Raw genomic sequence first — 70,677 nt, forward strand, 5'->3', positions numbered from 1 at the left:
CTGGCCAGCTGCAAACAGCTAAGCATGTGTGATCCGTAAAGCTCCAGCCGCTGGCAGCATATGGAAGCTCCCACACCAGAGAGAACCTTCCTATGCCGTTCTCGGTGCTTCCAAGACTGCGGGGGCAATGGCACCCCCGAACAGGCTCTCCTGCCAGGCTAAGAAATGTTTGTTTTTAATAAGAGAGCAAGAAGCAGACAGGATGGGCACGCCAGGGCCTCCAGCCACTGCAAACAAACTCCAGACGCGTGTGCCCCCTTGTGCATCTGGCTTATGTGGGGACCGGGGAGCCAAACCTGGGTCCTTAGGCTTCACAGGCAAAGCGCCTTAGCTGCTAAGCCATCTCTCCAGCCCTGTTTTAATACTTTATTCATGTGGTCACTGCAAACAAACTCCAGACACATGCACCACTTTGTGCCTCTGGCTTTACGTGGGTACTGGGTCAGGCTCTTCAGGGAAGCACTGAGCCATCTCCCCAGCAGGGAATGTTCATTTTCCTTCAGCTAAACAAGGCACTTGACAAAACACACCCAAGCAAGTTAAGATTTTATGTTGTGTCTTTATTCCACTGAAAACCCAAAGTTCTTCTTTGGGTGGCATCCCAGGACCATGCCTCACAGGGCTCCCGCAGTTGGGCGGGCAATGCCTGCTATATATATACATTCACAGTTCTGACACAGCGGACTGAGGTCACTAGCAAGAGAAAAGGAATCAGGAGGAACGAACATCCACTCCAAGTCTGCCTGTCAGGGATCTCCTCTGAGCATGACCAGGGGCACCCTCAGGAGCCCTTCATCTGCAGACCTGCGGGGACTGCTGCCTGCCCTTGGAATATCTTAGTCCGTGAACCTCCCTCATTGCCGTCGGTCAGTTTCCTCTTCCAAAAAAAACCGGACACGTGCACTCTAGTTACAAAACCCACCCGCTAGCTACGCCGCTCCAACGTCCAGCCAGCCAGGAGCCCTGGCCACTCTCCACTGCTGCTGCTCCCCGGGTGACCCCAGGTTGAGGGGGTTTCTTTTTGCACGTCTCTTGGGGAGAGCATGCCATGAAGTCTCCGAGGAAGTTAGTAAACACGCGTATCTGTACTTACTGGCTCTGTGGTCATTTTCTGTTGCAATGCACGGAATGTAAAATCTAATTTTGCTTAGGAGTACAAAAGAAAATGCCAGAGAGCCCTGGAGACGAATAAAATCTATGGTCGGCTCTTGTGCTTGAAAGATGGGCTAGTTCACCGTCCCCCCAAAAAAGAATGCTGTAATCAGGTGACGTCAAAGGTGGCAGCCCAGAACCCACTCCTTATTTCTTCCTGGCCCAGAGAGGGGCTGGGCACAGCAAGGTGTTCTGTGTGTCCCAGGGCCTCCCCCTCCCGTGCCATGCTGTCTCCCTCCACAGCAGAAGGCCTGGATTCATCTCTTCTCCCCTAAAGTCAACAATGGGGGGGGGGGTGCGGCTGTGCAGCCTAGGCTACCATGGAAACCGGAGCGCAGAGGCGGCGGCAGGTCAGCTCCGGGCTGCATCTTCGGGCCCCAGTTAGTCTATTCAGCATGAAGATAAGTGGGCACATTCCAGTTTGTTCTCTTTGCCTGACTTGTTTTACCCACATTCGATGCTCGAAAGGAGTTACAATGAAGTAGATCTTGTCATAGTAAAACTGAAATACCAAACTGGCAACATTAATTAAAAAAAAAGATGGGGCCTTAGAAAGGCTTAAGGGCAGCAGAAAAGGATCTTGGGGAATGGGTCCTTGTGGCCAAACTCCCCACAGGCCCAAATGGGAGGAGGCCGATGACTCCGCTCCCAGCCCAGGCAGTCTCAGAGAGTCTATTAAAAACAGACCTGTAAATAAATATCCTCTGATGCTAACATGGAAAATGAAGTAGAAAACTGATTTTCTCCTTTAAAAAAAAAAAAAAAAAAGTTGACTGTTTTCCAAAGTACCTAAGTGAAGTTTATAAAATATCCAGGAGCTCTTGCAAAAACAGGTGTCTAAAACCCGGACGACGTGAGCCCAGAGATGGCACGGAGGCGCCGGGACGGAGAGGAGGCCGCCGTTGTCACAGGTGCGTGCGGGATGCCCTGCGCTCGCCCGTGGACAGACGCAACACGTGACTGCTACACAGACTGACAGATACTCAAGACCAGCCTGCTGCCCACCCAGCCTGTGGAGTCCTGCCCCACAGGGAGGCCTGGACATCCCTGCCAGCCAGGGACGGGGCGGCACACAAGCCGCATCTCCCCTCCAAACGCTCAGTGCCGGGCTTGCTCACACGCTGCCAGGCTCTGGGGCAGACTCTTCACAAAGGGACAATCGAAACGCCCAGGTCTCTTGGAGCCCCCGGGCCTGAGAACGGCCCACAGCCTGAGAGGACAGGGGAGGCGGACAGCCTCGCGCCTCGCAAACAGGGGCTGAAGTCGAGGCAGGCGGCGATGAGGGAGGGGCCTCATCCCTCCAGAACTTTCCGTCCTAGTCCAGTTTCTTACATAAGTTCTTCCTCCCAAAGCCCAAGTTTTCAGGGCTGAAGTCAGTACAGAAGCCATTGGGGGTGGGCGCCGGTGGGGTCCGAGCACAGCTGTCGAAATGTGTCTGGTTTGGGTACAGGTAGTCTTCCGCGAAGTTGGGGTACATTGCTGCAAAGCCACGGAAGTCAGCTGCAAGGACAAAGGTGCCTGTGATTACCGGGCCTGGACTGCAAGTCTCTTCCCTGGGCCCCTGTGAGCAGCAGTTCTGCCTCTCTCGGGTCGGGCTGGGTATCTAGGCTAACGCTCTGGAAGGTGAGGAGAGAACGCGTGCTGCAGTCGCTCTTGGCTGCACATGAAACTGACCTGAAAACGAAGCGACTGTTCCGGTGTGCTCTCGGTCGTTCCACTCCCACCGTGAGAAAACTAAGGAAGCTGACTGAGACCCTGCCTCAGCGCCCGAGGCTTGCAGAGTCTGGCTGCTGCCAGGAGGGAGGTACCTGCCACTCTGCCTGGGGACCCAGCGAGGCCAGAGGCCCTCTGACCCTCTGCTGCGTGTCTCCCCCGGGGCCGGGCGCAGTGACGGGGATGCACCTCGGCTCCTGCTCATGGGTTTGGTGGGGCTGAAAGGCCGACTCAGAACTCAGCCCCTGGTGCTTTGTGGGGAACGCGACAGCTGTAACGGGGAAGCCTGCATTGGTGTGCCTGTGCATTATACTCAACTGCAGAGAGCTCAATGCTGGGAGTGGCAACAGCACGTCTAGCCACATTCCCACACAGGCATGTCCTCCCAGCCACACCTCACAGTTGTCCACACCTCTGCGCATGCTCACTACGTGGCACCTGATGCAATTTTAAAAAGCTGTCTGCGGGCTGGAGAGACGGCTCAGTGGTTAAGCACTTGCCTATGAAGCCTAAGGACCCCAGTTTGAGGCTCGATTCCCCAGGACCCACGTTAGCCAGACGAACAAGGGGGTGCACGCATCTGGAGTTCGTCTGCAGTGGCTGGAGGCCCTGACACGCCCATTCTCTCTCTGTCTGCCTCTTTCTCTGTTGCTCTCAAATAAATAATGAACAAAAATACAAAATAAAAAAAAAAAAAAGCTGTCCACAACAGGGGGCTGGAGAGATGGCTCAGTGGTTAAGATGCTTGCCTCCAGAGCCTAACCACCTGGGGTTCGATTTCCCCAGGACCCATGTTAGCCAGACATACAAAGTGGCACATTAGTCTGGAGTTTGTCTGCAGTGGTTGGAAGCCCTGGTATGCCTATTCTTTCTATCTGCCTCTAAGTAAATAAATAAAATGTTTAAAAATAAGTAAATAAACTGTCCACAATAAAAGTGAACAATGGCTATTTCAGAGATTCCCTTGGTCTCCCTAAGCAAAAGTAAAATAAAATAAAAGCAAAAATACACACTGCTTTAGAAATGGGCTTCCATCCCTGCAACTCTGGTTGTCATCCCTGGCTCTAGGTACCAAGGGCTCCCCTGAGACTTTGACCCTGCCTGCCCCTGTCAGGCCCTCTCAAGGCAACCGCTGCAGCCGACTGTTGTTCCCCTTTTAGGCCATAAGAGAAGAAGAGCAGGGGTCCATGAACAGCTGAAGTCCATGTGTGGCCTGAATGGACACAGCAGCACTGCGCACAGGTGGAGGCCGAGAGGCACCTTGGGCAGTGCCAGCTGATCTTGCACAGAAATCTAAAAATGCAGATCTGGGGCTGGAGAGATGGCTTAGCGGTTAAGCACTTGCCAGTGAAGCCTAAGGACCCCGGTTCGAGGCTCGATTCCCCAGGACCCACGTTAGCCAGATGCACAAGGGGGCGCACATGTGTCTGGAGTTCGTTTGCAGTGGCTGGAGGCCCTGGTGTGCCCATTCTCTCTCTCTATCTGCTTCTTTCTCTGTCGCTCTCAAATAAGTAAAAATAAACAAAATTTTTTTTAAATTAAAAATGCAGACTGGGCCACTTCTCGGTGTTCAGACCGTCCGGGAGCCGCTGTGTGGACTCTATGGACGTGCGGCCTCAGGACTCATCACCTTTCCGATGTGCCCACAGCAGTGAGTTCCCAAGAGGAGATCCTCACACGGCCTCCGTGAGCTTTGCTGCAGCACACACTGAGCAGGCTGGGTTGCGAGAACAGGGTAAGGAGGCTTCAGACAGAGACCGTGGGGTGCACATGCCCAAGCAAAAGCCGACAGGAACACAGGTCAGTGCCTGGGGCTGGGTGTCCTCCCCCCGGGGTACCCTGGCCAGGCTCTAGAGCCCAACTTGAGACCTCGGCTTGGCACTCAGTTCTACAGATCCGCCTGGATGAAATCGGATCCATGATCCCCTTGCTGGATTCTAGAAGGATCTTCCTCCCTCATCCTGGTGGGTGGAGGTGGAACAAGGGCTCCATGTGGGTTCCCAGGATTCCCAGGGCCACCCCTCCCTGTACATCTGGGGAGCAATCGCCGCTGGGGACCCCCGGCATGGCCCACTTACCAAATGTGATCCTGCCCCTCTCCTCCTGGTCGATGGCCTGGAACAGGTCAGTCACAGTAAGGTCTGCGACCCCTAGGGCGGTCTTCAGGATGCAGGACAGGTCTTTCTCATCTATGCTGCCGTCCTCAGGTGACCCGTACGTCTGCAAGGGACAGCAGACTATTACCCTGGTGTCTTTCCTGGTCCTGCCCAAGCCTTGGTTTGTTGATCCCACAGCCATACCAGCTTTCTGGTGGCCTTGACCCCACCCCGTCAGCATAGGCAGCCCCTTCAGGCCATCCGTTCCTCCACCGTTCTGGGCCCTTGGGGACATTCCACACACGTGCCTCAGCTCAGACCTGACAACTCTGAGCTGTCACAACTATGGGAGGAAAGCAACAAACAGAAAAGGATGGGAGTCTCAGCTCCGGCACAGGGCAGAAGAAGGACCACAGAGCAAAGCTGGGGTTTCACGGCTCCCACGCTGCACCCGTTCCTCTGGGAACACTTGCAGAACCTGGGGATCCAGCCTCGGGCAAGCAGAGCAGTGTGCGTCCCACCCCATCTAGAGGTCAACGGCGGAACTGCAGCGTCTTAGGATGCCCAAGCGAGACACCAAGGAATCTTCTAAAAGGGCCTCAGTGCTGCCCACTGCCGGGGACTAGTCCTCCAGGCTGTGGCCGGGGAAAGTCCATTGTGCGTCAAGGCATCGTTTAGCTGCTGTGTGTGCCAGCCTGTAGCCCGTCAGGCCGGCTGGGCAGTGTTTGCCAAGACCAGCAGAATCCCGAATAAAAGGGCACTAAGGGCGAGCTTCCCCAGTCTGGTTCTCTCGGTGGCTGGTGCTGCTCTGACAGCGGGCAGCACTGTGCTCAGGTGGGCGAGGACGCGGCATGGAGTCACTTCAGTCAGCTGCCTGGGACTTCTCAGTGGGGCAGCTGCCCGGGGGTTGCCAATGGTCTCAGCATTGCTGAGGAGTGCGGGCACTGGGTCAGGAGTGAGGGAAGGGGGTCCACGGAGCAGTCAGAGATAGAGGCTCCTGACTTCGAGTGATCAAGTGATCTGGTGATGTGAATTACACTCACTCTGAGGTCATGACAGGCAAAGAACCCTAACTCCATTCAGGTAAAAGTATCTGGCTGGCAAGCCCCAAGGGTCTTCACGGAGTCCTTAGGCAAGCTGAGACTATGGACTCTGGCCCAGTGATGAATAGCTCAGCCCTGGGCTAAACTGGAGCAGGCGGCTCCTTAACCCCTAAGGCCTGATCTCTGTGGACCAGCAGTCTGACGGGGAGCCTTGCAGGAGCATGGGTGACTGTTAGGCACACTGTATCAGGGGACGGCCCCACCCAGGCACCCACACCCAGAACCCTACCCTCTGCCTTAAAAAAAAAAAAATAGGGCTGCTGCTGGGCTTTAACTTTTATATATAATTATGATAATAAGCACATTGTAAGACTCTGAGCCTTTGCTTTTTAAAGTTTATTTTTACCCTTTATTACTGCTTATTGCACCTTTGGTTCCATAATGTAAATACCATACATTGAACGAATTAAATGTCAGATTTTTTATTACCATAGCTCATGTTAATAGTGGGGCTTTCAGGTGCTTAGAAATATTTTTGGTTAACATCTGATGAAAAAATACTAGATGGTGTTATAACTCCAAAATTAAATTTTAAGGGATTCCCTAATATGTATCCTATCTTTTTATCTGAAGTAATAAACAAACATGATCTTGAAAGTACCTGAATCAGAAAAAAAACAAAAAAGTTAGGGCTGGAGAGATGGCTTAGTACTTGCCTATGAAGCCTAAGGACCCCAGGACACACGTTAGCCAGATGCACAAGGGGGCGCACGTGTCTGGAGTTCATTTGCAGTGGCCAGAGGCCCTGGCGTGCCCATTTTTCTCACACCCCCTTTCTCTCTCTGTCACTCTCAAATAAAAAAAAAATTAAATTATTGTATTTATTGAGAGAAGTACAGAGTCAAGGAAAGGCACCCATGTGGCTAGAGATCCCACATGGAGGGCCTGAGAAAACCCGTGGAAAGAAAAGAGAGAAAGGAAAGTTCAAGGAGCTCCTGGCCAGCCTTTCTTAGGTGTGAATTATTAAGGCTGAGGAAATAGATCAGTCAACAGTCAACAACACAAGCAGATAACAAATCTGATCTGATAAGAGACCAGGAAAACTCCACACACACCTCAGGGACCATATCTTGCTCTTCCCACTGATCTTCCTTGTCAGCTAGACTGGTTGTGCAATCTCTTAGGAGACACACCTGAGCATGGTGGCGAGGTTACTGCCAGTGAGGTTTTTTTTGTTTTCATAAATACTTTTTTTAAAAATTTATTTATTTGAGAGCGACAGACACAGAGAGAAAGACAGAGAGAGGGAGAGAGAGAGAATGGGCGCGCCAGGGCTTCCAGCCTCTGCAAACGAACTCCAGACGCGCGCGCCCCCTTGTGCATCTGGCTAACGTGGGACCTGGGGAACCGAGCCTCGAACCGGGGTCCTTAGGCTTCACAGGCAAGCGCTTAACCGCTAAGCCATCTCTCCAGCCCGCCAGTGAGGTTTAAGTGAGGAGGGAAGGCCCACCCTCAATGTGGTGCCATCCGCAGGCTGCTGCTGTAGACTGACTAAGAGGCAAGGAGAAACCGGCTGACTACCAGCATTCCCTTCTCTCTGCTTGCTGACTGTGAATGCCATGTGACCTCCTACCCTCCTCACCATGGCCGCCCACTCACTATACCCCCTCAAACTGTGAGTCAAAGCAAGCCCTTCCCCCACGAGTTCCTTGCTGTCAGGTCTTTGGCCACAGCGTGAGGAAAGTGACACAGAACCAACTCTTCATGTAGAGTCGACTCACCCTGAATGCCAGCTGGATGGTCTCCAGGGTCTGGGACGGCCTGCACACCACAGACAAGGCGACCACATACTCTCGTAGGTCGATCTTGCCACCACCACTCTGCAAAAGACACACGCTCAAGTGACGGCTCAGTTGTCTGCTTGTCACGGAAGACACTGGCGTACGTTAAAGGGATCACCCCGATCTGACTTGAAGAACACCTGCACACGTGAAAAGGGAACCTTCTGGGCTGGAGACGTGTCTTAGCATTTAAGGTGTCTGCCTGCGAAGCCCAAGGACGCGGGTTCGATTCCCCAGTACCCACGTAAGCCAGTTGCACAAGACGGTGAATGCGTCTGGAGTTTGGAGGTCCTAATTGTGCCTGTTCTTTCTCTCCCTTCTTTCTTCCTCTCAAGTAAAAAATAAATAAGATGAATGTTGAGGGCTGGAGAGATGGCCTGGTGGTTGGGGCACTTACCTGCAAAGCTTAAGGACCCAGGTTTGATACCCCAATACCCAGTAAGCCAATGCCCAAGGTGGTACAAGGGTCTGGAGTTCATCTGCAGTAGCTGGAGGTACTGGTGTGACCATTTTCTCCCTCTCCCCCACCCCTGCCTCTTTATCTCTCTCAATAAATAAATAAATAAAACTTTTTAATATATTTTTTATTTATTTACTTGAGAGCACCAGACAGAGAGCGAGAGCGAGACAGAATGGGTGCGCCAGGGCCTCCAGCCACTGCGAAAGAACTCCAGACGTATGCGCCCCCTTGTGCATCTGGCTAATGTGGGTCCTGGGGAATTGAGCCTCGAACCGGGGTCCTTAGGCTTCACAGGCCAACGTTTAACCGCTAAGCCATCTCTCCAGCCCAAAACTTTTTTTAAAAGAGCGAATAGGGGACTTTCCCAGCCAACTGACTCTCCAAGGTGACCGAACCTTGGGCACAGCAGGAGGCTCACAGTTCCTTCTTGAAGCATGGGACCAACACATGAAGCTTCTCCAAAACGCCGAGTATAAGTGACAGCCCCTGTTCAGGCCCGCCTCTGGAGACAAGGCCGGCCGAGGCCAGTGCCACCTGGGGTCTGCGCACGCTGCGACAGGACCTCCAAGAGGACCCACCTCGTCAAACAGGGAGAACATGTCTTCCAGTGTGTCGGAGACCGGAACCTCCAAGTACGCGGCGAACTCTGAGAGCCCAATCTTCTCCCCTCTCTTCATCCTAGCGCTCTCGGAGTATCTGTCCAGGTCTTTCTCAAGCTTCTCTGGTTTCAGCCTAAACAAAAGGGGAGTCATCCTGAGAGCACATCATACAGCGAACACAGACTTTACTGGTATGTTGGGGATAGCAAAGTATTAAAAATTTTAGCTGGGTATGGTGGCGCACGCCTTTCATCCCAGCACTCGGCAGGCAGAGGCAGGAGGATCGCTGTGAGTTCGAGGCCACCCTGAGACTACATGGTGAATTCCAGGTCAGCCTGGGCTAGAGCGAGACCCTACATTCGAAAACAAAAACAAGAAAACTGTAAATTTTTACAGAATAAGCAGCAGGCTAGTTTCCCAGCCTGACACATTCTAACAGTTCGCAGGGAATGCCAGGCCTTTAGTTTGTCGTGGCAGGCGTGTGTCCCTCAACCTGTGGCCATCCTGGGCTAGCCCGCAGGGGTAGCTGTGCACTCATCAGGTGCCCAGCATGAGGAGTTTCTAAAGTCTTTTTATGTGGGCCGAAGTTGGCATTTGGAAAAAAAATAAAGTAAAATAAAACAAAAGCCAGAATAAGATCAGGAAGAACTGTCTCTCCAGAGGTCTCCTGCTACCCTCAGCAAGAACTACGAGAAAACTCACCCAAGGCCCCGCACGAGTCTGGCGAACTCCAGAAGGCAGGTGTCAGTGGGCAGGCGGAGCTGTCCTTCTGCCAGAGCCAGCTGGCAGTCCTCAAATGTGTAGTCAGTGACTGACACTCCCAGGGCCCTGAGGGGAGAAGAGGGAGAGAGAGAGAGAGAGAGAGGGGTGTCCCAGTCAGCTCCTCCTGGCTCCAGTCTGTATGTCACAGTAACAGTAGCAGGTGCTGGCGTCTGGCCACTGGAGGGCAGCTAGGGGTGGACAGTGTGATGGTCGACTGGGGAAAAGAGTTCACTGCTAATGACCAGCCCAGGCCTAGAAGAAAGCCTGAGGCTAGCAGGGACGCAGGGAGTCATGGCTCTCAATGCACCTCCTCTTAGTGGAAGGCACTGGCCGCCTGGCATCCCCCCCCCCCAATTCCATGCCGTGTGCTTCTGCGGGAGTGCCCCCATCAGCCCGTGGACCTTCAGGGAGGTTTCAAGTCTCTAGTCTACACAAAATGTTATTTTGAGGATGGTACCAACATGTGATGTTTACATACAAAATACGTCTAATAATAAAATGAATAAACAATACCATTCTGAAGTTAGATACAGAGGAAGGAAACTCCTGTAAACAGAGGGGGAGCCAAAATGAGCCTGACTGTCATTAAGCAGCTTCCCGGGACAGGCCTGTCTAGAGTGTCTGAGGATGGCACCCACAGCCTCGCAGGCACAGTGGGCGCCGGGCCCGTAGTGTTCAGGAAAATGCCAGACAGGGAAACAAAAACCCAAGTACAGGAAGAAGGCCGGGGGGCGGGGGCAGGGATGAGGGTTGTGTGGCCCTGCAAGACTGCATTAGCCAGAGGGCCAAGCTGCCAGTTTTGCTCCCCAGTTTCACCGTGTGCCAAGACCCCATCAGCTCCTCCTGGAGGCACACTGGGGCTGAGGGCCAACCAGAAGCTCAAAGCGTGTCTTCCTATGGAGACTGGGAGAAGCTAGCTGGGCCTGAATCCCATGCTCACTCACTGCCTTGGCTCTGAGGACAGGGGCAGCCCTGCCTCTGTGAACTGGGCTGGAGAGCCCTGAGCTGTATAATGGGAAGGACATGCAGGAAAAGAAAAAGCCACTTCTCTATCCAGGAAGCTGGTCCTTTCTGTGGTCTAGCAATAGAAAAGCCTGGAGGGAGAGCAGAGGGGTTCTAAGCAGGAACCGACACCCTTAATCTACAGTGGCGCCATGTTCCCTGGCGCCAGCCAGCTGGATGTGACCTGTGGTGGTGGTTAGATTGTAAATGTTCCCCATAATCTCAGGTACTTAAAAAAAAAAAATTACTGAGACAGAGAGAGAGAGAGAGAAAGAGAGTGAATGGGAAATGGCAGGGCCTCCAGCCACTGCAAATCAACTCCATACGCCTGTGTCACCTTGTGTATCTGGCTTATGTGGGTAGTGGGGAATTGAACTGGGGTCCTATGGCTTTGCAGGCAAGTGCCTCAGCTGCTAAGCCATCTCTCCAGCCTAGCCTCAGGGATTTTGATTAAGCTTCCCACTTAGTCTTCAGTAAGAAGAGCCCTGCTGGAGGAAGTGTGTCACTGAGAGCTGGGAGGGAACTCACAAGCACAGTCTGGAACCTGCTACGGGCCTTCCCCAGAGCCCCAGTGAAGACCCACTGTGTCATGAACCGGGAGTGAGGCTGATATCCCCAGGTGGCAAGAGGCCTTTGAGGGTCCCTGCAGCTCAGCTGTGAGACACTGACAGAGGGGACGGAGCTCCAACGGAGCAGGAGAAGCTACAGGGCCGCAGGCTGGGGCTGGCAACAGGGAGCCACCACCTTGCCTAGGCTGTGTGCGCATGTGTGGTGGTGGTGGTGGGGGTGGGAATTGGTGAAGACCTCACTTTGAATAAGTGAGGAGGGGCTGGAGAGATGGCTTAGCGGTTAAGACACTGGCCTAACAAACCGAGTTCAGTTCCCCAGGACCCACATCAAGTGGGATGCACAAAGCGGCACATGCATCTGCAGTTCGTTTGCAGCGGCTGAAGGCCCTGGGGCGCCCGTTCTGTCTGTCTTCTACCTGTCTCGGTTTGCAAATCAATGAGTAAGTGTGTGGAGACGTGGAAGAAGGTCAGAGAAGCAGGCACTGGCGACTTAACCACTGACGCCAGCCGCACTCTGTCCAGTGGGAGGGGGTAAGCGCCGCAACACGGCAGACCACGGGCGATTTGGGTGACGTTGCCTGGAAGTCGTGACCCAGGTGTGACGTCAGCCCAGGCCGGTGGCGCCTTCGTGGATGGCCCAGAACACAAAACTGCGGCGATGGACGGATGACTTTAGCAGGTTTGAAACTTGGGAAATGAAGATTCGGGAGCTTCTGAATGTTAAAAATGTTTGAAACACCACCCGATAAAAGCAAGGGACACAAGTCCAAGTGCAAGCACACTCCACTGCCGAGGCTCCTGGAAGCCGCCTGCTCACTCACTTGGCCATGACGTGCCGCACATTGCTGGCATAGAGGGCTGGGTTCTTCTTCTCCTCTTCAGAGGGGCTGTACACGGGCAGGAACTGAGGACAGAGAAGCCATGTGACTCTAAGAATACCAGACACCCGCCCGCCATAAACGACATGTCCATCTTCATGGTAAAAAAATCACTCTGCGCCCACAGCTGTGCTGAGAGATGTGACTTTTTTTTTTAGTGTTTTCATGAGGTAGGGTCTCACTGTAGCCCTGGCTGACCTGGAATCCACTACAAAGTCTCAGGGTGGCCTCGAACTCACGGTGATCCTCCTACCTTTGCCTCCCGAGTGCTGGGATTAAAGGCGTGCGCCACCACGCCGGGCGAGAGACGTGACATTAAGTGGCTGAGTCACGCATGCGGCTACTGCCCTTACCATCAATGAAAAAGGCCGAGGACCATCCCCGATCCCGGTTCTTAAGTGAGGCTGTTCGAGAATACAGGAATACCAGCGATTCTGTTTTCACTGTACAACTCTATACCGTCACTCGCGGCTACATTGTAGGAATTCCCGAGGTGGCCAACAGCTGGTCAAGTGAGGGCCTGCACAGGCCCTTTGCACGGCCATTCTCGGTATCTCTTCTCTTTAAAACCCAGGTCTGCCACGGAGCTAGTTCAAAAGCAAGGAGGGGCCAGACCCTGGCCTTCTGCCTCCTGGCGGCCAGCAGCGTGGGCCTGAGCAGCGGGGTCGACAGCCCCACAGTTCCATGGGGGAGTTACAATGGCCCGTCTTGCGCTGCGCCTATGTGTCCACGTGGCATGGCTGTGCAGAATGTACGGGAGCGGGCAGGCCACGTCAACGTTGGGTATGTAAGCTACATGACTCATCTTTGATTTCAGATACAGGCCAATCATAATATATTCCCGTCTCAGAAAAAAAATAATAAGACCGTCCTTTTGGCTCTACATATCTTAAGGTGTTTAATTTAGTCAAGAGGATGGGCACCCGGGACTCTGGGGACCTGCCAGGGGCTGGAAGGAGGGAGACAGGCCACAAACTCTGACCAGAGCTGAGCAGGATGAATTCAGCTGGACAAACTAAGCAGGAGTAACATCAGGAAAAAAAAAAAAGCAGTACAAAAAAAGAGAGGAAAATACACATGTGACAACTTTATGTCATTACCAAAAAGAAAAGATAGGTTTAGCTTCCTTGTTAATTTAAAAAATTCTATCCAAATGGGTTAAAAACCAAAGAAGGAATCCAAGTCTCACTGGGTGTGGTGGCGCACGCCTTTAATCCCAGCACTCGGGAGGCAGAGGTAAGAGGATTGCCATGAGTTCAAGGCCACCCTGAGACTCCATAGTGAATTCCAGGTCAGCCTGAGCTAGAGGGAGACACGACCTTGGGGGGAAAAAAAAAAGCCAAGTCTCTGAGGACAAGTGACCAGGAAGCGCCTCTAAGAGAGCGACAATGAAAAGATACTCCAGACAGACGACATGAAACACTGTACGTATCAGAACATAAAGCTGTAAGTGTCCACACTGCTCTTGGTTTAATACTGTTTTAACACAGTATACGCAGACCTCAGGGTAACAATGTAGTTGGATAAACCACAAGGGGTTCCTGTCCACTGCCAGCCCCCAATGTGAACACAGTGTAACCCTGCATCTATACACACGCCCGACGTGACACGGTGTAACCCTATCTACACCCTGAACACAACACTGTATCTACACACCCGACACAGTGTAACTCTAATTACACACACTGTGGGGGTTTGATTCAGGTGTCCCCAATAAACTCAGGTGTTCGGAATGCTAGCTTCCCAGCTGAGGGAGATTTGGGAATTAATGAGTGTATTATTGGGGGATGGGCTTATGGGTGTTACAGCCAGGGTCCCCTTGCCAGTGTTTGGCACCCTCTCCTGTGGCTGATGTTGGCCAGGAGGTGATGTCCACCCTCTGCTCATGCCATCGTTTTCCCTGCCATCATGGAGCTTCCCCTTGAGTCTGTAAGCCAAAATAAATCCGTTCTTCCCAAAAGCTGCTCTTGGCCGGGTGATTTCTGCCAGCACTGCAAACCTGACTGCAACACACACATTCAAAATGACAAAGTGTATCTACATACCCCAACACGACACAGTGTAACATTGTCTCTATACACGCCCCCAACATGATACAGTATAACACTGTCTATACACACCCTCCCCGCCAACACAACACAGTGTAACATTGTATCTATACACTTTCCCCGCCAACACGACACAGTGTAACATTGTATCTATACACCCTCCCCGCCGACACGACACAGTGTAACACTCACCTCGATTTCCAGGTGGTTCTGAAACTGGCACAGTGTGAGCCACAGAATTTTCAACCTTCAAAACAAGATTGAAGTCATTGGTTAAAAAGTAACGTTCCAGGGCTGGAGAGATGACTTAGCAGTTAAGCGCTTGCCTGTGAAGCCTGAGGACCCTGGTTCGAGGCTCGATTCCCCGGGACCCACGTTAGCCAGATGCACAAGGGGGCGCACGCGTCTGGAGTTCGTCTGCAGTGGCTGGAGGCCCTGGCGCGCCCATTCTCTCTATGTGCCTATTCCTCTCTTTCTCAAGTAAATCAACAACAAAAAGTAAGGTTCCTAACTCTTGCAGTCAAATACCTCATGATTCTAAAGCAGAGGCGCAGACTCACACCCCCTGCAGGGGCACTCCGCTGCCGCCCAGCGCCCTCTCAGGAGGGAGGCGGAGCCCGCTCAAGCGCAAATGTCAAGAAGACAGAGGAAGGATTAAAAGGGCAACCTTATTAACCCGAGGTCTTCGCTCTTCCGATTAAGTATTCGCTTGTGTCTTTGGTTCTCTGCAGCCACCCTTCCCCTTTGCCCTTGAGCTCAGGGAGGCCTGTCTACAGGACACCTGTCTCCCAACTGCACGCAGCGTAGACTTGCCAGCTCTGTCCTGCGCTGTCCCTCCAGGCCAACTACCAGACTGCTGACTTTAGGTCTGCACTACTCTCTGCCCTGACACGCCAGCCCCAAGCCCAGGACACAGCGTCCCCGGGGTCCCTTCCTGGTCTTCCTTCCAGCCCACCTTCCTGCCTCAGAAACACTGGCCTGACCCCACCATTGGGAAATGCCGCCAAGTGCCGCCGCCCCCAAACACAGCCGTGCTCCACTCCAAACACCATGACACGGTTCGGGAGCTGCCCCCCTGGCTCTCCTTCCCGACATGCAAACAGCTCCCACTTGAGCACAGTGGAGGCCCTGATGACCTGGTGTTCTTGAGTTTGGCCACAGTCGCTCGCTCTTCTCATTCTGTGGGGTCAGTAATCGCTACACAACTTATCTTCAGTGTCTGACCCAGGGGAACTGGGGCCAAGCCCAGGGAAGCGCCTTTTGCCCGGTGCCACCCGAGTGAGCCCATGCCTCTGTCAAAGTCCCCGTGCCCCCCCAAACCCGGTGCCGCCAGGTGGACACTGAGCTGACAGATATGAGGGGACAGGAAGGGCTGTTACTTCCCTCCAGGTGCTGATGACAAGAACCTTACATCCCAGAGTTCAGCAGTTGCCTGCCACATGGACACACTTAGCTTTCACAACGGGCCCACTCTACTGCCACCAACACGAGTTTTCACATTCGCAAAATTTAAGAGGCAGGGGAGTCACCAGCGGCCGGTGTTTCCACAGAATGAGAGGACAGACAAGATGACAGCGGTGTCCAACTTACGCTCCGGGTCCTTGCCACGTCCACGTGATGGTGTCCTGGGCGTGAGAAAGCAGACGGCTCGTGAGGAGTCAGCTGCGTTTGTAAGCTCCCCTGCCCTGCCCAGCCCTGCCACGCAAGTATAGGTCTCTTCCTCCCACATCAATGAAGGAGGGAAGAGTGTGCCAGGCTCCTGCAGATCTCGACCTCTCAATGCCCATCGCTTTTCCTCAGCCTTCTATGTTCTGCCAGTGTTCTAAAACCCAGCACCCGTTCCCTTTTCAACCTGTCGCGAGGTGCCCAGTGACATTCATCTATGATATCTAAACTTGCTGGGTCGGTCACCTGCTCCCCTAGGGTGCTCACACGGGTGCCTTGGGCAAGGCCTGTGCACACCCAGCCTTGGGATGCCATCGCAGCCTCTTTCTGTAGCTCAAACATGCACTCCATGACTACCCCAGATGAGCTCCTTCCAAGGTCAGCCCAGGCTGGGGAGGGGGCTAGACAAACTCCCTTCTACTGACCCCTGACACCTTGGGACCCAAACCCGCACGTGCCCAGGCAGCATTTCAGAAACCGTTCTCTAACTTCAGCAACCACACCACCCACGCGTGCAGGGCCATCCTCCACAGGCCGTGTCCATCTGGACCACCAGCACCTCCTATGGCTTCTGTCCTGTGTCTTCCCTGGTGCGACCTCTCCCACCCTGGCCTGGTTCCCTTGGGAATGTCTAGGCTCAGGAATTGGGTATTGGTATTGGGGCCCGTTCTGAAGCTAAGACCCTAGAGCACTGATGCAGATCCTTTTGCAAACAACCTTACAGGGCTCTATTGAAGGGGTGTGGGGGGGGGAGGGGGTGCCTCAACAGGGTGACAAAACCGCCTCAGAGGGCAGGCTGCTCCACTCCTGGGTGTGCCCAGGCTCAGCAGAGGGCAGGGCCTTCCTCGGGGAACTGACAGGAAATGGACTCTTCCGAGTTTGGCAACGCGTGGGAGTCCTTTAGCCTATCAGTGTTCATGGTGACCAGGAGTGACATTGCGCTGACTGTTTGGAAGGCCTCGACTTCATCTGTCCACACACCTCAGCCTCACAGCAGAGGATGCCAGACCTGGGCAGGAAGGCGGATGGAGACGCCTGGGCCCAGGCCACAGGCAGTCATCCCCCTCCGCCTGCCCCAAGTTATGACCTGAGCGGTTCCCTTCCATGACCTGTCCTCTGCCGCCATGGAAACCGATGGCTGTCGTCGTAGTAAGTGCCCTCAGTCTGCCATGTTCCCCAAAGCTGACTCCACAGAAATGCCACTGTGCACCCAGCACTGCCATCGGGGCCCCGGGGACGGTGTTCACTAACTGTCTGTCTCTGACTGCGAAAGCTATCGTGGTATAAGGACACTTGCCCGGGGGGGGGGGGTGTCACAGAAGCAGGGTCACCCGGGAGGAGGGTCTCGGCCAGATGCCATCCTTCCTGATCTGAGGTCCCTTCCATGCTGCTCAGGAGGCCTGGCCTAACTGTGCTCTCTCTTTCTCTCCCTGTCAAAACAAGTCAATAAGCTTCCGCCCCGAACAGAGGAGCCACGACCGGGGCACGCGGCATCCAAAACAATCCGATCCCTTGTCTGCTGCCGACCTTGCAGAACAAATATGGCCCTGGATTTTAAAACTGGAGCACGACCCAGACAAGAGGGGCTGCCAAGGACTGGGTGTGGGGAGGGGGGGGGAGGGGGCTACTAAAATGCCACACAAAAGGGCGGGCCACTGCTTCGTGTGCCGACGCCGTTCTTCTAGAAGCCCACCACAGGCCAGGCTAACAGTGAGGAACCCTGCGGTGAGCTTGTTCTGTCTACATGGCACGGACAAGGGACACAAAGCCATCGACCTCGGAGCATCAAAGTGCCACACAGCTCACTCGTGACGTGGGTCCCCGGGGAAGACAACTTACCATCTTGTTGGCATACCGCAGCACCACGGGCTGCACGGGAACCCCGGGGATGAACGCACCTGCCAAGACAAGCGCAGGTCTCATGGCCGGGCAACAGGAAGTCTGCAGGGTGGGGGGGGGGGGCGGGCAAGGGCCAACCTCGGGGAAACTGAGCTCTCCCGACCATGGCCACAAGGTCAGCAAAGCAGCTCACTGGTCACCTGCACCGGCGCGGCTAACCCCGCGTGGCCCGTGAGCAGTCTCAGCACAGACACACAAAAGGACTTCCAGACACAGTGTGTCTTTCAAAAGGCTATGCGAGTGGGAATCTCTGCTGGTGAGGCCGCTTATTTAGGGTGACTGGGCCCCAAAAGGAAAAGGCAGGAATGTCCTTGGGCTTGCCCTTGCAATCTCCACTTTGCTAGATGGGAGAAGAATTTTCTCCTTGTCTCTTGCCTAAAGGAGTTCCCTAGACCTGTTTTTCCATAAACAACCCGAGCCCCTCCCTGGGAAGCAGCATTGGGGAAGGCCAGTTAGCTCCGCCCCCCATTGAGAATCTGTAAACGACACCCATTGAGAATCTGTAAACGACCCCCATTTGGGTCACAGGGTGGGCCTTACCCTGTCACTTTCCTCATGATGGGGGCTCTCTGTACTTCCTCCTCATGATCAAACTAAAGTCTCTCGAAACCTTAATTAACCTCTGGTCTCTCTCATTTAATTATTTGAAAGAGAGGAGGAGGAGAGAGAAAGAGGCAGATAGAGAGTAAGTCAGGGCCTCTAGCCACTGCAAATGAACCCCAGATGCATGTGCCCCTTTGTGCATCAGGTTTACATGGGACCTGTGGAGTTGAATCTGGGTCCTTTGGCTTTGCAGGCAAACACCTTAACCGCTAAACCATCTCTCCAGCCCAGGTCTATGAATTTTAATTCTTTAAATTCTTAAAAACCCAGGATACCCTGAATTTGTTGGTGCGCTGGCGTGTTGGTGCATTGACAAGGAAGGAAGGAACCCCTGTTTCAGTGGGAAGTGGGGAGTTTCTGTCTACGCCACTCGGGGTCCTAGTACCTGTTGGGCTCTACCCACCTGCCCAAATGGTTCTGGAACAGGTCATCCTGAAGGACAACACACTGGGACCTTCCAGTTCTGCCCTGGGCCCTGGGTGACCAGCGTTGTCCTGAGCACCGAGAAGTGTGAGATAAGGGGCCTTTCGGCTATGCTCAGCCTGGGGACGCTGCCCCCTGGCCCCTCCACTGTGAACCATGGCTGTATGCTGCACCCTGGCACTGACAAGGTTTTAATGTAAACTTTGTTTGAAGTTCTCTTAAAGGAAAATCTGGGGTATCAGGAGCACGCAGGCGTTGAGGAGCGATGGGTCCCGCGACTGTTCTGGTGTGAGCAGTTTCTCTACCGTCAGTGCCCACCACTGGGATCCGTGACGGCTCTGAGTGGGGGAAAAGATTTTCGTTCATTTTGGGGGCTGTCTGTTGAGTCATTCCAGAGCCTGGGTCTCACGTTGGCTCGGGGTTTCTCTGCAACCCTGCCAGAATTTAATGTGTGCTACACACGGGCTGTCGTGAGTTTCTAAGGCTACTTCTCCTCCCACAGTGGCCAAGGCCAGAAGCCAGAGCCGGGGTTGCAGGTCAGAGGTGACGCCTCTGGTCACCTGGGTGGATGGCCCCGTGGACATGGGCAGGGTCAATGTGGGTGAACGGGTGCACTGCAACGTACGAGGCTGGTGAAAGCAGGCGAGATGTGGGAACAGCTGATGGGCTGGCATCGGGGTCCCTAAAAGCCACCCCAGGAAGAGGCATGTCCCATTCCTGATCCCTCTCCCCACCAGCAGCACTGGTGATGCCAGCAGGGGGTGGCGTCTCCCTACTGGTGTTTGGGAAATGTCACTGGGCATAGTCGGTGCCAGTATCTGGGGATGGAGTCTCCCTACTGGTGTTTGGGAAATGTCACTGGGCATAGTCGGTGCCAGTATCTGGGGATGGAGCCCAGCCCGTGTCCACCACACTGGCTCCATCTCCCATGCCGTGCGCTAACCGTGCTGCGGTTCCTCACCCCCCCCCCCAACTTCTGCTTGGCACAGGAGGAACAACCACCTCCACAGAGCCAGGCTGGGGGCCACTCCCCAGGTGGTCTTCTCAAGCAGGGCGAGCTCATCACTATAAAGAGGGACTGGCCGGTGCCCTCGGAGATGCCTGTCGCAGCTTAGACTCCAAACTCCACCACAGGTCACTCTTTGCCTCTAGCTTTGGGGACATGGTGAGATATTGGCCACCACATGACGATTCCACCAGAATGGTTGGGGGCCACCTAGCCTGGCGCATGGGCCAGACCTATGTGAGGTGGACAACAGACTTTTCCCTGTGGTTAAGGCCTGCAAAGCCAAAGGACCCAAGTTCGATTCCCCAGCACCCACATAAGCCAGATGTACAAGGTGGCACTTGTACCTGTAATTAGTTTGCAGTGGCTGGAGGTCCTGGCATGCCCATTCTCTCTATTGGCCTCTTCCTCTCTCTCTCTCTCTCTGTCTCTCAAATGAATCAATAAAATATTGAGTCAGGCATGGTACCCTGAAAGTGGGCAAGTTCTTCTGGCCACTGGTCAATGCTGTGGTCACTGGACCCATTTCAGAACCACTGGGACACGTGGAGACAGCAAGCTTCTCAAGTGTGCTTGCCTCTGCTCCTGAAAGCTGGCACTCCCCTCTGTGCCAAGGGGCAGGGTGATGGTTCAGCCAAGAGCGCATGGGCAGAAACCAGGGTGGTCTTGGACAGGTAGGGACCAGTTCTCTCAAGGGTTTAGAGGGACCCTGAAGCCAGAAGACCGTGCAGGCGGAGCGGCACAACGCAGCCCAGGGCAGATGCTGCCTGCTTCACACAGCCATGGGAACACGCCTGGCCTTGTGTATGCGTGGTTAACAGGGACCACCCACCACCTCAAAGCACCAGCGGCAGGATCAGAGGTGAGCTGCTAATGAGCCCCAGGGGTGTGGAATCAAGCTGGCCGGGCGGGATCAGGAAAGTGGACTGTGCCCACGCTAATACAACAATGCTGCCCCAGCCAGTGGCCCAATCTCAACAGCGGATGTGGGCAGCCCCATGGGAGGTTCGCGTCCACGGGCACTGCCTCCTCTCTGCCCCAAGGAAGAGTGTGGTGCATCTGCGGCTCTGAAGTCAGACTTGGGTTCACACCTGCGGAGCAAGCTGGGCTGGGAACACAGCTGGGGGGGGGGGGGGTGCCAGGACCCAGGGTGTATCAAGTCCTACATACCAGAATGCAAGGAAGCTTCAGCACTGCTGGGCCCCACTAATGTGCACCTCAGGGTGAAGGCAAGTTCACAAACACTAAGACTTTTGTTATGAACATTCAGCATCATTTTAAAATTGAAGTTGAGACTTAAAACTCACCCACCATGGCTCTCAGGGAATTTTGCGGAAGAGGGGGCAGAAAGATTGTGAGAGCCACAGGTTGAGACATCATGCCCAGAGGCATTGGCTTCCCCTCAAAATTATCTGACCACTTCTCCCACAGTGTATAAGCGACACCCTCATGGGGATTACCTGCAACCCCACTAGGAATGGGGGCAGGGACGAGGGAAAAGGGTACCAATACATGACGCATCCATATGAAATATGTTGTTAATAATGACTAAAAGTTTTTTTTAAAAAAATGACTGAAGGCTGGGCACGGTGACACATTGCTTTTAATCCCAGCACTCAGGAGGCAGAAGTTCAAGGCCACTGTGAAACCCTACTGTGAAAAACAAACAAGACAAAAACAAACAAAAACAAAAACCTAGGGCTGGAGAAAATGGCTTAGCGGTTAAGGCACTTGCCTGCAAAGCCAAATGACCCAGGCTTGATTCCCCAGGACCCACATAAGCCAGATGCACAAGGAGGCACATGCATCTGGAGTTCATTGGCAGTGGCTAGAGGCCCTGGTGCGCCCATTCTCTCTCTGTGCCTCACCCTTTCTCAAATAAAAAAAAAAAAATGTTAAAAAAAAACCCTAATATTTTTCCTTGAGGAAGCGAGTAAAATGTAAGGGAATGACATACCAGGTTTGAAAGTGATGAGGCAGGTTCTATTAGTGCAGGTTCCTTCCGGAAAAATCATTATCTTGAAAAGGGAAAAAAGCAAGTCAGCGTTAAACCAATATTAATTAAACCTCAGGTCCCCGGGAGGCTGGCTGCCAAGCTATCGTTTTCTCTACTACTGTCATCACTAGATTGTGGCTCTGGGGCTGGAGAGATGGCTTAGCGGTTAAGCGCTTGCCTGTGAAGCCTAAGGACCCCGGTTCGAGGCTCGGTTCCCCAGGTCCCACGTTAGCCAGATGCACAAGGGGGTGCACACGTCTGGAGTTCGTTTGCAGTGTGGCTGGAGGCCCTGGCATGTTCATTCTCTCTCTGCCTCTTTCTCTCACTCTCAAATTAAATAAATAAATAAATAAATAAATAAATAAATAAATAAATTTAATACGTGGGCTAGAGAGATGCTCAGCAGTTAAGGTCTTGTCTGCAGAACCTAACGACCCGGGTTTGATTCCCCAGTACCCACATGGTAAAGCCAGATGCATAAAGGGGCACACACATCTGTAATTTGTTTGAAGAGGCTGAAGGCCCTGGTGTGCCCACTTTCTGTGTCTCTTTGCTTACAAATAAATACATAATTAAAAAAAAACTAAGCCTGACGTAGTAGCACACGCCTTGAACCCCAGCACTCAGGACGCAGAGGTAGGAGGATCACTGAGAGTCTGAGGGCACCCTGAGAATTTCAGGTCAGCCTGGGCTATAGTGAGATGCTCCTTTGGGAGAAAAAAAAAAAAAATTAGTACACCCCACACAGAGGAAAGCACTGCTCGGAATACTTGTTCATCCTCTGATGGGGTTGTATGAGCTTACTGGGCACAGGTACACCCCACAAAGGGGGGGGTGGGAACGACCTGTGGCATCGTAAAAGCCAGCAACCCCCACAGAGGCAGACTGTGGGCACAGGTACCCAAGAGCCAAACTGCAATGTTTCCTGGGCAACCAGAGCCCATGTCTTATGAAAGAAAAAAAAACACCTAAAAGTGGGCCAGACACAAAAGCATAAGCACTCAAGGGGGCAGGAGTTGTGGATGTGGCCACAAGAGGCAGCCCACAGGGCGGGAGGCTCCGCCCAGGTTGTGGAAGGGCTGCTGTGCCCTGAGCTCACAGCCAGGAAAGTTACCAGCGGGGCCCCTGCCATGGCAGAACTCAAGTAGATGTATATGAGACCTGTTTCCTCATCAGTTTTTTTTTTAGCTTTAAAATAAAAAACACTTTTTTAAGATTTATTTTTTAAATATATTTTATTGATTTATTTGATACAGAGAAAGAGGCAGAGACAGAGAGAGAGAAAGAGAGAGAGGAGAGAGAGAATGGGCACGCCAGAGCCCCCAGCCACTGCAAATGAACTCCTGATGCGTGCGCCCCCTTGTGCATCTGGCTTAACGTGGGTCCCGGAGAATCAAACTGGGATACTTTGGCTTTGTAGGCAAATGCCTTAACTGCTAAGCCATCTCTCTAGCCCAAGATTTATTTTTATTTATTTAGTAGCGACCGAGAGAGAAAGGGAGAGAGAGATAGAGAGAGAACGGGCATGCCAGGGCCTTTAGCCACTGCAAACAAACTCCACAGATGCATGCGCTACCGTGTGCATCTGGCTAATATGGGACCTGGAGAATTGAACCTGGGTCCTTAGGCTTCACAGGCAAGTGCCTCAACTGCTAAGCCATCTCTCCAGCCCTACAACTGAGAGCTTTATTGTATGACTAAATCACACAATGGTCATATTCCAATGGGGGCATATGCTTATGGTTCCCTTTCCCTCATCCTAATTCCACCGAGGGGGGGTATCAGTATTCAGCCCTCTGGGGAGGATACTACCTTAAGAGCACACCTTCCCACCTTGTGGTTTTTACATTCTTTCCACCCCCTCTTCTGCAGCACTCCTATTTATTTGTTTGAGAAAGCGTACGGGAGCACAAGGTCCTCTTGCCACTGCAAAGGAACTCCAGAGGCATGCGCCAGATTTAGGCGGAGAATCAGGCCTGGTCAGGCATCGCAAGCAAGTGCTTTTAACCATGGAGCCATCTTTGCAGCCCCTCATCCCTTTTCTTTTTCTTTTTTATTTATTTATTCATTTATTTATTTATTTGAGAGCGACAGACACAGAGAGAAAGACAGACAGACGGAGAGAGAGAGAATGGGCGCGCCAGGGCTTCCAGCCTCTGCAAACGAACTCCAGACACGTGCGCCCCCTTGTGCATCTGGCTAACGTGGGACCTGGGGAACCGAGCCTCGAACCGGGGTCCTTAGGCTTCACAGGCAAGCGCTTAACCACTAAGCCATCTCTCCAGCCCCTCATCCCTTTTCACTGCAAATGTGGACACAAAAACCCCAAATCCCCCAAACCTTGAACACATTTCTGGGATTCTGCATGCTCCTCAACGACGGACATTTAAAAAATGAAGCAAAATCTAGCCCCCAGTCTCGTCTCCTCTTGCCGGCTCTCTGAGCTCGGCCAGCGGCCCGCGGGCAGCACGGTTACCTGAGGCCACTTCCCGTCCGACTGGGCCCGTCGCTTGATCTCCTCTACTGTCTTCCGGCGAGAGTCCTGGTCCGACCGGGACACGAACACGGGCCGGATATACCTTATCAGAGCTGCAAGAGGGAGCAGAGTGTCGGTTTGCGCGGCCTTCCAAGAGCACAGCTGGGCAGGGGATTCTAGGGGCTCAGGGCAATGCGCACCCCAGGGATATTCCTGGGCTGGGCTGATGCCTGGTCTCTCATCTGCTGACAGCAGGAAGCCCGGCGGCCCACAGCCCTGACGGCAGTGAGGAGCTGCCACGGGGCCATCAGCCGGGACCAAGGACAGAATGGAAGCCTGAAGTCTACTGTTATCCTATTAGCAAGGCAAGGGGACTCAAGAGACTTCTCAACACAGGGCTTGGGGACCTCAAATCCTGCCGTGCATGGAGCTGCACCTCTGAAAGACAGGCTGTAGCCTTAACACCTGGAAATGTGACCTTGGCCGGATATAAAATGTTTGCAGATAGTCAAGTGCAGATGCCGTCACCCTAACTGGGGTGGACCTAGTTGAAGGCCTGGTGTCCTTATAAAACAGACAAATGCAGGGAGGGAGAAGGCCAGGCGACAAGCAAGGTCATGGCTCCCAGGGCCCTCAGGGGACCCCGGGGAGGCCAACACTTTCCTCCCGGCCTTCTGGCTTCCAGAGTGGTGAAACCAAGCCCGTGGTTCCGGTGTTTTGTGATGAGTGCTCTGGGGCAAGGGCTGCCCCTTACGGTTTCCCGGGCAGGTCAGGTTGAAGGGAGCTCATCCATTCAGGATCGATAGCACCCAACTGATGAAAAGCAACAGTGATCACAAGAGCACGGAACTCCAGAGACATCACGAGACAGGGGAAGGTGCGCCCAGGCTCGGATTAACTTCAGGATCTTTTCTTGGCCATTTGGGGCTGTGTGAGGCTGGAGAGATGGCTCAGTGGTTTAAGGCAGTTGCTTGCGAACAGCGCTTTGTGACTTTCGAGGTTTCCATGGAGCGCAGAGAAAATACACCAAACAAGACAAGGAAAATTGCTTTGACCTTGCAAATTACCCGCTGGGGCTACAGGGTCGCAGCGAACGGTTCCTTGATCGCTGTGGTATTTCTCCATTCTAGGAATTATGTCAAATCATTCGTCGACTCCCTGATGCTGCTAAAGATTAACAGATGAGAATAAAAGGGAAGAGAATCACCTAAACCCACGACCCCCACAGCTCTTTATGTGCTAAGGGATCTTAGCACATTCCCAGAGGCGGTGCCGGGGGTGCTGGACAGCAGTGACCACCTGGTGGCCACTTCACCAGACGGAGCTCAGAAGTTTCGATCTCTGTCTACAATGGCAAAGATAAGAAAACATGCTTGGGGCTGGAGAGATGGCTTAGCGGCTAAGCGCTTGCCTGTGAAGCCTAAGGACCCCGGTTCGAGGCTCGGTTCCCCAGGTCCCACGTTAGCCAGATGCACAAGGGGGCGCAAGCGTCTGGAGTTCATTTGCAGTGGCTGGAAGCCCTGGCACGCCCATTCTCTCTCTCTCCCTCTGTCTTTCTATGTCTGTCGCTCTCAAATAAATAAATAAAAAATGAACAAAAAAAAAAGAGAGAAAACATGCTTGGACAGTGGGCAGCATGCCCAAGTCCTGAAGCAAGTCCCCTGATGGCTGAGGGGAGAAGGACCCCCAAAACAAGGGTAATACCATCTGAGCAAAACCCGGGCTGTCTTCGAATGCGTCAGTGGGTGAACCTGATTCCACTGGACGACTGACCCTAGATCCCGAAGGAGAAGATGCTCCTCCTGAGGGCTCCTTGTGGGCGGGCAACATGCGCCTGCCCGCCCCGGGTGGCCAGTGGGCCTGTGACAGTGGCTCCCGTCCCTGTGAAGGTTCCGCTCCAAAGTTCACTTGACTGGCTTCTTCAGTGGGCTGGGCAGGTCAACAAAGCTGATCAAAGCTGATGCGCAGATAATCAATACCGTGAAGGCAGAAAGTCGCCGATCACCAGTACTGTGAAGACGCACAAGAAGCCGCTGGGTCAGTGATGCAGTCGGCGACGGCTGGTCTACAAGACGAAAATCCTGTCCTTGGCGTCAGCATTCGCCTCCTCCGCCAAGTTGGGAGCCGCCAAGGCGTCACAAGGAGGAGCCGGAAGTGGGGGTGCTCTGAGCCACTGCAGGCCGGGGAAGATCCTTGGCTGCGCTTCCGGAAGGATGCCCATCCAGGGGGCACTGCCTTCAAACGCAGCCAGCGAGGGCACCAAACAGGATCTGCTCCATTTGAAACGGAATCGATTTCTGTCTTCTTCCCTCCTTCTTTCGGAGAGGCGTCTTCCCGTCGGCCCAGGCGGGGCCTCGGCCTCCCGAGCTGCAGCTCAGGTGTTCCTCGCTCACACGTCCCATGAGCCTGCCTGCTTGAAAGACTGTCCACAAAATGACTGAGAAATGTGCAGGTGACAGAGAAGACCTCTGGTCCAGAGGTCACATTCCGGTCCTGTCTTCTGCCTTGTCTCCTCACAGCCAAAAGGCATGGCCCTCAACACTCCCAGGCTCTCCATGAGGCGTAAGGATGGGCGCGTGGGTGGCATGCACAGGGACGCCTCCTCTTGGGCAATAACCCCGGGATCTGAGCGCCATACACCCGGCTTCTAGAAGGTTCTCAGCTTTGCTCCCACACAGCCAGGTCTAGCTGGGGCTGCTGTACGCACAGCCACAAGAACCTCACGGGGACCATTCACACACACACAGCACGCAGATGCCAGGACAGAGCCTCTCCCCCACACCTGCCCCTCTGCCTGGCAGCCAGAGGTGTTAATCCATCCTCGTGTGGGCGTGGAGTCACGGCTCTTCTCTTACGAGTGACAGGCTGGACCCAGACTCTTCCCATTGTCCCTTCAGGAGGGTGAGACACCACAGTAGCCAGCATCCGCACCCCAGCCACTGCTCCCAATGCCTGGAGACCTCGACAGCGGCTGCTCCGAGGCTGGCCAGGGTGTGAGGGGGCATGGCTTCGGAAGTCCCACCCCCCAACTCCACCTCCCGAGACTGCGCCCTTTCACAGTCCCTGCAGACAGAATTAAGGACCACCAGATGGGACCATCAGATTATGCCCTCCTTGGCTAAAGAGAGCCTTAGATAAGGGACAAAGGGGGGTAGGGAGCCCAGACACAGAGGTTGGAGGGAGGCGTCCACATGCCAAGGGACAATTGTAAACCCCAAAGACCAGAGGGGCAGGACAGGATCTACAGAGGCCCGTGGGGTCGGCCCTGCCCACGCTGTAGTCTTGGGCTGTGGCTCCTTATAATGGGATAAAAAGGTGTCTGCTGTTGCGTCTATAGTGACCGGAGGCCACAGGACAGGGACACTTCTGATGTGTGGGTGTCACTCGTGCTCCAGGGATGGGACAGTGACGCGGAACTGCTATGTAGTAAAAGGCAGCACAAGCCAGCACAGGACAGGACCAGAAAACCTGCGGGAGCACACAGGCCGCAACCGCAACGGGGGGCAGCGCAGTCCGGCCATGCTACGGGGGCCGCAGCTTTCAGGGACCTGCTCGGCAGGGGAGGGGTCTCATCCACCCCCCGGGGCTCACGCACTCCGTGCAGCTTGCCTATTCCCGCTCCCGGGGTCTCACCCGCTCCCGGGGGTCTCACTCACTTCCCCAGATCGGGATGTCTCTGCTCTCGGCCTTCATCACAATGGAGGACATGGTCATGGTGACGGGGATGGCATCGAAGTAGGAAGAGTGTGGTGCCAGGGTGAGGATGGCAGCCTCTGCGGGCAGGGCCTGGCGCCCCTTCACGGCCACTCGGTGGAAGCCGCCGGCAAACCACATGGTACGCATGATGGCCTTCAGCAGAAAGTCCACGACCCTGCAAAAGACAAGTGGCCGTCCAGGGCCTGTCAACACGGAGGCATGAGGTCATGGGGCAGCGACGCCCGGGCCCTGGCCGTAGGGACAGGACGCTGCGCAGGTCCTGAGCCCCGACAGTGAAGTCCCGGGAAGGATGCGGTCTCGTTCTCGGGCACATCATCATCGAACCCCCTTCCCCTCATCTGTGCCCACCCATCAGGTGGCAGTCTTCACCCAGTACAGCTTCTCGGCACCAACCCAACAGGCCATGTGCCAAGGTGAAGGGTGGCTCTCTGTACCTGAGATGCCAGCAGCAGTTTGTCTGCACGCTTCAATACACAAACTCACTGAGCAGGGGCGGGGTGGGGTGAGCCTCCCCATCACCTGCAGGGGCCCAGAGCTCAGCAGTCAACGCAGCTGCTTCCGGCAGCAGCTAGGCAGTCGTGAAACCAAAAGAGACCTGCCTAGCCCCGTGAGCTGGCTTCCCAAGACTTCCTCCTCAAACACGTGAGAATTAGGGCACTCAGACCTGGGGGCTTTCCCTCCTCTTCGCCCCTGACGAGCTATGCCCTCCCCAGCCACTGCCCCCCTGGAGCGACATGTGCCACGTACGGCTGTGGGCAAAGAGAACACTGATCTCCGGGAGACACACCTCTGAAGAAGCCGGGTTCCTCTGGCTGTGGAGCTGGTAAGGGGGCGACCAAAAGGGTTAGAAAAACAAGAGTGGGGCTGGGGAGATGGCTTAGTGGCTAAGGCATCTGCCTGCAAAGCGAAAGGACCTCGGTTCAATTCCCCAGGACCCACGTTAGCCAGATGCACAAGGGGGCGCACGTGTCTGGAGTTCGTTTGCAGTGGCTGGGGGCCCTGGCACACCCATCCTTTTGCTCTCTCTCTAATAAATAAAAAGAAAATTTTTAAAAAGAAAGAAAAAAAGAAAGAAAAACAAGAGCTCAAAGCCCTGTTGATTGGTTTTCCCAAGAGCCTAACTCCCTTTGGAGGATTCTGGGAGAGGAGCTTTACCCATCAGATCCAAGACATGGCCAATCGCTGGTGGACCCAGAGCCCCTTGAGAAGTCACCTTAGAAAAACCTTTGCCTCCTTGGAGAATACACAGTCGCCATGGTTACACTGACACGCGGGGACCAAGCTGTGAAGTTCTATTCCAGGACTGCTGTGACACATGGGTATTCACTTCCCCACATCAGCTGAACACTTTAAAATGGGCTCCCAGGGCTGGAGGGATGGCTTAGCTGTTAGGGCACTTGCCTGCAAAGCCAAAGGACCCGGGTTCGATTCCCCAGGACCCACGTAAGCCAGGTGCACAAGATGGCACATGATCTGGAGTTCGCCTCCCTCCTAAGAACCCCAAGATGTCTGAGCAGATCCAGCCCCACGGTGTAGCCAAGGAAATGGCCCCCACACGCCTCGCAGAGGGGTCAAGACCCTCCTCCCCTTGGGTATTAACACAGGGATGAGGATGACAGACAGCTCTGGGGTTCAAAGGTCAAGGCTGCCTCCTGGAAACAAAAGAGCTGTTCTGGGGCTGGAGAGATGGCTTAGTGGTTAAGGCGTGTATTTGCCTGCAAAGCCTAAGGATCCAGGTTCGATTCTCCAGGTCCCACGTAAGCCAGATGCACATCGTGGCGCATGCATCTGGAGTTCGTTTGCAACGGCTGGAGGCCCTGGCGTGCCCATTTTCTCTCTATCTTTCTCTCTCTTTTTCTTCTCACAAATGGATAAATAAATAAACAAGCAAGTCTACAGGAAGAACAGGGACAGGACACAAGGTGAAGGGAGTAAGAGCTGCTCAGAGCCAAAGGCGGACGCAGGTCTTCAGCAGCAGGGTGAGTAAGTAAGTGTCCAGACTGGAATCCACCTCTGAGAATCTCCCACCGGCCACCAGGGATAAATAGACAACGCTGAAGCCCCCGCCCGCCTCCCACAACCCCCAGAAAGGAAACAGCATCCCTTGCCTGTGCATGCGTGTATCAGTCCCACAACGATAGTGGACCTGGACCTTGCTGGTCAACCAGCCTGCCCAGAAGACCTTGACATTCTAGCATAACCCATGAGGGGGCCTGACCACCGGGCTAAAGAACTCTGAGGCCACCCTGGGGACCCCATTCTTTCCGCAACAAGCAGTACAAGGGCTAGTGAAATTCTGCGAGAGAAAAAAAAAACTCCACAAGGTAGCATGGCCCAAATACAGGCCCATTCGCATTCTCTCTTTAATAAACAGAATATTGAAAAAAAAAATTCAAAACAAGCCCTATGCATGGCTTTAAGAAAGGAGGAAGGGGGATGAAGAGATGGCTTAGTGGTTAAGGCGCTTGCCTGCAAAACCAAAGGACCTCGGCTCTGTTTTCCAGGACCCATGTAAGCCAGATGCACAAGGGGGCGCATGCATCTGGGGTTCGTTGGCAGCGGCTGGGGGCCTTGGCACGCCCATTCTCTATTTGCCTCTCTCTGCTTCTTTCTCTCTCTCTTGCCAATAAATAAACATAAAATATTAAAAAAGAAAGGGAGGAAGGAACTGGAGAGATGGCTCAGCAGTTAAGGCACTTGCCTGAAACCTAAGGACCCAGGTTTGATTCTCCAGTAGCCACGTAAGCCAAATGCACGTGGTGGTATACGTATCTGGAGTTTATCGGCAGTGCCTAGAGGTTCTGGCGTGCCCATTCTCTCTCCCTCCTTCCCTCAAATAAGTAAGAGATTTTTTTTTTTTTTAAGGGAGGAAGGCATACTATGCCTGGAATGCAGGGACTTTCTGAGGGGGGCTCCCCTCCTTCCACCTCAGCCAGGTCCCACCACTACAGACTGGGTGCCAATGGCCACCACACCACGTAGACTCTATGGAGCCAATGCTCCACAGTTGCCTGTCCCACTCCACCAGCCACGTGCTCACGGACGTGGTGAGGCAGCCACGTGCCCCTGCACACGTGAGTGAGGACAGACACACAAGCGCATGTACACTGAAGGAACGTCACCCACTCGCCATGGGCGCGGCCCCTGTTCTGCTCTGCCAGGCATGGCTCCGGGTTCTTAGGACAGACACACGTGCCCCAGAGCTCACTTTCCAGGGGCAGAAGAATTTAAACAAGTGAGATCGAGAGTAAGTCTGTAAGAGAGGATAGTCACAAAATATTAAAAATTAAAAAAAAAAAATTAGAGCTGGAGAGATGGCTCAGTGGTTAAGGCACTTGCCTGCAAAGCCTAATGACCTGGGTTCAATTTCCAAGTACCCACATAAATCCAGATGCGCAAAGTGGCACGTGCATCTGGACTTTATTTGCAGTGGCAAGAGGCCCCGGTGTGACCATTCTCTTTGCCTCTCTTCTCGATCTGCTTGCAAATAACAACATAAAAAAAAAAAAGTAAGGGAAAAAAAAAAAAAACAAAGACAACATGACAAGGAGGGTCAGAAAGAGCAGGAAAAAGTGATTGAGCCAAGACAAGAATAAGGCCCAGGACAGCCCACGACAGGAGCACGCTAAAGTGTTGGATAAGGGCTGGAGAGACGGCTTAGCAGTTAAGGCGCTTGCCTGCAAAGCCGAAGGACCCAGGTTCAATTCCCCAGGACCCACGTTAGCCAGATGCACAAGGGGGCGCACACGTCTGGAGTTCATTTGCAGTGGCTGGAGGCCCTGGCGCACCCATTCTATCTCTCTCTGTCTCTATCTGCCACTTCCTCTCTCTGCCGCTCTCAAATAAATAAAAATAAACAACAACAACAAAAAAAATTGTTAAGCGTTGGATAAATGATGAGGAAGCTGACGGCGGGGGCGGGGAGGGCGGAAAGAAGAGCTGAAGGCTGTTTCTGGAATTATGGTGGTGGGCGAACACTGAGGGAAGGGTGAGATCCAGGTGTGTTCTAAACAAGGAGCCAAAGTGTGAGGGAAGTAGTTATGGTGACCACAGTGTTGGCCAAGCCAGGCCACCAAGGACAATGGAGTCTCCACCAATGAGGACAGGAGAGAGGCCAGGGTTACAAAGGACGGAGGAGCCCAGCAGTGACTCTAGATCCACAGAATCTGGTGTTGTCCACAGACAGCAGGGTCCCGGGTTGGGGGCGGAGGGGCCAGATAGGACAGATGTCGAGGGTGATCATTGTGTCTGAATAAGATCAGGAAGACAGCTCACAGGTCATGGGACTGGGAAGGCATGCAGAAAGCCACTGAGAAGAAGACACAGTACAGTGTGAAGAGGAAAGGGGTGACCTGAAGAGGGAGAAGAATGACCGGACGTCAGGGGCATGGTATGTTCTGGAGCGGAGAGTGGTGTCCAATGCTACGACTCCACTCTGTGAGACTGCCAAGGTCCTTATTCCCTAACCACTGCCAGGAGGTGTATAGGGAGGCAGGAGTAAGACCCTAATTTGTCTGAGGCTTTTTTTTTTTTTTTTTTTTTTTGAGGTAGGGTCTCACTCTAGCCCAGGCTGACCTGGAATTTCCTATGGAGTCTCAGGGTGGCCTCGAACTCTCGGTGATCCTCCTACCTCTGCCTCTGCCTCCCGAGTGCTGGGATTAAAGATGTGCGCCACCACGCCCGGCTTGTCTGAGTTTTTAAGAGAATAGAGACCATGTAGCCAAGCCTTTCAAACAGCTCGGTGGTGGGCAAGGAGCCATCACTGGCCTCGGGGGAGGACAGCCCTGTCTACAGAGAGGAGAGCTCAAGCTGGAGAGGAGAGGAGAGGCCAGCGGCCATCCTGGGGAGCAGCTGCTCCCCGGGGCAGCAGGCAGAGCAGGGATGCAGATGATGTGGTGTGTGGGAATTACTTCTGCACAAGGGAGGGAGGTTCCAGTCCCCACAAGAGCAGAGGAAAAAAAAACTCTGAAGTTCAAGGTCAAGTTCAAACTCGTCCGCAGGCACCTGAAGCCATCACAGCGATGTGTTCCTCGCACCCAGAAACAGGGTCCTCGTGAGGAACAAACATGCCTCAGCCTTCCAGTGTGTGCTGGGGGCCCAGGAGCTGGATGGAGACCATCCAGGGTGTTGAGGACTACAGATACATGGTAGTAGTTGTTTTTTTCTCTTTTTAAAGAAAAAATTTTTATGACACTTTGTATTTCGAAAGTAACTTAAAATAAGTGCTTTTTATGAAACTGTCACTCACTGAGAGCCCCAGATTTTTATTTTAGGCATGTCTGAATGACACTAACTTCATTCAGCAGAAATCCTCTTTCATCAGTCTGTTCAAGTGGCTTGGATGTGTGAACCGGGAAATGAGTCCCCAGCGCAATCTGTGGCCATAACTAAGTGAAACGTTGACACTACAAATCCCGTTACTTTATACTCCGTGTTCCCTCCTCCCTGGCCGCCCCACCATTCGTGAGAGAGCCTGCCTCACAGAGCGAGAGCCCTGACCTCAGCCTCTGGCCTCTCCACACCTGTGTGGACTGTGTGGACGCATACACGCATGCATGCATGCAACACACACACAGGAATGTCATGTCACAACAAAGATACATTATTTGAAGAGGATTTATAAAATCTCAGAAAGGCAAATAAAGAACCAAAAGCCAGGCTGGAGAGACGGTTGAGCAGTTAAGGAGCCTGCCTGAGAGGCCTGAGGATGCAGGTTTGACTTTCCAGTCCCATGTAAACGAGATGCACATGGTGGCACATGCATCTGGAGTTTGTTTGCAGTGGCCAGAGGCCCTGGCATGCCTATTCTCACTCTTTCTCTCTCCCTTCCTTGGTCTCTAATAAATAAAGAAATAAAATAAAATCTTTAAAAAAAATGGCTAGAGAGATGGCTTAGCAGTTAAGGTGCTTGTCTGCAAAGCCAAAGGACCCAGGTTTGATTCCCCAGGACCCACGTAAGCCAGCTTCACAAGGGGACGCATGCATCTGGAGTTCATTTGCAGTGGCTGGAGGCCCTAGCGCATCCATTTTCTCTCTATCTCCCCCCCTCTCCCTATTTCTGTATCTTTCTCGCTCTAATAAATAAAAATAAAATATTTGGGGCTGGAGAGATGGCTTAGTGGTTAAGCGCTTGCTAGTGAAGCCTAAGGATCCTGGTTCAAGGCTCGATTACCCAGGACCTACATAAGCCAGATGCACAAGGGGGCGCATGCGTCTGGAGTTCATTTGCAATGGCTGGAGGCCCTAGCATGTGACATGGGGGAAGATTGAAAATGCTACTGAAATGTCTCCAGCCTTACAACACTTACGTTCACTGTGACATGGACTAACTCGTCACAGTTGCCACAGCTGAATGCCAATAACTGGGCAGGATCTAGAATAACCTACTAGACAAACCTTGGAGCATGCCCGTGAGGGAGCTTCTATGTTAGGTTGAAATAGGACCCCACCCTACCTCTGGGCAGCACTATTCTAGGATGTGGGGTCCTGGACTGAATAAAAAGGAGAAAACTGGGCTGGACGGATGGCTTAGCGGTTAAGGAGTTTGCCTGTAAAGCCAAAGGACTCAGGTTCGATTCTCCAGGACCTACATAAGCCAGATGCACAAGGTGGCGCATGTGCCTAGAGTTTGTTTCAAGTAGCTGGTGGCTCTGGCATGCCCATTCTCTCTGGCTGGCTGGCTGTGCCCCCCCCCAAATAAATAAATAAAACTTACAAAAAAAAAGGAGAAAGCGAGGTGATGATCAGCATTTATATCCCCGACTGCGAGTGTCACGTCTTTCCTGTCGTGACCAACCATATCCTCGACCTGAACGTCAAAATAAACCCTGTCTTCCTTCAGTGGCTTTTGTTGGGTATTTTTGTCACAGCAATGAGAACGTAACTAGAACAACAGTCCCTGACGGCTGTTTAGTTATGCTGCGTTCCCGACACATCCTCCTTCACAGCCAAGGTTCCTTCACATCCAGGGCCAAACAGAAAGGACCAGTTTGGGTCCATGAAGCAAGAGGAACCCAGCTTATAGAAACAGTATTCAACACACAGTGGGACGGGGCTGGCTCGAAGTCCCCCCCTAGGGCAGGGCTGTTCCTGGCTCCAGTGGACCACTAGCCAGACCTTCTGCCTTTCCAAAATTGGTCAGTAAGAGGAACTCCAATGCCAGCCAGATCGCTGGACTTGTACCCTGTGGTGCCCTGTCTCCGCTCTCAACGACCCTAGGTTGGTGGGGGTGCCGCAGCTTGGCAGCTGTGTCCTTGGGAACTGCTATTCTGGGTTGGTTTTTTTTTTTCTTTCTGGTTGTTTGAGGCAGGGTCTCCCTCTAGCTAGGGTTGACCTGGAATTCACTATGTAGTCTCATGGTGGCCTTGAACTCACAGCAATCCTCCTACCTCTGCCTCCTGGAGTGCTGGGATTACAAGGCAGAACTGCTATTCTTAATGCCTGGGAGATGGGAGCGACCCCACCTGGACCCTAACATTAGGGCCAGATGCCACTGGCCGGAGATGCCTCAGCAGAGACACAGGCCTAGCCCACCCAGAGCCAGGGAAGGGCGGCCTGGGAGCCCCGAGTTCAATCTGCAGGCCGCAGGCGACACAGAAAACTCAGGACACAGCAGCGCTGGAGGAGCTCTGAGCTTAGGGACAGGAGAACAGCCACATGGCCCTGAGGACGGGGCCAGGAGAGGGACATGTGGGGACCAGCTGTCCTCAAAGGAAGAGATAAGAGGCAGGCACTGGCCCATGCTAAGCAGCTCCCGGTGCGTTAGGCTCAGCCAGGGGATGGACAGGTCTACGTTGGACAGACAGCAATATAGTGTGACAACAGCGTGGTTTGCTGACACCCCTCCCTGCCCCCATTCAGAGCACCCGGCAGGGAGCCACTCACTTCCGCCACAGGGCCAGGGGCTGCTCAGGCTCCTTGTCGGCAGGTCCCAGAGAGGCCACGAGTGCGAAGGGCCAGGCCAGCAGCATCATGAAGGCAGCGAACAGGAGCCGGATGGGGAAGAGGGTCAGTGTCATGAAAGCCACCTGCAAGGACAGAGAAGCGTCATTCCTGAGGTCCCCCTCCCCAGCGTCCTGCAGAGCAGGGCCACAGCCGGCCAACACGTGGTCGGCAACCACCTCGTGACCAGAGACGCCCAAGGGGACAGCTCGGGAACGATGTGCTAGAACCTTCTCTGCACATCCGGCAGCTGCTCCGACCCCACAGAGCAGCAGGCGGCCCAACATCCGAGACCAGAGGCTGGGCGCTCCACCTCTGGGCACGCCGTTGTGTCCTGCCTGTCCCGAGCCACTGACAGCATGGAGCCCATCAGACCGGACCTCACATGACCTGACCTGGGCCAGAGGGTGGACGAGTCAGGGTGGCTCACCAGCCTGGGGCAAGCGGGTGAGGGAAAGATCAGAGCCAGGAGAGGCACAGGTCACCCACAAGTCTTCATGCCAGGGCAGCAGGAGGTCACAGGACCAGTACTGCCTATTGCCCTTGTCAGGAAGATGCTACGGAAGGTGGCTGGGTTCCTTGGGCCAAGGCTGAGTGTGGCATTCGTGGGACACTTGACATCTCTCACAGCCTTGGAAATCAGAGTGTCACTGACACGTGAAGTGGTCAATGCACACTTCCACGTTTTTTTTTTTTTTTAATGTTCGAGGTAGAGTCTTGCTCTAGCTCAGGCTGACCTGGAATTCACTGTGTGTGGTCTCTGGGTGGCCTCGAACTCACAGCGATCCTCCTAGCTCTGCCTCCCGAGTGCTGGGATTAAAGGCGTGCGCCACCACGCCCGGCTTTTGGCGCTGCCACATTTTAAGGGTTCAACAGTCACAGGTGGCCCGCGGCTATGAGCCCGCAGACCGGGGTCCAGGTACCAACCGCTCCAGCATGAGGTTCGTTCACAATGACACATTCCGCACCCTGCAGCCGCAGACGATGTCTCCTGTCCCCTGGATGCCTGCTGAGGGCTGCCAGCAGACGCCTTTAGGGCGAGAACATTACTTCCACTCCCTTGTTCTCTACAAGTTTCATCTTGATTCAAGTCATGAATAGCTGTTGGATTTTATCAGACATCTCTGCGGTGTCTTTTAGGTGAATGGCCCCGTGCTTGTTCTCATGACATCCGGTACTCTGCTGCAGTCCCGGGTCCCCTCATGTTTGATGGCCGCTTGCAGGAGTGGACCCCTCGGGACTGGTTTAGGGAGTCCACGCTGCCGGCCATGGTGCCATGGACAACTCCTCCCTGGCTCCCACAGACAGCACCTGTGACCCCACCTTCTGCGGTCTCGGCATCACACCCGTGAGAGGTCCTTGCTTGGAGCACATGTAGCTGGCTAGCTGGCTGCAAGTTCCAGGCTTCTGGGATTCCTGAGTGGGTAGCCCGTGTTGCCCTAGGCCAATCTCAGTTCTCTCCATGAGGAATTCTCTTCAAAGCCTTCAGCAGGTCTCCCCTCTGCCAGCTCAACTGCCCCTCACCTCTGTCCACTAGATACCTTGCTTTAATCTCAAGTACTGTCCAAAAGCATTAGTGGAAAATTCCAGAAATACATACCATTCCTGCGTTTTAAACTGCGAGGAAATTTTGTGTCACCCCTGTGACCCATGATGACACACTGACCTTCAGGTCAGAGAGGGGACACGTGTCAGGACAGAGCACCACAGCCCAGAGTGAACCTTGCTGACCTACTGGGAACCAGAATGCAGCCCACCACAGTGCTGGGCAGGGCTAGACCATCATATACGCTCAAGGGCACGTGTCCATAAGCACATGCTCATGCTGACACAGTGACCACACACACACACACACACACACACACACACACACACACACACACCAATACATGGATACACATTCCCACAAAGAGTGATGCCCAGACACACATTCCCTTCTTACTGTCATCCCTGAAAACATTCCAAATCAACTCCTGAGTAAGAAGCCCATGTCAACTAAAAACAGTGAGATCCAGGCTGCTCTTCCTCTGGGGACAGACTCCGAGACTCTTGTGGACAAAGAGACACAAGCTAGCTTATGGACCCAGGTGGGAACCAGTAAAACCACTCCGGGCTTCACTGTGGGACCAGAGCCCTAGCAACTCCCTGGACGTCCCGGGAGTGAGGACATCTTAAACAGGCACGCGCTGTGAGCTTGCAGACTCACGGCCAACCTTGCTCCTGACCCTGGCAACTACACTTCTGTGGTCTGAGCCAACGGGCACTGTGGTCAGTGGTACGGCTGCCAGCAAGTCAGACTGAAAGACTGGAGTCAAAGTGAACCGAGACAGGCTGCGTTGTAGTGACGGCCCCAAGGAGCTTGCAGCTAAGACTCTACCTTAGTATGGGGGCTAAACTGCTGCCCTCGAAATTCCACATGCTGACAGGCGAGTCCAGCACTCCAGAGTGAGTCTAGATTTGATTACGAGACAAGGCGGTCACTAGACTGGCCCTGACCCACACCAACCGGAGTCCATCCAACAGACACACAGAGGTGGGATTGTGTGGGAACACGGGGGACAGGCAGCTCGCGAGGTGGCTAACCCTGGCACTGTGTCCTAGTGGCTGGGCTGGCTAACACGTCCCCACAGACACCTGACACTCCCCTGGTAGGAAGGACATACAAGACGGTTCATTTTGTATTAAGTAGGGCCATCCGGACACGCTGGCTGAGGGCGCCTGTAGTCACTGCACCTGAACACCTCTCATCTCTGAGAGGCTACCTCTACCCACAAACCAGGCTGTCCCCAAGTGCCCTGCACGTCAGTGAGCCCATAAGCTAGCTTGAGTCCCTCTGTCCACAAGCGGGGTCACTGACGTATCTATCACTGGAGAGGACATGAGACCCTCATGTCCACCCGATCTGGCACAGATGCTGTTGTCAGTGCACCAGCTTGGCCACACGGAGTAGGCAGGCCAGCCAGGTGTGGGCAGCTGTTGGCCCTTCCCGGGCCCCACGCTGGGTACACGCCACAAGCAGAAGGACTCCAGACCGTCACCGTGAGCAGTGGGTGCACACCCTCCCGAGAGAGAGGACAGCCCACAAGAATGGCTCCTCTTAAGGTGTGCCCGCCAGGAGGAAAAGTCCGCACTGCTCCAAAGGACATTTGCAAACGCTGGAAATACTCCGATAACGACGTTGCCAGGCCCCACGCGGTTTATACGCTGGCCACAGAAACATGCTCGTCAAAGCCACATTCTAGGCTGCCGTCTCTTGTCTGAGGGCGTCTGGTACTGACACAAGCAGAAACAGAAAGATCCTTGGCGAGTGTAGCGCCCATGGCCCGGGCAACCCACCCGTGGGATTGCTGAGTGCAAATGACATTCAACAGAGTAAATGTGGGCTGCCACGATGTGTCACATCTGAAATGACCCATGGCCCTGCTGAGTCTCCCGTGTTTGAGAGTCGCGAAGGATTTGGAGTTTGGAGTCGTGAAGGATTAGGGAATGTGGATCCAAGTTGGGGGGAGGCAGAGTTGAGCACCCCAGAAGGGGGCACATATAGGTGGGTACCCTGCTTGGGCCCTGGCATCAGGTGCCCAGCAAGCCTTGGCCATGATCCGTGGCCCATTTCACCCGCTAACTCAGGACCTCCGGGCACTGGTTTCATCCAGCTGCTTCCACAGGATAAAGCTAGGCACTGAGAAGCTTGGCAAGGCTGGAGGAGTGACGGGTCCATTCCTGGACACACGGCCTTGGGTGTTGATCAATGCTCCCACCTTACTTCACAAGCACCTCAGAGACACCCAGGACAACTGCCCTGACCTGTGGTCAGTCCCTGCTCAAGAGCTGAGGCCAGACACAGTGACACTTTAGACCTGAGGGCTCACTCTGCCCATGTTTGTCCCAAGCGGCTGGCCAGTGGAGACCAGGAGGCACATACTCCCAATGAGAGAGCCAAAGGGGTACCAGGAGAATGGGGCTTTTGAAGGCTAGACGGAAGGAAGATGCGGCTTGGAACTCTGTGGGAAAGGTGGGCTATTTAGGATGGCAGAGGTTTTGGTAAAAGGCTTTGGCTCCCAAAATAACCTATCCTGTCCCAGGAAGCAACACCACACCTGGCCACCAGGGTCCCATCAGAGCCCACGACTCTTGAGGCCCAAACAAAGGAGCTTCTGCTGGCCATACCCCTGTTGCTTACCCAGTATTGCCCAGGCGACCTTTATGTAGGATTTAATCAATTAATTTGCGAGAGAGAAAGGTGGTGGTTGGGGGTACAGGCACTCCAGGACCTCTAGCCACTGCAAATGAACTTCAGATGCATGCACCCCCTTGTGCATCTGGCTCACCTGGGTTCTGGAGAATTGACCCTTGGGTCCTTAGCCTTCGCAGGAAAGCACCTTAAGCACTAAGCCATCTGCTTGCAAAGCCAAAGGACCCAAGTTGTACTCCCCAGGACCCAGGTAAGCCAGATGCACAAGGGGGTGCATGTGTCTGGAGTTCGTTTACAGCGGCTAAATGTCTGGGTGTGCCCATTCTCATTCATTCTCATATTCTCTCTCTCTCTCTCTCTCTCGAATACAATAATACAATTTAAACTTTTTAAACTCCAGATACATGCACCACTTTGAGCATCTGGCTTTATGTGGGTTCTGGGGAATCAAACCTGAACCAGCAGGCTTTGCTACCAAGCACCTTTAACTGCTGAGCCATATTCCCAGCCTGAAACCACTTTTACAAAATATTTTATTTATTTTATTTTATTTACGAGGAGAGAGAGGAGAGGAGGGGGCGGAATGAGTGTGCCAGGGCCTCTTGACACTGCAAAACAAACTCCAGTTGCATGCACCACTTTTTGTGTCTAGCTTTGAGTAGTTACTGGGGAATCAAACTCAGGCCATCAGGCTTTGCAAGCAGGTACCTTTAACCACTGAGTCATCTCCCCAGGCCCCAGATTTCACTCTGGCTCCCCCACAGGCCAACAGGTAGCCCTGACCAGACACCTCTCGTGAGGGGGTCACTTCCTGACGTTAGAGATCCTTAGCTCTACCTAGGGCTTAGGTTCAGACCAAACTAGGCTGACCCGAGGTCCTATTGAACAAACCCATCTTTGCCCTGAGCTGACACCACAGAAGCAGACTAGTCAGATGCAGGGATAATGCCCGGCCTCCCCCACAATGTCACGTCTGGGTTCCTGGAAGAGCTCAGAAGATTCTAGGAGAAGCGGACACTCAGCATGTCTTGATGCCTCCCAGTCCCACACGGACGTGTGCTCGGTGGGAACGTGTGGCGCTCACGACAGCCTGTCCAAATGTCCACAGGGTTATGCTCCTGCGATCAGTCGTGTGGAGACAACTTGAGGCTGCCAACTCAGTCGCTGCCGGCAGCAGAGCTGGATGCCACCCAAGGGCACCACCAGGGAACAGGTGAGTGTTTAGGCCCTCTGGGGGTGGAGTTCCACTCTGGGCACTAGGGACAGATCCAGAGGCAACCAGGGTAGGAAAGGTGAAATACAAGAAGTGTGGAGGTCCTAGCTACAGATGATTGGACTTCTGCGTGAGAATGAAAATACTTAGTAGCAGAGGCCAGAAAGTTAACAAGGAGACATAAAGGGAAGAGAAAGGAAGGGAGGAGGGTACTTAATAGGTTGATATTGTATATATGTAAGTAGAATGATTGAGATGGGGAGGTAACATGATGGAGAAGGGAATTTCAAAGGGGAAAGTGTGTGTGGGGGGAGGGAGGGAATTACCATGGGATTTTTTTTATAATCATGGAAAATGCTAATAAAATTTAAAAAAAAAAAAAGAATACCAACCAAAAAAAAAAAAAAGAAGAAGAAGAAGTAGTGTGGAGGGGCGGGGGAGGTACCCACACTGCTGGGGTGACTCTCAGCACTTGAGGTTAAGTGTAGCCCTGTTCCAGGTGCGTGCAGAGGCGGCCAACTAGAGCAGTGTGCAAGGCCAAGTCACGGATGGGGGCAAAGGCTTGGGGGACACAGGCTGTGGGGGTGGAGCTGGGTGATGACATTGAACAAGCACCCAAGTATGTCCAGCCCAAATCAAGGCACCTGGAACCCCCCTCACCCGCAAAAAAAACACAAAAAAAATACATAACAAAAAAAACCTAGCAGGGCAGTCCCTGGGCCACACAGGTGCTGCTGGTCCTCCAGGGGATGAACCATAGGCTAGAGGTCCCCGTGCCACAGAAACCCAGGGCGGGGACTGGAGGCACACTGGGTGGCACACAACAACGGGCCGGAGTGGCACTCTCTCCAGAACAAACAGCCACTGCTGCCTCCTCCTACGCCGCCCCAACTCCTACAGGTTTCACCTACGAACCAAGCCCCGAGCCAAGTCCAAGATGGGGTGGAGGAAGGTCTGCAAATATCAGGTGCTCGTCTTTTTTTGCAATTTTTTTTTTTTTGCTTACTTTTATTTATTTATTTGAGAGCAACAGAGAGAGAGAGAGAGAGAGAGAATGGGCACACCAGGGCCTGTAGCCACTGCAAACGAACTCCAGACACATACACCACCTTGTCCACCTGGCTTCACGTGGGTACTGGGGAATTGAACCTGGGTCCTTAGGCTTCACAGGCAGGTGTTTAAGCCAGCCACGTGCTCCTAGTCTTTTAGGACTTCAGAGCAAGCTGGGCATGGTGGCGTATGCCTTTAACCCCAGCACTCTGGATGGAGGCAGAGGTAGGAGGATCACCGTGAGTGAGACCAGCCTGAGACGACATAGTGAACGCCAGGTCAGCATGGACTACAGCAAGACCCAACCTCCAAAAACAAAATAAAACAGGGCTGGAGAGATGGCTTAGCGGTTAAGGCACATGCCTGTGAAGCTTAAAGACCCAGATTCAATTTCTCCAGGTCCCACGTAAGCCAGATGCACATGGTGGCAGGTGCATCTGGAGCTCGTTTGCAGTGGCTAGAGACCCTGGAGTTGCCCATTTTCTCTCTCTCTCTAATAAATAAATGAAAATAAATATTAAAAAAAAAAAACAGGGCTGGAGAGATGGCTCAGCAGTTAAGGTGCTTGCCTGCGAAGCCCTAAGGACCCAGTAACCACATAAGCCAGATGCACAAGGTGGGCACGTTTCTGGAGTTCATTTGTGGTGACTAGAGGCCCTGGCATGCCCATTTTTTCCTCTCTCAAATAAATAAATAAATATATTTTTAAAAAACAAAACCAAAAAAAAAAATACCCCAGAGCAAGGAGTAGCCAGGACGCAGGCGGAGGGGCTGAGCTCAGGATGCAGTCCCGCTACATGCAAGGCTGTCCTCAGAAGAAAACGCGTGGACCTACCCAGGAACCTGGTGTCTGCACACTCCTCCCCTCAAAGGCTGGCTCCCACATTGTCTGGCTGAGGCTCTGAGGACAGGGTGCACAGGTTTCCCAAATGGGTTTTGCCTACAGGCCATTGAAAGACCTGGGGAAACTGGCCCAGGGGGTCAACTGTGGTCTACACTAGACACAATACCCTAAAGCCAGTAACTAAAGACCAACAGCCGAGGCAGAGGGGCCCACAGGGCCACCTGGAAGCAGTGTACCAGAGACACCGTCCTATGCAGGGCAGGAAACACATGTAAGTTTTATTTTACCTCTTCCCTTTTAGGGCACAAACAGGTTTAAAAGACACCGTAAATCTCTCTGCTGGAACTCTGGGGCCCTTTTCGTAGAGAAACCCACAGCCCGCAGCTTTACAACCGATGGCCACCTGGAGCTACAGGCTTCCACTTCACCCAGCACCCCACAGAAGCGATGGATCAGGCCAGAACCAGTAGCCTCTGCCAGCCCTGTGCGCCCCCACCCCAACACCTCAATGAGACGAGGTGCCCGTGCGCCTGTGACGAGCCCCCCAAGCTGTCGCATGCAGAATTCACAGTCACCACACCGGCAGCAGAAGTGGAAGTGTGGCCACACACCTGAACCTGCTGCGGGCAGCTCTGCGTGTTCCTGCGTGGCTGCAGGTTAACAGGCTCTTCTGGCCCCCAGCTACCTTACAAAGACAACGCCCAGGGCACCACCCGCGGCTCCATACCCTCACACCCCCAAGTGGCCCACGAGGGCATGTTCAGCGGGTGCAGTTCACATCAGACGGGTGACTTCTGAAGAAGCTCCTATTGATGCCTTTGTTTCCCCTTGTGTGATTTCCCCATGAACGCAAATCCTTGCCCACAGTCACACTTGGGCTCATCTTTTCTGTTTCTCACTTACATGGGAACATCACCCTTCTTGGTTATCTTGATGGCCTTAGTTGTTTTTTTTGTTTTTTGTTTTGTTTTTCTTTTTGAGGTAGGGTCTCACTCTGGCCCAGGCTGACCTGGAATTCACTGTGTAGTCTCAGGGTGGCGATCCTCCTACACCTCTGCCTCCCCGAGTGCTGGGATGAAAGTCATGCGCCACCGCGCCCGCCGCGGCATTAGTTCTTAGCTGTGCTCCAAAGCTCTTCAGACACCCGTGCGCAGCTAGGACTGTCCATGCCTCCTCCAGAACTTTCCTGAGCTCGTGCTTACGGCTATTTATAAGTGCTCCTTGCTTCTCCCACTCAAATCTAAAATTAAATATAGCTCTTCTAACACGGAGCTATTTTTTTCTTTCAAACCCCCAACGCCCCCCCCCAACTCAACAGGTTCCTGCCAAGTGCTCCAAACCCACAACCTTGCTGTAAGCACTGGAGTAGGAAATCACATGAGATCAATTACTGATCTATCACTGATCAATCATTTTCCTAGGTGACTGCTGCTGGGACATACCACAGCTAGAATCTTATGTGACGACCAAAGCCACTTTGCTGAAGGGGACCCCCAAACCTTGGCGCCATATAACCATAGCACCAAGGAACACTTGCCAACCCAGGGCAGCCAGCCTTCTCCAGCTTTTGCAGGTACGACAGGGAAGATCCCAGAGACCATGTAACCGGCTGGGTCCCCCCCACCCAACACCGTGGATCTGTGTCTGGTACCTCACTGCTGAGAAATGGCCCCAGTCCTGGAAACAACGGCGTGTAACCACAGGCGCCAGAACCAGGGCTGTGGACCCGGTACAGCCAACCAAGCAAGGTGGGTGCGGCTATCCGCCTGTGGCCAACCTCACAGGGTTGGTTTGTGAGCACCCGTGGGGCAGGACTGGCCTGAGAAAAACCTCAGGTGCTAGAGACAAGCTGCGGAGCCCCTACAACCAAGCAAGTGGGTTCACCCATGACCCACTCCGGTGCAGGTTACTACCACCCGCTGCTCCCTGCTTGTCCCTGAGGCGCATGCAGGTCTGAAGGGCAACCTTATAACCTCTGAGGTTAAAAAAGAAAAACAAAAAGCAAAAACCCCTACAGCCGAGGACCTGCCACCCAAGGACTTTTGGCCTAAGCAGAAATTTCTCGAAGATGTTAAGTTCAGGGCTGGATGCACTCCACACTTCAGGATTCAGGCTCAGCTACCAAAGCAGAAACTGGCCTTGCAGAGCTGCAAGGACTCAGTCACAGCTGACCTACTTGAGGGATGTCTTCCTAGGGGGCGGGACACCCCATAATTACAGTCCTCATAAAGGGAGATTTCCAAGCTGCCACTAGCAGAAACAGCCTGAGGGCCACAGGGTGCAGGTGGAACTCAGGGCCCGAGGCCCTGCTCCCCATGGCCATTTGCAGAGAGGAGTTACTTCAAACATTCAGCCGGCAGAAAAGCGGTTGCTTGTTAACCCACCACCCCTTTGCCAGCTTCAACCTGCACCCCAGGCCGTGTCCAGGACAAGGGTCTGTCCTCAGAGACACGAAGCCAGAGGCTAAAACGTCCTGTTGAGCCTAAGGACAATTTTCACATTCCAATTCCAGTACTGTCCATGGCAGGACATAGCACTGTGTCCTCTGAGCCTGGGGTCCTGGGACCTGAGGGTGCGCGTCAGACAACACGGGGGGCGGGGGAACCCCTAGGGTGAGGGGGAGGGGGCACCATGAGACCCGCGACAATACACATCAACCACACGGTGGGAGAGACAGGCCTGGGTCCCCCATTTCCACAAGGATCAGGGCTCAGTTGAGACCAGGAGACAATCATCTGTGGCTGTCTCTAAGACCCAAGACTGGTCTGAACAAGAGAATCACGGAATGTAAGCCCTGCATTGCAGCATTTCTAGTTGCATTTTTTTTTTTTTCAAGGTAGGATTTCACTCTAATCCAGGCTGACCTGAAGTTCACTTCATAGTCTCAGGGTGGCCTCGAACTCACGGCGATCCTCCTACCTCTGCCTCGCCAGTATTGAGATGAAAGGCGTGCTTTTCAACTTGTTCAACAAGTGTCCTGCTATGGGTACCAAGCTTAGCACATCCTGCACTCCCTGATCACTTAGACCCCAAGCAGGACCCCACCATAGAACCCATCTCATGCAAACACGGGGGGGGGGGGGGGGGGGGGGGCAGTTCCTTGCAGTACATCCTGCTGGCCAGGGGAGGAGCAGGAGTTTAAGGGGACAGTAGGTCCTGGGAGTGGGCGGAGGTGACATCAGGTGCAGGTGAAAGACAGGGGAAGGTGTGGAGGGCAGGGTGGCTGCCTGGAGAGCGGCAGGAAGTGAGTGTCCTCACTGCCTCTGGGAGCCGTGTGCATGGCCTGGGGGGCTGCGGAGCAACGTGAATGGAGAAGGCCTGCCACGTGTGGGAGGGGCTGAGATTCTGGGAACTCTGGGAGGATGTCACAACAGTTGATGTGGGACTGGGAAATGGCTCCATCAGGAAAATGTTTGCCTTCCAAGCCCGAGGATTTGAATTAAACCTCCAGAGCCTATGTAAAAGTACACGGGGGGGGGGGGGGTTGCTGGGGAGATGGCTTAGCGGTTAAGGCGTTTGCCTGCGAAGCCTAAGGACCTAGGTTCAATTGCCCAGGACCCACGTTAGCCAGATGCACAAGGGGGCGCAAGCGCCTGGAGTTCGTTTGCAACGGCTGAAGGCCCTGGTGCGCCCATTCTCTCCCTCTCCCTCTGCCTCTTTCTCTCTCAAGTAAATAAATAAATTATATAGATAGATAGATGGATGGATGGATGGATGGATATATTTTAAAAGTACATGGTAGCTCACACTTGCAATCCCAACGCTGGGGAACTGGCGACAGAAGTCTTTGGGGCTTGCTGGTGAGCTCCACTCCCGAGGGCTTGTTGGTGCCCCATTCGGCCCAGGCCCTGCCCGTGAGCACTCTCTGTGTGCAGGCCCGGCAGGAGGCCTCCTCTCCACCCCGTGGCCCAACACGACACAGCCCAGCAGGACCGGCTATCACCCTCCCAGCGTTGGGTCAGTCTGGCTCCATGCCTACTTGAGTGGTTGAAACTGTGTATTTTTGAAAGCCTATATATGGCAAATAACCCCTTGGGGGAAAACAGATTATCCTTCCAGCTCTGAGGCATGGAAGCCATGAGTACCTCCCAGACTTAGGAAGGCCTCAGCCCCAGGCTCTGACGGCCTTGATCCCAGTGGCCCAGCTGAGGTTGGACCCTTGTCACCTCACCACCTGTGCTCCCGAAAGCATGCTAAAGGACCACCCCATGGGGAAAAGAAAGGTCCCAGGAACATGCGGGTTAGCTTGACTCTGGCAGAAAGCTGTTGTGAAGGCGTAAGGTGATGTGGTCAGTGTCACAGGAAAGCATCTGCTGTCACAGTCAAACACTACAGTCACACACACACAGCCCCTAGGCATGTCCCTGTCCCTGTGGGCTTAACTTCCACAATAATCCGCAGCTAGGCTAAAGGTTTATGGGCGCTGGAATGACATCAGGAGCTCAGGTCAGACATGGTTAAGAGCCCTACCAGACGGCAACAGATCCAGGTTCTGAATCCTACCCTGTCATGGGTTTGTGGCACTCTGCTATGCAGTGGGGAGTCGACGGAGGGGGCGTAGAGACTCAGAGCTAGCCAGACACCGTGCAAGCGCAGCCCAGCTGTCCCGGCTGCCCAGCTTCTAAGCAGGGCCTGGATGGTCACTAGTGCAGGCAGAATCCTGGTTCTTTAAAAATGAGGAATGGACCCGGGCGTGGTGGCGCACGCCTTTAACCCCAGCACTCAGGAGGCAGAGGTAGGAGGATTGCAGTGAGTTCGAGGCCACCCTGAGACTCCATAGTGAATTCCAGGTCAGCCTGAGCTAGAGTGAGACCCTACCTCGAAAAACAAAAAAAGAAAAACGGATGGGGTGGAGAGATGGCTTAGCAGGTGAGGCGCTTGCCTGCAAAGCCAAAAGACGTAGGTTCGCTTCTCCAGTACGCAGATGCACGTGGTGGCCATGCGTCTGGAGATCATTTGCAGAGGCCTCGGCGCACCCATTCTTTCTATCTGCCTCTTCCTCTCTCTCTCTCTCTCTCTCTCTCTTTCAAGCAAAAAATAAAAATAAAAATTTTTAGCCGGGCGTGGTGGCACAGGCCTTTAACCCCAGCACTTGGGGAGGCAGATGTAGGAGGGTCGCCGTGAGTTCGCAGCCCTCCTGAGACTACATAGTGAATTCTAGGTCAGTCTGGGCTAGAGTGAGGCTCTACCTTGAAAAATAAAACAAAAAATTAAAAAATGAGAAACGGGTAACTCAACTGTAGAAAACCATGGCGCACTGATGTTGGCAGAAAATAAAAGAAAAAAAAAGGGGGTGGGGAGGGAGGGAATTACCATGAGATATTTGTTTATAATCATGGAAAATGTTAATAAAAATTTAAAAATTAAAAAAAAAAAAGCTAACAAGGAATCTTGACAGTAAAGACTGCAGTCTGTACAGAGAGAGCTGTGCAGGTCAGCTGTGTCCAGAAAAAGATGTGGGGCCACAAGCAGACGCTTAGGTCCCTTCCAGCAACAGCCTGTGGGAGCCACTTCTGATGCCTACTTGCGGCAAACGGACATGGACCTAGGAGGCCAGTGGGTGACTGACCACCTTCAGAAAGCAGTTCCACATGTCCCCATGAGCCACACTCCCAAGGCCACATCACAGAGGTGAGGGATGGGGTCGCTGCCACGCGTGTGAAAGGTGAACGCCAAAAGGGCGAGCTGACTCACTGGGGACCTGTGAGAGAGAGAAAGCGCTGAGTTCCGGACAAAGTGGCTTGAACCAGGAAGGACTGAAAACTACAGCCGAGAGGAATGAAAAGGAAGACACCAGGCGATCATGGCTCAGAGGAAAGTGAGACCGGCCACATCCAGCAGGGACCTGGCCCTGGACCCTGAGCAGACAGGCTGGGTGCTAACAGCATGGCAGGATGGAGGCTGGCCCACACGAGGCTCTAGAACGTTCTTAAAGCCCGAAGGGCGTGTATTTGACTGAACCCGGGGGAAAGGGGCTGTAGCCAGAGCCAGGGCAGGGGGCGAAGGCTCTCCTGTGTGAGTGCCCGTCTGCACCATGGAAGGTGCCAGCCCCACCCAGGTCAGGTGTGGGGACCAGGCTGTGAGTGCCCAGTCCATAGTGGGACGAAAGTCTGACGCCGCTGCAACCCAGAGGTCCGGGGATGCTCTCAATGTCAGCGGCTCTTTCCTCGTAACACATCAGCACGAGGGCTCTCAGGTGAGGGCTTGTAAAGCCACTGTGCTTTGCTTCTTTTTCAGATGGCGGTGACCTCTGGGATGACTCAAAAGCCACCATGGCGCTGAGAAGAACTGACAGAGGAGTGCTCAGCACTGAAACATCTCTATCACACCTTCCAAGGCTCAGGGTCCGTTGCAGAAGAGGTGGTGGAAAGAATGTAAGAGCCAAAGGAAGGGTGCCACTCCTTACAATGCACTCTTCCAGACACAAAATGGCCTGGCTATCCATGACCTTACAGTGCCTGGCACTACCTACACAAGATACTCATAATAGGAGGAAAAAATGATGACATCAAAATAGTAAGAGAAGCCGGGCGTGGTGGCGCACGCCTCTAATCCCAGCACTTGGGAGGCAGAGGTAGGAGGATCGGCGTGAGTTTGAGGCCACCCTGAGACTCCATAGCGAATTCCAGGTCAGCCTGGGATACAGTGAGACCCTACCTCGAAAGACAAAAATAAATAAATAAATAAATAATAATGAGAGAGACACTGGTTGAGAGGGGGAGGGGATATGATGGAGTGTGGCGTTGCCAAGGGGGGAGGGGTGTGAGGGGATTATCAAGGTTTATTGTCTATAATTATGGAAGCTGTCAATTAAAAAAAGTAAAAAAACAAAAAACAAAAAAACTCTGCCATGGGGCTGGAGAGATGACTCAGTGGCTAAAGGCACCTGCTTGTAAAGCCTGATGGCTGGGTCGGATTCCCCCCCAATATCCACATAAAGCCAGATACAAAGTGGCACATGCATCCGAAGTTCACTGGTAGTGAGTGGCAAGAGGTCTTGGAACACACGTAGTCCCTCCCTCCCTCGGTCCCTCTCAGAACTATGCTTTGCTGTGTGTGTGTGTGTGTGTGTGTGTGTGTGCGCGCGCGCGCACGTGCACGCACACACACGCACGGGCTACAAGTCCAAATTCTAGATGGCTCTAAAAACGAAAAGTAGGCATGGCGGCACACGCCTTTAATCCCGGCACTGGGTAGGCAGAGGTAGGAGAATCGCCTTGAGTTCAAGGCCACCCTCAAGACTACAAAGTGAATTCCAGGTCAGCCTTGGCTTGAACAAAACCCTACCTTGGAAAAAAAAAAATGTGAAAAGTAGATTGTTCCCAACAAACTGGGCTGTCTTCCCCTCTGTTAATTACCCCAGCCAAGTTTCATGTGCGCACCTTCTAGGACAACAGTCGGGCTGGCTGTAGGGTAGGCAGGTGGTCACACTGAGCCACACCACACTCTGGGAGAGACAGGGACAACAAAGGCCCTCATCTGTGACACAGGGATCCACGCTAGCCCCCCACCGGCCTCCCAGCTGCAGCTGATAGTAGCCAGGGTCCAGGCTGGATGCTGGGGAAACGGCCCTGGGCCACAAGGACACCAAGAGAGGAGAAAACAGCAAATGCCAGGTTGTGTGCAGATGGTGTGGACTGGCATCTGTTCCAGACCTCCTGAGGAGGACCGGGCATGGTGTACCACCCAGCCGGCTCCTCCTGGGCTACCCCAGGGTGCACTGTCCATAGCACCACAGGACACCAGGTGCAGGGGCAAGCTCGCCCCCCCCCACACCCATGCGGCGCTCTGGGGTACTACAGGACCCGAACACAGAACCGCTCCTTACTACTGCGGGTGGTGGTGGCGGCGGGCGGGGCTGATGGCACACAGCAGCCCCCGACAAGAGCGGTGTGAGTGTGCCCGCCAGGCAGGCCCTGCTCTGGGTCTGCCACCCCCCACTGGAGCCACACCACAGGGACTCTGTCGCAACTCAGGTGTGGAGAATTTAAAAAAAAAAGGGGGGGGCTGGAGGGATGGCTTAGCAGTTAAAGTGTTTGCCTGCAAAGCCAAAGGACCCCGGTTCGATTCCCCAGGACCCACGTGAGCCACATGCACAAGGGGGCGCACGCGTCTGGAGTTCGCTGGCAGTGGTTGGAAGCCCTGGCGCGCCCATTCTCATCCTCTCTCTTTCTCTGTAAATAAATAAATAAATAAAAATAAAATATATTTTTTAAAAAAACCTGCAGAAACAGACCATCCACTTTTAGAGAAATTCCACCCAAGCCTCCGTGGCCACCATCCCCTTCCCGGGGATTGGCCTAGGTGCCGGGGTTGCAGACTCCTTGAGCCTGTCACTGATTGACCTAGGGTTGACTCAAACAGGAGGCGGTTCGTTCTGCCACCCAGGAAGTAAAATTCCAAGCTGGTTAGACTTCAGAGACTGGAAAACCAATCACAGCCAGGATGGGAAGTGCTTACACCACCAAAGCCACGTGAAGTACCCCAGAAAACCTGCTGACAAAAAAAAAAAAAAAAAAAAAAAAAAACCACGAAACAAAACAAACACTTCATGCCTGACTCACAAAATTAAAAAAAAAAAAAACGGGCACAGGACTTTAAGAGCTCTGCTGACAGCCCAGGATCGTCCACGTCCTATTTCTTTCTCATCTGTACACTTGTTTTAATGGGAAACAGCAGGTGCCTCGGACCCTGATATTCGGGGCTCTTACTTTGCCACCAGCATGCTTAAGCTCCTCACTAAATCTGTAGTTAAGTGACAGATGGGCTGCCAGTGGCTGAGGTGGCCTTAATCCAAAGCCACAGGGTGGCCCCTCTCAAGGTGGGTGAGTTGGGCGAGTTAAGTTCCAGGCCAGCCTTCCAGGTTCAACCTTCCGGGGACCCTCCTCCTTCCCGCTTCCAAGAAAGCAGGATTTCTTTGCTTGCAGGACACACCATCCACTCTGTAGAGACTCTGCAGTAATGCCTTCCGTCAGGGCAGCGTTTGGGGAAAGCAGACTCCACAGAAGATCTGCGTGCGGGCAGCATTCCTTGGCCTCAGGCTGGTGATGGCTGAGCAGTAACTGGCGCCAAGGCCTTGGAGAGGGGGCCTGTGCATCCATGCTAAACAGAAAACCAGAGCGGAGATTTCTAGACGAGGCAATGCTTTACCAAGGCTAGGGGCAGCCAGAGAAGGGAAGGGCAAAGACAGAACCCAGCCTGGAAGGGAGAGGGTGAGGACTGTAGCCTGACATGGTGGTAGGGTGATAGACAGGGGTGGGAAGGGCAGGGTAACCAGAAAGAGGTGAGCCTGAGGAGGGTCCCTCCAAAACCATAGGACCCTGTCTTAGGAGAGGGGTGGAAGGGAGGGAAGAGAGGAAGACCCCCTCCCTCCCCTCAAGGCAGAGCCAGGGAGGGCTGCCCTGAGGGTGTGTGTGGGAGGGGAAGGGGAGAGGAATTAAACCAGGGACACTGGGGGTGGAGGTTTAACTGCCCTCAAACCCTTTCGGTTTAGGCAGCGCCCCAGGCAGAGAGGACTGAGAAAGAAGCCAAGGGAGCCCAGGTTCTAGGAAGAGCCTCACAGGTGGCTGCGATGGGAGGGCACCTGCGGGCCCATCTGGGGCAATCAATACCGTCTTTCCTCAACTGCGCCCACTACTGCGTTCCCGCGTCTGACAACCAACCAACCCCATCAGGGGTTGTGAGAAACTGCTTTCCTGGGCAATTGACAACTTCGACTCACTTCAAGAACTTTTCACTTTAATTTGATGTTAGGTTACACCTTTAAAAATTAAAATAATAATAATAATTAATAATAATAAGAGGTGGGGAGCGCAGCCTCCTTTCCAAAAGCAGTTTCCTCCGCTGGAAAAACTACACTCCCCATAAGCCTGAGCTGCGAAACGGTATGGGCAGGACTGCGGATCAAAGGCAGGCCAGTAAGTGACCGCATGGGGCTGCTTCCCGTGGTGGCAGCCGCAGGAAGAGAGGGACGACGGTGCCCGGACCCCGGTCCCTCGCCACCCGGGCCCGGCCCCACAAGCAGCGAGAGACGGAGAGCTGCTGCGCCCACGTGGGACACCAGGTGGTGTAAAGTTGATTCCCGGCTCGGCCACCCCGAGCGAGCGGTGCACACAACCCAGCTAACGACCTGCCAACGTGGACGTGCAACATCCACCACCAACGCCCCCCCCCGCCTCCGGCTCGTCCCAGGGGGGGGGTCCCCCACGCGCGCGCGCGCCGGGCCACTCACTGCCCCCGGCACAGGCTCAAAATGACCACCGACGTTTGCACGCGCGATGCCTCCCCACGACATCCGAGCCCCCCTGCACTGCGCCGAGCCCCCTCGGAAGGGATTGGGGGGGAGGTCTGCAGGCTCCTAGGACCCACCCGCCCCCCTCGCCCTCTTCGAGGCCTCAAGAGTGGCGGGAACCAGCGCCGGGGCCCGGATGCGGAGTCCAGGGGATGGGGATGGAGGAGGAGGCGCGGGGCAGCGCCGGGGGCGCCGGCGGGAAGCGGGGAGCCCGGGGCGCGCGGCGCGGGGCGCAGGGAAGGGGCGGCGGCTCCCCGCCCATCCAGCGCATCCCGCCCGCCGGCGTCCCGCCCGGAGGGGCGCCCGGTACCCACCTGGGCCTTCTGCAGGGCGCTCAGCCGCAGCTCGTGCACGAAGGGGTTCCGCCCCGGGGGCGCCAGCGGCCGCGCCTCGCCGGGCCCAGCGCGGGCACTCGGCCCGCGACCACGCAGCCTCATGGCGGCCCGGGGACCGAGCCGAGCCCAGGGGACCGAGCCGAGCCGAGCCGAGCGTGCAGGAGGAGCCCGCGGGGCCGAGGACGATGCGCGGCCGGCGGGCGGCAGGGAGGAGGGAGGGAGGGAGGGAGGGAGGAGGGAGAGCGGGCGGCGCAGGCGCGGGAGGGGCGGCGTGACATCACTTGTGGGCGTGACGGTGGGCGTGGCCTAGAGGAGGCCCCGCCCCCTGGCCGCCGCCGCCTCTCGGTGCCGCGCGTGCGCTTGCGCAGCCGGGCATCCGCGCGCCCCTCGGTGGTCCCGCGGGCGGGGATGCTCCAGGGCGGCTGGGAGAGCACCCCCCCCCTCAAGTAGTGTGCAAGGATGCCCCGCGGCGGGGCACGCCCCGGTGGTGCAGCGGATGGAGGATGCTGATGGTGGTGGTCCAGCCCTGCCCGCCCCCCCCCCCGACCCCGCGCCCGTCTTTCTTCTCTCCCGGGTCTCCTCGCGCATCCGCCGTCCTGTGCCAGGATGCCACGGACTTGGACGTCGAGCAGCCCTTCTTCCGTCCCCATTCTGACTCCTGGAGTCACTGACGAGGCTCTTTTGTGAAGTGGAGGGAGATGCTAATTGGTGTCAGGGTCAGCTGAGGTGTAAGATAGCTTCCTGGTTTAAAAGGCATCCATCTGAGCTGGGCGTGGTGGCGCACACGCCTGTTGGGATTGCTGTGAGTTCGAGGCCACCCTGAGGCTACGTAGTGAATTCCAGGTCAGCCTGGGCTAGAGTGAGACCCTACCTCGAAAAAACAAAGAAAGAAAGGAAGGAAGGAGAAGGGAAGGGAACAAGGAAAGGAGAAAGAACGGAGGGGGGGGGGAAAGGAAGGAAGAAAGGGAAAGAGAGAGAGAGAGAGAGAGAAAGAAAGAAAGAAAGAAATGAAAAGAAAGAAAGAAAGGCTGGGCATGGCACACGCCTTTAGTCCCAGCACTCGGGGAGGTAGAGGTAGGAGGATTGCCATGAGTTCAAGGCCACCCTGAGACTACATAGTGAATTCCAGGTCAGCCTGAACTAGAGTGACAAAAGAAAGAAAGGAAGGAAAGAAGGAAAGAAATAAGTTACATCAGTCTGAAAAACTTGCCGTGTTACAGTTCTAGTTCCTTGTCTCTGCCCACTTCCCTCTCCTCCTCCACTCAGTGGCGCCGGGGCTGGGAGAGCTCAGCCCCTCACCAGAAATGAGGAAGGAGCCCGGCTCTGCTGCCATCCAAGCCCTGGCCCGGCTTCCTGGTAGACCTTGCTCAAAGTCCTGGGGCTCCCGTGGACACCACAACTCTCCACCACCATCCATGGCCTTTCCTCAGAGTTGGTCAACAGTGACCAAAGCCTCTGATTACTGCCTGGTACTAGGTGGGCAACACAGATGTAACCCCCTGCTGAACCCCCTTCTGGGTTCAATGTGAGGCAGAAGATTTCGAAGGTGAGGGCCAAGGAGAGATACCTCCAGATCAGGATGTTTGGGGCCTGTCTTGTCACCTCTGAAAAAATGTGCCCACAGCAGTACCACCTGCATGCCTTCCCTCTTTGGCAAGCTCTGTGAGCAGCCTTGTTGCTGGTGAGCTGTGGAGGGCTCTGTCTTCTTGCCCCGTGGCCTGGCCGTCAGCTTTCCTCTGACCTTGGAGTTTTTACTTCCCACCTGCTCCAGGCTCAGACAGGACAGCGCAGTGTGCAAAGATCAGCCGCTGCCAATCAAGAACGCCTCAGAGGGCCGGAGAGATGGCTTAGTGTTCTAAGGCGCTTGCCTGCGAAGCGAAAGGGCCCAGGTTCGATTCCCCAGGACCCATGTATGCCAGATGCACAAGATGGCGCATGCGCCTGGAGTTCGTTTACAGCGGCTCAAGGCCCTGGTGTGCCCATTCTCTCTCCCCCCCTCCAATCTATCTGCCTGTTTCTCTCCCCCACCTCTCCCTCTGTCAAATAAATAATAAAAAGAAAGAAAGAAAGGCTCAGAATTGGCAAGATGAGCAAGAGGGCTACTTCCATGGTGAGCCTGATTGTCGGGCACGGTTATGGGCCCCAGGCTACAGCAGGCATGGCCCAGATAATCTCACCTTGAGATGGGCAGGAGTGGGGCTGCTCCCTCCCTTTGCCTGGGGCATCTGGACATCCTGATAAGACTTAGGTTTCGGTTTCCAGTGGCCATGTGGCCTTTTACTGCTCACCCGAAAGGTCCCTATATGTTAATGAGGTATTGGCCAGCAGCCCTCACACAGCCAATCCCCCTGCGACCTGTAGCCATGGCTTTTCCCACCACTACATGAATGCTAATAAGCCCATTCCCCCAACAAATAATGAGCTGTCCTCTGACACAGTCTCCTGGGTGTTTCTTGCCGTCGCACTCATGGCCACTCAAGACCTCGCTCCGCAGTTGCCCGGACACCCCTGAGAAACCGACGTGCAGTGGCCCCAGGGTGGCCAGAACAACCTGCACCAGGGTGATGGAGACAGACACTGAGGCCACTCAAAACGCACCAAAGCAGAGGTCCAGAGCTGCTGAGAGCTCAACACTGAAGTACCCTTGAAACACACCGACCACGGCTCAGAGGATTTTGCAGAAGAGGGGATGGAGAGAAAGTAAGAGCAACGGGGTGGGAGGGGATATCCAGAGGCATTGCCCCCACCGCAAGGGCTGGCTGCTGCTCCCACAGCTCCTAACACACAGCCTCATGGGGAACACCAGCAATCCCACTTGCGCAGGGCCTTCAGTGGAATGGGGGCAGGGAGGAGGGAAATGATGTATCCACACAAACTTCCTGCTTAATTAAAAAAAGAGAGAGCGAGAGAGATGGCTTAGCAGTTAAGGAGCTTGCCTGCAAAGCCAAAGGACCCAGGTTCAATCCCCCAGGATACAAATAAGCCAGATGCACAAGGGGACGCATGTGTCTGGAGTTCTTTTACAGCAGCTGGAGGCCCTGGTATGCCCATTTTCTCTTTCTCTCGCCCCCCCCCCACCATTTTTTTTTCTCTCTCTCAAATAAATAAAAATAAAAGAAAGGCTCCCGCCTGGCTGCCTTGGGGACAGCCACTCTACTCCAGAGGAGACAGGCAATCCCAGCTGCTGCCTGAAACCTCGCAGGCAGAAAGAATGGTGTCTTTTTTTGTTTGTTTGTTTGTTTCCTCAATTTTTAAAAAATATTTTATTTTAATTTATTTATTTAACAAAGAAAGTGGGAGGGGAGAGAGAGAGAGAATAGACACGCCAGGGCTTCCAGCCACTGCAAACAAATTCCAGATGTGTGTGCCCCCTTGTGCATCTGGCTAACGTGGGTCCTGGGGAATTGAACTTGGGTTCTTTGGCTTTGCAGGCAAAGGCCTTAACCACTAAGCCATCCCTCCAGCCCTGTTTCCTCAATTTTTATTAACATCTTCCATGATTATAAAACATATCCCGTGGGCTGGAGGGATGGCTTAGCGATTAAGCACTTGCCTGTGAGCCTAACGACCCCGGTTCGAGGCTCGATTCCCCAGGACCCACGTTAGCCAGATGCACAAGGGGGGCGCACGCGTCTGGAGTTCATTTGCAGTGGCTGGAGGCCCTGGCGCGCCCATTCTCTCTCTGGCTCTCTGCCTCTTTCGCTCTCAAATAAATAAAAATAAACAAACAAAAAAAATGTAAAAGAAAAAAAAAATCCCGTGGTAATACCCTCCCTCCCCCCACTTTCCCCTTTGAAATTCCAAAGCATGGTGTCTTGAGCTGGCATTTCCTCAGTGAGAACTGTGAGCCACATGGAGAGTTGTACAAGACCGGGCTTGGCTGATCTGTCATGGGAAGGCGGTGGGGCTCCTCCCCCTACAGACATCAGGAGGACCTGTCCGTCCCAGCACTTTTGGCCTTCTGAGCCTTGAGAAGCTCAGGCTCAGGAGACTCCTGGTGCAGTGTGAGTGCAGGAAGGACGGGTTGGACGAGGCGTTCTGCTCTGTCCTGCATTCTAAGGCCAGGCTGGAGGCCAAGGAGTCCCACCTGGCAAAGGTCGCTGCTGTGGCTCTGTGGAAGCCTCGTGGGACTCATAGCCTGGTGTAGACCCACAGTGGACGGCTGGGTCTGCGAGGTGTGTTTGGAAGAGGCTGACAAAGATTTGTTGCTGTCAGATGTGATGAGGAACGCTGGAATCAAAGCGACTGTCATAGTGTGGGGGTTTGATTCAGGTGTCCCCCCTTAAACTTAGGTGTTCTGAATGCTAGATTCCCAGCTGGTGGAGATTTAGGAATTAACATCTCCTGGAGGGAGTGTATTGTTGGGGGCAGGCTTATGAGTGTTACAGCCTGTTTCCCCATGCCCAGTGTTTGGCACACTCGCCCGTTGCTACGGTCCACCTTATGTTGGCCAGGGGGTGATATCCACCCTCTGCTCATGCCATCATTTTCCTCTGCCATGGTGGAGCTTCCCCTCGAGCCTGTAAGCCAAAAATAAACCTCTTTTTCCCAGAAGCTGCTCTTGGTGGGGTGATTTCTATCAGCAATGGGAACCTGACTGCAACACATTGAGAAGACATCTGTCGTATACATCCCCTGAAAGAGCCACACGGGAAGTCCCCTGCCTTTGTACTTATATGGCAAAATACCCATAGAATGATCTGGAAAGCTGCTTTTTTACACTCTTGAACCTGGAAAGTTCAAGATAAAAGACCAGCAGGCTCAGGAGCTGATGAGGAGCCAAACTGCTTCCCTGAGATGGGCTGGGAACACCATTTTCCAGGGAACGGCATCTTCATCTGCAGAAGAGGTGGGAATTCCTGTGAGCCCCCCTTTTTATGAGGCAAGCCCAAAGCCCAATAGACTGGCCTTTCCCCTCCCTCCCTCCCTCCCTCCCTCCCTCCCTTCCTTCCTTCCTGTTATTGTGTGTGTGAGAGAGAGAGAGAGAGAGAGAAAGAGAGAGAGAGCATTGGCGTGCTAGGGCCTTTAGCCACTGCAGTCAAACTCCAGATGTGTGCGCCCCCTGGTGCTCATGTGCGCCATTGCGAGCTTGCGTCACTGTGTCTCTGGCTTACATGGGACCTGGAGAGTAGAACATGAGTCCTTAGGCTTTGCAGACAAGCGCCTTAACCACTAAGCCATCTCTCCAGCCCCATCCTGTGAGCCCTTTCTTTTAAAAAAAATACTTTATTTTTATTTATATATTTGACAGAGAAAGAGGGAGAGAGAGAGAGAGAGAGAGAGAGAGAGAGAGGAAGAGAATGGGCGCTCCAGGGCCTCCAGTCACTGCAAATGAACTCCAGAGGAGTGCGCCCCCTGTGCATCTGGCTAACGTGGGTCCTGGGCAATGGAACTGGGTCCTTCTGCTTTGCAGGCAAACGCCTTAGCTGATAACCATCCCTCCAGCCTCTTGTGAGCCCTTTTATAGAGGCACAAATTTCCTTTCCTGTGTTTCAGATTTTTTTTTAAATTTTTATTTATTTATTTATTTGAGAGTGACAGACACAGAGAGAAGGACAGATAGAGGGAGAGAGAGAGAATGGGCGCGCCAGGGCTTCCAGCCTCTGCAAACGAACTCCAGACGCGTGTGCCCCCTTGTGCATCTGGCTAACGTGGGACCTGGGGAACCAAGCCTCAAACCGGGGTCCTTAGGCTTCACAGGCAAGCGTTTAACTGCTAAGCCATCTCTCCAGCCCCTGTGTTTCAGATTTAATATGCTCATCTTGTCCTCTTTTGCAAGGTGGGAATGGAGATCACTGGCTGTAGGCCTTTCTTATTTATTGCTATGCACTTTCTTCTAAGCATAGCTTCGTCTGCATTCTAGGAAAGTTGGTATACTTATTTCCTACTTTCCTTATTATTATTATTATTTGGTTTCTTTCTTTCTTTTGAGGTAGGGTCTCACTCTAGCCCAGGCTGACCCTGGAATTCACCATGTAGTCTCAGGGTGGCCTCGAACTCATGGCAATCCTCCCACCTCTGCCTCCCGAGTGCTGGGATTAAAGGCGCGTGCCGCCACGCCCGGCTCTTATTTCCTACTTTCGTTCGGTTTCCGATTTGCTTTCTTCCCCCACACATGCTTTCTCCTTAGACTTTTATGCCCATTTACTTACCTGCGTATTCATGTCCACATACTTGGAAGGGTTTCAGATACATTTCTCATTAATTTTAATAACTCCTTTGTGGTCATGGGACATAGCTGTACGAGCTCACTACTTTTATGATGTGTCATTATGAGTTTGGGGTGGGGCGTTCTGTGAATGCCAGGGCAGTAGAATTACTGGATAGTTACTCCACCTTTGTTCCTTGTTTCAGTAACAGCCAGCGCCAGCTCTGTTGGGACGACTTGCCTATTTTACCTTTTGCTTGTCACATTTTGAAGCTATGTTGGTAGGCACATATATTGTAAAGTGAGTATGTTTCCTTGATGAATCAACCTCTGTACCTCTGTTCTCCTGAAGGTATTTCTCACACTAAAATCCTTCTAGTCTGATGCTAATGTAGCCACTGCCAATTTATTTTTTATTTTTTATTTTTATTTATTTGAGTGCGGCAGACAGAGAGAGAAACAGGCAGAGAGAGAGAGAATGGGTGCACCAGGGCCTCCAGCCACTGCAAACAAACTCCAGACGCGTGCGCCCCCTTGTGCATCTGGCTAACGTGGGTCCTGGGGAATCGAGCCTCGAACCGGGGTCCTTAGGCTTCACAGGCAAGCGCTTATCCGCTAAGCCACCTCTCCAGCCCCATTGCCACTTTCTTACGTCCCCTCTTCCTGCAGTGAATCCCCATCCTGTTACACACATCATCTTCCTGGGAGCTTTGTATTTGAAGATGCAGTACCAGGCTGGCCTTGAACTCAATGGGGATCCTCCTACCTCAGCCTCCCATGTACTGGGACTAAAGGTGCCATGACACTCAGCTTACATTCGTATTTTAATTTTACATATGATGATCTATCTACTATAGATAGTATAAAGACATGGTTTACTTTACTAACCAACCTTAAAATCTTGTCCTTTAGCAGCCCCATCCAGCCATCTGAGCATGGGGGCTCACTCCTGGGACCCCAACACTTGAGAGGTGGAGGCCAGACCATCTCTTTAAGTTTGAAGCCAGCCTGGGCTAATGAGACCATTTCAAAAACAAAAACAGAAACAAAGGAGCATTGAGATTGAAGGACTCAGGAACCAGGTGGACGCCATGACAGGATTCAGAATCCTCAGTAGGCCTAAGTTTCTGTTTCCTGGCAAGGTCTAACTTTTTATTTTCCAGAAAGGGTGGGTTTAATAGTTACTGGAAACTGCTTACACCATACATTCCTGTAGTCATAGATAAGTTCAATTCCCCTAGCACCAGCCCGCCAATTTTGCCCGCCAAAATCCTAAGCCAACCAGAAGAGTACACTGTTTAAATCAACCAATCATGTACCCATCCCCTTCTATGTTCAAAGCCCTATAAAAACCCTACCCTCCCACTACTTGGGGCTCTTGTACGGATCCTCTGCATTGGTGAAATCAAGAGACCGTGCTTAAGCCCAAAATAAAGCTCCTTGCCCTTGCATACATATTTGATTCTCCTTTGGTGGTCACTGGGGGTGCCGAGAGCTGGGCATAACAAGATCCTTCATATCTGAGGTACCACCAGGCCTGGGCTTAGACGTTGGATGCTGCTGCCATAGTTTGCTTTATAACTGTCCTCTCCCTGTGCATGTTGATCACTGGCCCATCCACTACACCTCTTTTCTTTAGCATCTTAGTATCTGCTTTGCAGCTTCCTATATATGGCATTTCAAAGATTATCATGCCACTGCCCATGCATGAGATATCAGCATATCACACTTTGCTTTTTGTTTTTATTTAATTTATTTATTAAGAGAGAGAGAGAGAATTGGCACAGTAGGGCTGCTAGCAACTGCAGATGAACTCCAGACACATGCACCACCTTGAGCATCTGGCTTACGTGGGTCCTGGGGACTTGAACCTGGGTCCTTGGGCTTTGCAGGCAAGCGCCTTAACTCCTGAGTCATCTCCAGCCCCATATCACACTTTCATTGTCTTCCCTCCCTTCCTGCTGCTGCGTTCATATTTTAATTTTGCATATGCTAAAGCCTCCACAATATGCTCTTGTTATTTTTGCTTTGAACAGTCAGCTTCTCAAGAGATTAAGAAGACTTTTACAAAAAGAAGAAGAAGAAAAACAAAACAAAGCAAAACAACCCTTTTCTATCTATGTGAGTGGTTCCCATTTCAAGCCCATTCTTTACCCTGGTTAGATGTGAATTTTCTTATGCTATTTTCCTTCCTTCCAAGAAAAATCCACTAAATACTTTGCAGTGTAAACTTGCTTGCACACAAATGTGCAGATTTTTAAAAATGTGTTAAGCCTTTGCTTTGTAGGAGTTCTCCTGATGAATATAGACTTCTAATGCAGCTAGTTTTGCGTGCTTTTGCTTGCTTTGGTGGGCAGCGTCTCCTGCCCTTGGTAACATCTGTTATCTTAGGCATTCCAACACCTATGTCGTGGCCCCTCACTGTGACAGAAGTCACACACGGAGAGCATTTTTTCATGAGTTCACTTGTCATCCGTAAATCTTCGGTGATCTGTCAATATAAATATTTTTCTCATTAAAGATCTCATTTTAGGGCTGGGAAGATGGATTACCACATGCATCTGCAGTTTGTTTGCAGTGGCTGGAGGCCCTGGCATGAGCATTCTCTCTCTCTCTCTCTCTCCAATAAATAAATAAAATATTTATTTAAAAAAAAATCTTGCAGGACTGGAGAGATGGTTTAGCAGCTAAGCAAAGCCAAAGGATCCAGTTCTATTCTCTAGGACCCATGTAAGCCAGATGTACAAGGTAGCTCATGCATCTGGAATTTGTTTGCCCTGGCACGCCCATTCTCACTCTCTTTCTGTCTCTGCCTCTTTCCCTCTCTCAAATAAATAGAAAATTTAAAAAAAATTAAAAAGCTTTGCTTTTCAGGGCTGGACAGATGGCTTAGTGGTGAAGGCACTTGCCTGCAAAGCTTAAGGACCCATGTTCGACGTGTCCCCGCGTGTATGGCAGTAATGTGAACATGCAGCCTACCGCCCAAAGCATGCACTGTGGGTGTCTTCAGTGGAGGTGGACTAAGTGTCTTGAGGGACTGCAGAGACTCTCTGGTCATCTAGAGCATAGATCTTCGTCAGTGGTATCTGTCTCCTTTTACTCTTTTCTATTTTTTCCTTCTTTCCCTTCTTGCCCTTTCCTGTCTTTTCCCCTCCCTCCATCCCTCCCTTCCTCTTGATTTTTTTCTTAATATTTACTTATTTACTTATGGGAGACAGGCAGATGAATGAGAGAGAGAGAGAATTGGTGTGTCAGGCATGTCGAACATGGGTCCTTAGGCTTCGCAAGCAAGTGCTTTAAGCATTAAGCCATCTCTCTAGGCCCCATCTTCTTCCTTCCTTCCTTCCTTCCTTCCTTCCTTCCTTCCTTCCTTCCTTCCTTCCTTCCTTCCTTTCTTTCTTTCTTTCTTTCTTTTTAGGTAGAGTCTCACTCTAGCTCAGGCTAACCTGGAATTCACTACGTAGTCTCAGGGTAGCCTTGAACTCATCATGATCCTCCTACCTCTGCCTCCCGAGTGCTGAGATTAAAGGCGTGCGCCACCACACCTGGCTCCCATCCTCTTAAAAAAAAAAAAAAAAAAAAAAAAAAAATTTTTTTTTTTTTTTGAGCTGGGCATGCAAATTCCAGGTCAGCCTGAGCTAGAGTGAGACCCTACCTCAAAACAAAAAAATTTTTTTTTCAAGTTCCTTTTTCCTTTTCTTTTATTTTGGTGATGTGTGGAAAGGTTCTATGTGGTGTAATCGTGTGTGTACATACCCCGTGCACACGCGTGCTGAGGCCAGAGGAGAGCATCAAGCGTGTCCTCTGTGAGTCACTTCTGCGATATTCCTTGAGACGAAGTCGCTGCACCTGGAGCTGCTGTTCTCTGGTCTCTGACTGAGCAGTGAGCCCGAGCGTCTCTGCCTCTGCCACAGCTCAGCACTGGGGTGATGCGCACACACGGACGTGCCTGGTTTGTTCGATGGTTGTTGCAGATTGAGCTCAGGCCTCATGTTTGCACAGCAAGCGCTCTCACAAACTGATCCATCTCCTGAGCATCTCCTTCCTTCTTTCCTTCCTTCCCCTCCCCTTCCTTCCCTCCCTCTCCTCCCTTCCTTCCCTCCCTCTCCTTTCTCCCTCCCTGCTTCCTTCCTGCCTTCCTCCCTTCTTTTCCTTCCTTCCCTCCCCTCCCCTTCCTTCCTTCCTCTTTCCCTCCCTCCCTCTCCTCCCTTCCTTCCCTCCCTCTTTCCTTCCTTCCTCTCTCCCTCCCTCTCTTTCCTTCCTGCCTTCCTCCTTTCTTTTCCTTCTTCTTTTTAAAAATTTTTGTTTTTTATTTATTTATTTGAGAGCGACAGACAGAGAGAGAAAGAGGCCCATAGATAGATAGAGAATGGGCACTCCAGGACCTCTAGCCACTGCAAAGGACCTCCAGACACGTGCACCCCTTGTACGTCTGGCTAATGTGGATCCTGGGGAATCGAGCCTTGAACTGGGGTCCTTAGGCTTGACAGGCAAGCGCTTAACCACTAAGCCATCTCTCCAGCCCCCTTTCCTTCTTTCTGACAGAAAGTTAGTGGGTCCAATCTCACGCAGGTCTCATTTGCATAATCCTAGCAGCTGTCAGTTGAAGAAAACAAGGGGCAATGTCATGCTCAGAAGTTGGCATTTCATAATGACACCTGATTAACTGTTCTTGTCTCTGAAGTCTGGCTGGAGTGGGGTTTTGAGGGCACTGAGCGGCTTTCCATTGTCCAGGTAGATCTGGAGCTTTGGGTTGTTTGTTTTAAATATACTTTACTTATTTATTTGAGAGAGACAGAGTGAGAATGGGCACACCAGGGCCTCCAGCCACTACAGACGAACTCCAGACGCATGCGCCCTCTTGTGCATCTGGGCTTACGTGGGATCTGGGGAATCAAGCATGGGTCCTTAGGTTTCACAGGCAAGCACCTGAACCACTAAGCCATCTCTCCGGCCTGACCTAGAGCTTTGGAAAGAGAGAGAAGGACCTGCCCTGGGCACATCAGGAGGGCCCCCAAGGGACATTTGAGAAAGTCTGGGCAAGGGCTCAGGGCCTCAGGGTGAGGGTCATCAAAACCAGGAGCAGCTGGCCCTGTGACATCCCTGGGGAAGAGCCCTGGGTCTATACCACATCACCAGGTCACACAGATGACAGAACTCGAGGCCGTTCCTGCTCTCCATTATCCTCTCGCACCTTGGAGAGCTGATAACAGCTCACCATGGGTGACTGCCATTGGAGCGTCCAGTGATCCCGGGACACCATGAGCGAGAATAAGTAGACATGTTTATGCACACACTTTTCTTTCTTTTCAAATGTTTATTAACAACTTCCATGATTATAAAAAACATCACATGGTTATACCCTCCCCGCCCCACTTTCCCCTTTGAAACTCTATTCTCCATCATATCCCCTCCCCATCTCAATCAGTCTCTTTTATTTTGATGTCATGATCTTTTCCTCCTCTTATGATGGTCTTGCGTAGGTAGTGCCAGGCGCTGTGAGGTCATGGAGATCCAGGCTGTTTTGTGTACACACACTTTTCTTCTCCATGTCATCCCTTCTTGGGCACTGCCACCCACTGTGGCAGTCAGCTTCACGTGGCTGGCAGAAAAACACCCGACCAAAAGCAGCTTGTGGGAGGAAAGGATTTATTTTGGCTCCATGATGGCAGGGAAAACGATGGCATGAGCAGAGGGTGGACATCACCTCTTGGCCAACATAAAGGGCAGACAATAGCAGCAGGAGAGTGTGCCAAACACTGGCAAGGAGAAGCTGGCTGAAACACCTATAAGACGACCCCCAGTAATACATAGCGTCTAGAAGGATCCAATTTCCAAAGCTGGGGACCTGACATTCAGAGCCCATAAGTTTATGGGGAACACCTGAATCAAACTGCCACACCCACAGTGCAGCATCTCCAGGATTTGGGTGACATGCTGTGATAGTTTGAATAGATGGCCCCCAATATTTTCAATATATTCAGTGTTTTGTTAGCTTGGAGTTCGCATCTGTAGCCACCTGGCTGGAGCGGTGGCGCGCTGGGCTGATCTTAGGGTGTGGTGGTGGCTTTGAGATTCTAATCTAAAGATATGCAAAGTGCGCCTGGCTGGGGTTCCTGAAGTGTGCTGTGCTGTGTGGCTTTTGGCTTTCAGGCTTGTGCTTCTCTCTGTGTGTTTGGTCTTGGGAAGGCAGGCCAGCTTCTCCTGCCATTATGGAACTTCCCCTGGATCTGTAAGCTTCAATAAATACCCCTTCCTCCATAACTGAGCCTGGTCTGGACGATCATCTCAGCGAACCCGAGGCTGTCTGCTCCACACACACTTGCTTTCGCAAGCAGAGGTCTTGAGTTCGTGGTGTCACAGGAGACCCGCATGTCACCTGCCTGGCTCTTCACGGTGGAGGGTTTGTCTCAGCAGGGCCCTTGTGCATAGTTTCAGCGGGAGTGGAGCTGGCCCAGATCTCTTCAGATCTCAAGCAGCTCCTTAAGTTACTTGACTCTAAAAAGCGGCAGAGCTGTGGGACGCCAGGCAGGACTTCTGTGAACACACTGACCAGTGCACCCTGTTCCTCCAAACCCTCGTGTTGGTCAGAGTTAAGGGCAAAAGTTCTACTTCATTAGTGAATTTTTAGAATTATCCCTGTGGCAGTCAGCTTCACGTTGCTGGCAGAAAACATCCAACTAAAAGCAGCTTATGGAAAAAAAAAAAGGTTTATTTTGGCTTACAGACTAGAGGGGAAGCTCCATGATGGCAGGGAAAATGATGGCATGAGCAGAGGGTGGACATCACCCCCTGGCCAATACAAGGTGGACAATAGCAACAGGAGAGTGTGAAAAACACTGATAAGGGGAAGCTGGCTGTGATACCCAGAAGCCAGACCCCAACAATACACTGCCTCCAGGGGGCTCTAATTTCCAAATTGCCACTAGCTAAGGAATTAGCATTCAGAACACATAAGTTTATGACTGACACCTGAATCAAATCACCACAATCTTCATTAAAAATGTATTGATAGGGCTGGAGAGATGGCTTAGCGGTTAAGCGCTTGCCTGTGAAGCCTAAGGACCCCGGTTCAAGGCTCGGTTCCCCAGGTCCCACGTTAGCCAGATGTACAACGGGGCGCATGCGTCTGGAGTTCGTTTGCAGAGGCTGGAAGCCCTGGCGCGCCCATTCTCTCTCTCTCCCTCTATCTGTCTTTCTCTCTGTGTCTGTCGCTCTCAAATAAATAAATTAATTAATAAAAAAATGTATTGATAGAGTTGGAGAGATGGCTTAGTGGTTAAGATGTTTGCCTACAAAGCCAAAGGACCCAGGTTCAGTTCCCCAGGACCCATGTAAACCAGATTCACAAGGGGGTGCATGCATCTGCAGTTTGTTTGCAGTGGCTGGAGGCCCTGACGTGCCCATTCTCTATCTGCCTCTTTCTCTCTCTCTCTCAAATAAATAAATAAAAATAAACTTTAAAAAGTAAGAAAGTGTTTTGATAGGGCTGGAGAGATGGCTTAGCAATTAAGGTGCTTGCCTGTGAAGCCTGAGGACCCAGGTTTGATTTTCCAGTACCCACGTAAGCCAGATGCACAAGGGGATGCATGCATCTGGAGTTCATTTGCAGTGGCTGGAGGCCCTGGTGCGCCCATTTTCTCTCTCTTAAATAAGCAAATAAATAGCATATTTAAAAATGTATTGATAACCCAGAATGGGACTGTTTTTTTTTTTTCAGATAGTGTTCTTTAAGCTAGAAGTGTTTGCCTGCACACCCTTAGCTGTGCCAAGCCTCCAAGTGAGCCGCACTGTGTTCAGACAGACATTTATTCAGATGGATAATGTCATCTTACACCATTCTCCTTTGGCGTCTGTTTAGAATCAAAGGATCAGTTCGGATTCCCATTGGGAGCAAACTGCGGTTAGAAAGCTATGATAATGGGCTGGAGAGATGGCTTAGCAGTTAAGGTACTTGCTGGCAAAGCCGAAGGACACAGGTTTGATTCCCCAGTACTCACGTAATCCAGATGCACGAGATCGCACAAGCGTCTGGAGTTTGTCTGCAGTGGCTGGAGGCCCTGGTGTGCCCATTTTCTCTATGTGCCTCCCTCTCTCTCTCTTTCTCAAATACATAAAGACATAAATAAATAAACGATGTAAAAGCGTTAAAATACATTTCTTGATCACTTCAGAAGGGTGGTTGGTACATGAAACCTCTCTGCCTCTGGATCTGTGAGACAACATAACCCTCTTCTCTTTAGGAAGCTGGCGATCAAAGGCGTTTGCTGTTGTGACAGGAAGCCGGCATGTACGGCTTGCTTGTTAAAGTATCCCATACAGGGCTGGAGAGATGGCTTAGCGGTTAAGCGCTTGCCTGTGAAGCCTAAGGACCCCGGTTCGAAGCTCGGTTCCCCAGGTCCCACGTTAGCCAGATGCACAGGGGGGTGCACGCATCTGGAGTTCGTTTGCAGAGGCTAGAAGCCCTGGCGCGCCCATTCTCTCTCTCTCCCTCTATCTGTCTCTCTCTCTGTCTGTCGCTCTCAAATAAATAAATAAATAAAAATTTTAAAAAAAAAGTATCCCATACATTGGTGAAGAGACAGAGGGATCATTTTCTAAGGAAGCCTGAATACTTCCCAGAAGGTACATCTAGGAATGAATCTTTCCTCAGGGTTGTATTCTGCTGCCAAATGTAGTAAAACTCTTAGGAGAAAAAAACAAAACAAAACAAAAACAGTGGGCAAAATAGACTTTTGGGCTGGAGAGCTGGCTTGCCTGCAGAGCCTAATGGCCTGGGTTTAGTCCCCCACTAGCTACATGAATCCAGACGTATGAAGTGGTGTATGCATGTGAAGTTCATTTGCAGTGGCTAGATGCCTGATGCGCCTATTCTCTCTCTCTCTCTCTTTTCTCTTTGCCTTTCTGTCTCTGCTTACAAATAAGTAAATAAATAATGTTGAAAACAATAGACTTGTGCATGGAACCACAGTCACTGTGAGTTCAAGGTTACCTGTACAAGATCTGCACATGATAGGCCAGTCAACTCTTTGTTCTGGAGAGAAGAAAGGCTCATGAAACCACTCTCCTCCCCAAGGAATAGTGACCGGGACTGGCTGGTGACAGGGAGTCTTTCTCTTCCTTAGGGTAGCCACTAGTAATTGAAGGGAAGAAGATAGATTACAACAGGATCAGGGACACGGGCAGAGTCGTGTGGGGTACATTTGATCAAGGTATAATATATATGTAAGATGTTATTAAACAACAACAACAGCTTCATGCCAGGCATGGCAATATATGCCCTTAATCCCAGCACTCTACATGCAAAGGTAGGCGGGTGAGTTTGAGGTCACCCTGGGACTACAGGGTGAGTTCCAGCTCAGCCTGGACTAGAGTGAGATCCTACCTCAAAAAAAAAAAAAAAAAAAAATTATAAAGAAAACAGATTTTTCTCGGGAGACAGAGGTAGGAGGATTGCCATGAGTTCGAGGTCACCTTGAGACTACATAGTGAATTCCAGGTCAGCCTGGGCTAGAGTGAGACCCTACCTCAAAAACAAAACAAAACACCACCAACAGAACAGACTTTTAGCCAGGTATGATGGCACATGCCTTTAATCCCAGTACTTGGAAGACAGAGATAAGAGGATCCTTGTGAAGTTGAGGCCAGCGTGGAACTATGAATGAGTTTCAGGTCAGCCTGGCTAGAGTGAGACCCAACATCAAAACCAGTCCTCTCTTGCCGGGGGTGGTGGCGCACACCTTTAATCCCAGCACTCGGGAGGCAGAGGAAGGAGGATCGCCATGAGTTCAAGGCCACCCTGAGACCACAGAGTTAATTCCAGGTCAGCCTGGACCAGAGTGAGACCCTACCTCGAAAAACCAAAAAAAAAAAAACAACAAAAAAAAACAATCCTCTCCCCCCCCAAAAAAAGACTTGCACATTTATTTACATTCTAACTTTCTTAAAATATTTTTTCTTTTGTCATTAAAGTTCTAACATTCTATGTTCTAACTTAATTGTTTCCTCTGAATTCTTTCTAATTTTTTTAAATGTAGGAATAAGGTTTCTAATAGTAAATGATTGAGTTGAAAATAAAATCTGGGGACATGTCTGCATTTGGTTGGAGTGTGGCAGAGACCCTGTCTAGAATGCCTCTGGGCCTCCCCAGGTGGCCATGCCTTCAAGGTCTCCCCCCCACATCTCAGTTTCAATGGAATCTTCTCAGAGTGCCTGACCTCAACTCTTCCTGCCACTGGGGTGGCCATGCCCTAGTTGGGGAATGGTTTGTACCAACTGCTGAGGAGCCCCAGAGGGGGCTGCAAGTTTGAGTGGCTCTGTTCCCAATTCCCACTCAGGCTTGTCGGTTGTGGTGCTTTGTGACCAGCCCTGGGAGGCGGTTGCAACAGGTGAAGTGGGACCGATGGAGGAGGGTTGCCATGGGCCTGATTGTGGCCATCAGATATGCCCAGAGGGTTAGGGTTAGCCACCTGCATGTTGAGTGAGATAGAGCTGGGAAATACCAGAGGCTCTTTAGGCTGGGGGAGGCCCATTTGATCAGCTGAAAGGCCTAGGCCAAGGGGTGAGAGAAAGACAAGAGGCCCACCAAAGGATGGGTTGAGGGGGCAGCATCAAAAAAAGATGACCTGGCCGGGTGTGGCGGTGCACCCATTTAATCCCAGCACTCAGGAGGCAGAGGTAGGAGGGTCACCGTGAGTTCGAGGCCACCCTGAGAT

At 52.8% G+C, this 70,677-nt stretch overlaps 1 protein-coding gene across 1 annotated transcript; it reads right to left on the reverse strand.

Moving 5' to 3' along the window:
* Window positions 1-539: 539 nt before the first annotated feature.
* On the reverse strand, window positions 540-53,916 carry Lpcat1 (lysophosphatidylcholine acyltransferase 1). Its single transcript, XM_045139021.1, has 14 exons — window positions 53,794-53,916; window positions 35,833-35,975; window positions 27,888-28,102; window positions 24,232-24,344; window positions 21,717-21,777; window positions 17,668-17,726; window positions 15,754-15,788; window positions 14,356-14,410; window positions 12,059-12,141; window positions 9,607-9,732; window positions 8,884-9,037; window positions 7,786-7,884; window positions 4,944-5,085; window positions 540-2,652 (listed from the first exon to the last, which is right to left on the reverse strand). Exons 1-14 carry the CDS (start codon window positions 53,914-53,916, stop codon window positions 2,468-2,470), a joined length of 1,593 nt encoding a protein of 530 aa, XP_044994956.1. The 3' UTR covers window positions 540-2,467.
* Window positions 53,917-70,677: the final 16,761 nt, after the last annotated feature.

This window comes from Jaculus jaculus, chromosome 20 (assembly GCF_020740685.1).
Source record: "Jaculus jaculus isolate mJacJac1 chromosome 20, mJacJac1.mat.Y.cur, whole genome shotgun sequence".
NCBI lineage: Eukaryota > Metazoa > Chordata > Mammalia > Rodentia > Dipodidae > Jaculus > Jaculus jaculus.

What these genes read in the sequence shown, in the direction of transcription:
- Lpcat1 (XM_045139021.1), bottom strand. Translation starts at nt 53,916, where the DNA reads ATGAGGCTGCGTGGTCGCGGGCCGAGTGCCCGCGCTGGGCCCGGCGAG. An exon ending in AGACATCCCGATCTGGGGAA is followed by an intron (nt 24,345 to 27,887) that starts GTGAGTGAGACC and finishes TCCCTCTTGCAG; the next exon opens with CTCTGATAAGGTATATCCGG. An exon ending in TGCGGTATGCCAACAAGATG is followed by an intron (nt 15,789 to 17,667) that starts GTAAGTTGTCTT and finishes TCTCACGCCCAG; the next exon opens with GACACCATCACGTGGACGTG.